The sequence below is a fragment of the Dreissena polymorpha genome, chromosome 3 (genome assembly GCF_020536995.1).
Source record: "Dreissena polymorpha isolate Duluth1 chromosome 3, UMN_Dpol_1.0, whole genome shotgun sequence".
NCBI lineage: Eukaryota > Metazoa > Mollusca > Bivalvia > Myida > Dreissenidae > Dreissena > Dreissena polymorpha.
Window position 1 is genome coordinate 22,950,548 of NC_068357.1, and position 60,948 is coordinate 23,011,495.

General features: G+C 34.2%; 2 protein-coding genes and 1 long non-coding RNA gene across 4 annotated transcripts; 1 reads left to right on the forward strand and 2 right to left on the reverse strand.

Moving 5' to 3' along the window:
* Window positions 1-31,992: 31,992 nt before the first annotated feature.
* On the reverse strand, window positions 31,993-40,950 carry LOC127873283 (uncharacterized). Its single transcript, XR_008046098.1, has 3 exons — window positions 40,762-40,950; window positions 33,499-39,901; window positions 31,993-32,714 (listed from the first exon to the last, which is right to left on the reverse strand). It is a non-coding gene; the product is annotated as an uncharacterized LOC127873283 (long non-coding RNA).
* A 1,864-nt stretch (window positions 40,951-42,814) lies between these two features.
* On the reverse strand, window positions 42,815-45,976 carry LOC127873278 (serine/threonine-protein phosphatase 6 regulatory ankyrin repeat subunit A-like). The gene is made up of 2 exons (XM_052417058.1): window positions 45,849-45,976; window positions 42,815-44,979 (listed from the first exon to the last, which is right to left on the reverse strand). The coding sequence occupies exons 1-2, from the start codon at window positions 45,854-45,856 to the stop codon at window positions 43,176-43,178; spliced, it is 1,812 nt and encodes a 603-aa protein (XP_052273018.1). The 5' UTR covers window positions 45,857-45,976; the 3' UTR covers window positions 42,815-43,175.
* A 59-nt stretch (window positions 45,977-46,035) lies between these two features.
* On the forward strand, window positions 46,036-59,934 carry LOC127873280 (cell death regulator Aven-like). Of its 2 annotated transcripts, none has more exons than XM_052417060.1 (5): window positions 46,036-46,240; window positions 50,273-50,444; window positions 54,027-54,193; window positions 54,755-55,124; window positions 57,849-59,934. In XM_052417060.1, the coding sequence occupies exons 1-5, from the start codon at window positions 46,079-46,081 to the stop codon at window positions 57,908-57,910; spliced, it is 933 nt and encodes a 310-aa protein (XP_052273020.1). In that variant the 5' UTR covers window positions 46,036-46,078; the 3' UTR covers window positions 57,911-59,934. The 2 variants fall into 2 exon arrangements, with proteins under 2 accessions (XP_052273020.1, XP_052273021.1); XM_052417061.1 differs by having other exon boundaries at window positions 54,030-54,193.
* Window positions 59,935-60,948: the final 1,014 nt, after the last annotated feature.

Genomic DNA, 60,948 nt, shown 5'->3' on the forward strand with positions numbered 1-60,948 from the left:
TGACAGAAGAGAGACATAGTATAAGCCTCAGGCTTCCTTCTCAATTCTGTCCAATTGTATGTAACAGCCTTTATGATAAGCAATACTGCAATTCTACCAGCATAGTATGTTGTTTGAAAATAATATGTATGTTTGTATTGTATTGCTTATATGTACTTTCAATGAACTAAATAAATAGTGTTTAAACCAATTTGTTCAACCATATCGACAACGAGTTTATGTACAGTGTGTATGTTGTCTTTTGTAAAAAAAATAATGCAAACGGGCCTAACGGAAACACATGGCCCCCAATGGATACCAGTTAAAAGTAACATAAATATAAGGTAACAAGACGGGAAGTCAATGCTTAAGTACATTCCATTTCATGAAATGAATTAATACGATAATTTCACGCGACAATCAAATGTCAAGATAGACCTGCCTAAAATAACGCTTAATTTTAAACCCAGGTTTGATGACTACCGATGATTCTGAATCACGGAATGTTTTATTAGTGAAACAATTGGTTTCTCGCAATGACGTATGAACGTCACATTTAACATGTTTATCAGTGAAATAGACTACAATCAAGGCATACAATCAAGGAAGATGTGTGCTGACCTATAATAAACGTTGCGTCAGCATTAGTCAATTCCAGTCTAAAATGTTGCATATGACACTTGACAAAGTTATTATTGGGTCTCTTAGCTGAACAGTACTGTAAATTGTACGAATATTTGTAAAACATTGTATTATATAAGATGTATGAAAACTGTTAATAATCGTTCTTAATATACTCATTCAACTCGTATTTATACAAGGGGGTCAAAATGAATAAAAACAATAATTTCAAATGTATAAAAAACAGTATATTTGCTTAAAGAAACGTTTCCATCCAAGACTGTATCCTAATGTAGTTTCATTCCAATTAAAACTTGGCCTTGATCAGCCTTATATAGGCACTTGTCTCGAAACGTGGCCTTACAGTCACTTGTCAGCCTTGTATAGGCACTTGTTTCAAAACGTGCCCTTACAGTCATTTGTCAGCCTTGTATAGGCACTTGTCTCGAAACGTGGCCTTACAGTCACTTGTCAGCATTGTATAGGCACTTGTCTCGAAACGTGCCCTTACAGTCACTTGCCAGCCTTGTATAGGCACTTGTCTCGAAACGTGCCCTTACAGTCACTTGTCAGCCTTGTATTGGCACTTGTCTCGAAACGTGCCCTTACAGTCACTTGTCAGCCTTGTATAGGCACTTGTCTCGAAACGTGCCCTTACAGTCACTTGTCAGCCTTGTATAGGCACTTGTCTCGAAACGTGCCCTTACAGTCACTTGTCAGCCTTGTATAGGCACTTGTCTCGACACGTGCCCTTACAGTCACTTGTCAGCCTTGTATAGGCACTTGTCTCGATACGTGGCCTTACAGTCACTTGTCAGCCTTGTATAGGCACTTGTCTCGTAACGTGGCCTTACAGTCACTTGTCAGCCTTGCATAGGCACTTGTCTCGAAACGTGGCCTTACAGTTACTTGTCAGCCTTGTATAGGCACTTGTCTCGAAACGTGGCCTTACAGTCGCTTGTCAGCCTTGTATAGGCACTTGTCTCGAAACGTGCCCTTACAGTCACTTGTCAACCTTGTATAGGCACTTGTCTCGAAACGTGGCCTTACAGTCACTTGTCAGCCTTGTATAGGCACTTGTCTCGAAACGTGGCCTTACAGTCACTTGTCAGCCTTGTATAGGCACTTGTCTCGAAACGTGCCTTTACAGTCACTTGTCAGCCTTGTATAGGCACTTGTCTCTAAACGTGCCCTTACAGTCACTTGTCAGCCTTGTATAGGCACTTGTCTCGAAACGTGCCCTTACAGTCACTTGTCAGCCTTGTATAGGCACGTGTTTCGAAATGTGGCCTTACAGTCACTTGTCAGCCTTGTATAGGCACTTGTCTCGAAACGTGGCCTTACAGTCACGATGAGTGAGGCCAGTATCATCAAATCCTTTTGAAAGCACAACAAACACAACTAAAACAAAAACATTTATTTTTAGAGTAGGAAGTGTAGAAGATCAAGTGTTATTAGATCATGGGAATAGTTCTATTTCCATAAAATTGTTTTATTAAAATGGCATCAACGCGATTACTTGAATAGTGGGTGGTAATGTATTCTTGTTGACAGTAACAATTCCAATAATGGCCACAAACACTTCTTATGTCGCCTCATGGCGTCTGATAAAAAGTGGAACGCTTAGTCTTCTGATAATAAGCTGTTTGAATGCCGTGTTCATATTTTGCCTGGTACATTTTAAACATTTTGTCAAACGTTTAAAAACGAACATCCGTGACATTTTATTATTATAACCTTTTTATAAAGCATCGTAACTTATCTTTCAAAGACGCAATAATTCAGCAATAAGATTACATGCCTAATCATTCGAAATCATGGGAATCATGTTAGTGCATACCAGCCAATATTATACTGTTGTGTACAAGCTAATAAAACTGATACGTATTTTGCTCGGTATGTGACAAACACGTTTGAATGCTTTAAATCGTCTTACTCAGAGCATATTAAATATAGTGTTTTATAGTACACACTTGTCTGGATTAATATGTTAGTTTTATGTTATTTTATATAATTGGCTCGCCGACCCAAATTAAAGGGCTTGGAAAGGCAAATGAAATGCACAAAGTATTTATCACATAATATTATGATTAAATCGGTTTCTTAAAACTGAAAAACATGGAACTCATTTTGGGGAAAATTGAGCAACAAAATCATTGTATCAATGTGTGGGCTTGATTAAGCATTTTGAGTTTTTAATATAGTATACTTCTAACCAAACATGATACTGCAGTTGGTTAAATCACTGTCGCTCATGACTCTACTTCGTTTTGAGATTAATCATAGAATACATAAATCGATAGTATGAGGTGCATTTCTACCATATAATATCATTAATTTACTCATGGTATCCCAATCAACAACGAAATACAATATTTATTGATTTGTACAAAAAAAACAGGAATATATGTCAAGTGTTATATTTAATCCCTGTGGCCGTTGCTGTATACTCGAGTTATTTCAAAACAACTCTTGTAATTGCGGTGTTCACCTTGATTGAAACCCAGCCGGTGTGTTAAAAAATAGACAATGGTAACTACTTTATTTAGCGCCTTCCATTTAAGGCATCAGTTAAACAACTCTTAATTGACATCGTTTTAAGTCATTAATGTTTTTGAAGAGCTACAATCACACAACCGTTCGATTTATAATATGAAATTATTGCGTCATCTTTATACGGGAAAGTATGGTTATTAAATATTAAAACGTAGCCAGGACACGCAGAATACGTTTCGTGATAACCATTAGCAATCTGCCATTATGTTTAAATATAAAAAGGTTAAGGCGGCAATCAATGGTGTTTTGTAATCAACAGGATACGTCAGCCTTCACGTGGGAAAATTTTGAATTAGTGTTTACTACGTCTGAATTACCAACCGATTTACCAACTTTAATGTCATCATTGTTTGTAAGAATATTTTACAGTTAAATGATCAAACAATCTTTATGAAGAATAAATATTGTTAATGACAATTGCTGGACGCAAGCCAACTTAACCCATGTATGCCTAGCGTCTAGAAAAAGGCCTTTGCAAACAGCGTAGACCCAGATGAGACGCCGCATGATGCGGCGTATCATCAGGGTCTGCGCTGTTTGCTTAAAGGAATTTTTGTAAGAAATATTCTAAATATAGAAATAAATATACTAGACATCCCTAATTTTGGAAATAAATTGATCCAATTTAGAAGGATTGGAGAGTCCACTAGGCATAAATGGGTTAAATCCAGTTATACTTTACATATTCTTTATTGTCTACACCACGTGCTATAGTATTTTGTTTGGGTGTTAACCGTAATGATGATAGTGAAAAACAAAGAAGAGTATTACTTTTCTGCATTTGTTTCTTGGACTGAGAAAGGTGAATGTATATTTTAAAATATTGTAGCGAACACGTTTGTATAAAATATGCATTATTATACAGTAATTGACTAATGAGCCAATGGATGTCTATGACATCATATATGAATAACAAATAATTGGATGTGTAGAACAATATAATTACGCGTGCTAATTATAATAAGACGGAATAACTAGAATCATGATATTTGATGCATCACTGAAACACAATGTCCTCTTTCTATCATATCGTTATTGATGCATCACTAAAACACTATGTCCTCTTTCTATCTACATCAGACTGCTTTATCGTCATCTTCTATTTCAGTCGAAATAAAAGGTACCATTTTAGATTTCTAATTTAAGAAATCATTATACTGGAAATAGCATCTACAGAAACCACTCCAACTCAAATACAACAAGAAAAGCAATACACATAAAAATGTCAAAGACGTTGTCAAGTGACATTGAGGTCAGGCGACATCATAGCAATTTTACCACTGGTCAAACGTGACCACGATTTGAAGGGACTTAAGAATTGTGATTATGGATTTTTATGATTTTAACTAGTCAAGCTATTTAAGACGACCGGCTTGTTTAGAATTGAAATATATGAAGACCCATTTGGAAGAAAACACATTCATTTGCCAATGTTATCGCCGATACAATACGGTGGACAAACACTCTTTTATAGCTAAAATTACAATAACTTTAATAATAATTAGGCTTATTAAAGTTCTGAAAATACGCCAACGCCGTTGCTCGTTGCGAATTACATTTAAAGTAGCTTCAACGCTTTGTTTTAATTCCAGGAAAGAACGTGGTTTCAAACTATATCGTTGTTCCTTTTAATGGACTAAACCAGCAAATGAAATCCACGAAACATGTGGTACACGACAAATTCGGTACACTTACTTTACTGGAAAGAAGCCACGTAAGCTTTGCAATTATGCTTATGTAACAGAAAGATTTTAATTTGCATTTCAGGGAGTTGCCACTCTAATGAATGGCATTCATGAAAAAGCCAAGACAAAAATAAATGATGTTTACGATTAATGTGCAGGCTTTCTTCTGATAATTTTGTATGAGTAAAAAGGTGGAACTATGTGTACATTTTTAGCGTGCTCCGTGAAAAGGGGTTTTGATGCATGTGCGTACAGGCAAATCAGGGATGACACTTTCCGCTTTTATGATATTTTCTATTTAAAAAAGTCTCTTCTTAGCAAATCTTCAGTTAAGGCGGAAAGTGTCGTCACTGACTATCCTGTGCGGCCTGCACAGGCTAATCTGGGACAACACTTTACGCACATGCATTCAAGCCCTGTTTCACAGAGCACGGACACTATTAATTATTACTGCCAAGCAGTTTCGTAAGCATTCTTGACAGTATTACCATCTTCAGAATGTTTGTAATCAAAGACGATGACTATGCGTATATAAGTCCTTAATGGCATTGAGAACGCGGAGTCAAGGTCATACACGTGTATGCTGTACTTTTTTATGCAGAGAACTCACTTGAACTTCTTTGTATTTAGTGTTAAGATGAATACATTTTAAAACAAACAACAAACAGTGTTTGCTTTTACCAAACAAAATTTTTAATTAGTGTTTGAAGCATTTAGATGAACACCATTCATAAACAACATTATTTTGTGTGTAACATTCAACAGAACGTACTTCCATATTTATTGTCAAACGATACTGATTTACGAAATGATATGCTTTTAAATGTATTTTCTGCAAATAAACCACCACTATGTCATTATTATATCTATTAGGGTTACGTCCATTTATTTTGTTGAAAAAAACGAGCACATTGTTAAAACGTGTGCGATATAGTGCATTTTAGGTTTATTATCTATCATCGTTCTTGTTGAATATTAGGTAAATCAGTCAACGTATTTAATACAAGTGATATATCAATATAAAATGAAATCGTTTGTCATTGACGTGACTTTGATATGTGTTGACATGACATAAAAGTTGTATTCTCAAGCTTTTGCATACCGGTCTAAACTGATTAATGTAATGAAGTAAGCAAACAAATACACAATCACTCGTGAAATGTGGATGTATAATCATGTTCATTAAGGTAAAATGTGTATTAATGAAATAGCAATATGGAATTTTTACAAGGCCATTACTGGAACAGACTTGCAATATCGTATTTACAACTCTGATCGGTCGGATAATATAATCGCTTATAAATTATGTTTATTATGTTTCTGATGGTCCAACAAATTGCATAATATACAACAAATGATGTATCGTCGTGCTACTATCTACACAGTTGACAGTGTAAACACACCAATAACAGCAAAGAGCGGTTGAAAACATTACCGCCATAATTTACATCCACAAACACGTCTTATTTTCGTTAATAAGCACTAGCTGTTTCGGCACGCGATGCATTCGGATTAAACAACCAACGCTTAACATGTGCCGTTCTACGTTTGATGAGTTTAGAACAACATCCATAAATTCGCACTAATTTAAACGCATGTTTAGTTGTACAGGTATCTTCAGCATTATAGATTACCAGCATTACAAAAACAACTTAATTAAATATATTTCTTTGATTGACTTTTATTCATAATGAACCGATGTTTTAAAAATACATCTTAGTTATGAGCATTATTTCACTTGTTAGAATATAACGCATAAACTTCATTTAAATCTTTTTGTTATTTAGAAATGTAATAAATCCAACTTGTGCACAGTTTCCCATGATCTTCGAGAATCAAAATAACAATGAGGAAATAGACAGCAATTAAAGAGAAATCGTTTCAATCCTAAATAATTAAATGCAATCCAGAGCAACACAATAGTAGATTTGATAGACAACACATGTTTTCATATGTTATACATAGGCGCTTTAAATAAATCATGTTATTTTTCGGTCTGACTCGATTATGGTCCAATCAGTATTAAACCCAAACAATGAACGGTTTAAAAAAGCTGACAAAGAGGTTTACTTGTATGAGAGTTATTGTTATGCACATGCACAACACGGATACCGATAGGTCATGTGAGACTACAGCTTTTTGCCAATTAAGGCTTTTCGGCTTTAAAACTTTGACATTAATTGAAGGTTTTTAAATAACAAGGTAAAACTTATATTCTGTATGACACCGTGTGTCGCGCGTATGAACAACATGATAACCATCATGTCATGGTAATACGTTAAGACCAAATGTCAAATCATAGCAGTTTACTATCATGATAGGGATTTTGTGCTTTCTAATATCCTCACAACTAGAATGATTTCTGGAATGCTAGGCACGAGAGGTTAGTATAACACTTTCAAGTATATTTTGCTTTATTATGTATAAATATTTTTCCCCATTATGATTCTCTGGTGGTTACAATGTTACCTAGTAAAATCAACCTTTAACGAGAGAAGATGGTCAAAACGAGGCCAGGTGTTTGTTTTCGCAAACAACCTAAACGTATCGGAGAATATTGTCGTTTTATAGGAGTTGTATTCAAAATGGACTAACTTATCAGTAAATGCAGAATGCCTTTACGATAACAGAAATAGGGGTGACCTTTATTTTCTTTCATCCTAGGTATGGCCTTGCAACATTTACGCATTAATTTTTCACAGTCAGAGTTTTCAGTGGCGACAATTTTAAGTTTTCAATCATCACATGCAGCATGTAATTGCTGCTTGCTGACATATCAACTGAACAACCCAAACATACCATTCTTTAAAGATATTTTACACTTTTTATGGTATTTTTGCAGCATTTTTTTTTCCAAATTGTTACTGTATATAGCAAATATAAAGATTTTGACGGCCATTTTCACGGCCATTTTGAAACTGGCCGATAAATCGGCCATCTTGAATGTGACAGTTGCTTCCTTTCGTTTTTACAATTAGATATGACACAGTTACATTTGTACTAAGTTTTGTGCTTTTCCCACAAATTACACGATTTCTTGGGTTTTGGCCACCATATGGCTTGACTATTCATCGTTTTTCAAATAATACCACCATTTCGTGCTTTGCATCCCAATATTAAACTCAATAAAAAATCGCTTATTTTCAGGTTTTATGTAAAATACATAACTTCTTTCCATGTTCAGTGTGCCTAGTATAATTTATGAATTAATATGAGCTGGTATGTACTCTCTTTGTTCCAGGTAAATATTGTACTCATGAAAGAAATGAATTCACATGAATTGTGGTTCGTGGTTTTTGATTAATCTTATATGTGTCTAGTCTTGTTATATCTGTTGTATATGTGGGGCAAAAAAGACATAAGCATAAATTTCAACGCTAATTGTCTTATGCAAGACATTGCATCAATCATCTTCAAGAACCGTAATCAGAAGTCAAGTTTTCCTCTAACATCGCTGAGCCCGTTCTATACTTCCGCATATAAAGTGAAAATGATGCTACTAAAATTTAACAAACGAGTTCATCAAGATTCATCATAACCTCAGGCCGCCTACGTAAGTTCATTGTCAACACGTGATGTTACTTCGAAAATGGCTGAAGTTGTTTTCATAATAAAGCATCACATGGGAAAGGTTGAAATGTTAATTTAACCGTATGATTTAATGATTTATTTGACCATCAATGGAAGTAGTTGCATCCATGCTCATGTTTCCTTTACATCAGGTCAGTTTCAGTTACGAAATAAAATGGGTATAACGACACAATGCGGCCTAGAAGATACCAGTAGAGAAATGTTCATACATCTATCATGAAACTTATTCCTTGCAGAAGCGTGTCTTGACAGATTTGTTTCAAAACGTATACGAGTTTTGTTTTGGTGGGTAACGTTTTAAACATATGTCAAAGATCATTAGCCCTTCTGCATTCGAATCGACATCATAATATCTTAATAATTTTTAAACAATTTAAACCGAATGCGGCTAATAGGATGTTATTTCTCAAAAAGGAAGTCAGTCTAAAATGTGAACAGCAATTTGCAGTAGCACAACCTCCATCTGAATTACGGTGAGGAGTCTTAAATAAAAAGAAGATTCAACCGTAATGTATTGTCCTATAACCAGCATAACATGTGTCAATATATCAATATATGAAGATTAACACATTTTATCGTTATCATCTTTAAGATAATTAATTATTAAAACAATTACTGTAACGTTTAATAATTAAACAAAATGCGAATCGCGCATAAGGCGGTTCGATTTTATGTGCACCTGTCGCTTACATTATCTTTAGAAGATGGCGGGCTATACAGAAAATAAATTGTGATTCGGCAAAAATGGTAAATTACGATCGACATTAGGATGGAGATCATACATTTAAAAGGGATTAATGAAATGCTCGTGATAATCAACGATGCACAAAACGTTTTAGATACCAAAAACATATTTATTAGTAATCTACTCAGTGGATGTACGTCAGGGAAACGAGTGTTTGCAAATTGTTAGAGTTCAGTTTACTCGCAAAGTTAAAACAACTGACAAGATTATCGTTAAAAAAATCGGACAAGACAAACATAGTTTCATTTATATGTTAGTGGATCTGTGTATAATCAGATTCATATGCATATTTTTCTTTATTTATTATGTTTGTCGTGCTGTACAATTTACTGAAACATCTTGGAACTTAAATGAACAGTGCAATGTAAATATATTATTATTAGGTAAAGTAAGTTAAATGCATCAATTACCATTAAATGTGCTTGTTTATATTGTAATGGTTTCCCCACAACTGCCTCTTATAAAATGTTCCTTCCAAAACCAGGTATTCACGGAACGATTTTGCCCTTTTTTACCTAAACTGCGCGTTAAAAAACCCTTTTTGAAAGTAATGCGCCATGCCCCTTTGCTCTCTTGGGAAAAACACTAGTCAATGATTTGATCATTTGAAGTAATGATGGTGTGTGGATTGTTCTTTCTGAGGATACAATGTTCGTGTCATGTTGTTGTAACTGTTTATGGATTATTGCCTTATATGAAAATCTTCCAGAGCACAGTTAAATGCAAGATTCGCATAACATTAAATATAATGCTGATAAGCTTTAAGAAAAATAAGCAGTCCAGGTGAAATATCGTAAATTGTAATTCGATAATTCGTCAATATTTTAAATGACTGAAGATGATTAGTTGATTAACATAAAATTTAGCAAATACTTAATCTTATATTACTTCGACCTTTAAATAATACAGTGAATAAAATGCATACAATGCAATCCGTGACATCGTGTAAAATGACTCTCATGTACGAAGCTGTACTTATCATACACTTTTATAAGAAAAAGCTTAAATGAGTTTTAGTAAAATCCGTGGAGAAATGACACATCAATATCACGTTTCTACTAGGTCGGAATGTAAATGAAATATACATTTCAAAGCCTTAAGTGTCTGAAATACGTATTACCTCATACAAGACCAATAAAACTTGCTTGAAATTACAAGAATGTGGAATGTCAGGACAAATTTAGCTACCTCAATGTTTAATGTCAGCATAGTGTCAAATATGGCTTTCCCGACCATGAATTGAAGGATTTCCAATTAACTTTCTACAGTTTTAAAACTTATTTGCATTGCGTCTAGCACAAGAAGCACATGATTCACTTAAAGTTAAAGGCCACATGTTTTTGTCATATATTAATATAGGGTATTTGTGTAGACCAGTTTGCTTTCGAACTTTCTCGTGAATTGAAGATATTCGACTTGAAATGCAAGCACCGTGGGTTGCTGGCAAAATTTCATATAATCTTCAAAGTTTAACATACTATGCAATTTAAAAATTTAGCACTAATTTATCATTCATCTTCCTCGCTAAATAGTCTAAGCTCGGATTGGCCTAAAATATGATTCAAAACATAAGAAGTTACATTTATAAACCTCACGCTTATCTTTTTGTAAGCGATTTCATATTTGGTTTACAATCATTTTAGATTTATAACAAAAAACGCAATCGATGCTAAGCATCAAAGGTGCGCCAAGTAAGAGTTTATTTTGCTTCACAAGGGAACCAATATTGGGCAGGATTATTGTCTTTCAACACATTACGTGTTTTCTTTTGTATGGTTTATATTAATGTAAAATGCAATTTGTTCAAAGTTGACAGAAAAACCAATGTATTTAATAAAGGTGAAGTTTAAGTAACCGAATGAATAATCGAATGTTTAGCGCAAAAACGCTAATTTTGCTCTGACCATTTTACCTTAAAAACGAATGCAAGAGATGTCTAAAACCAAAGCAATATTTTATTCAAATAAATGGATTGGTTAGACAGTTTGCGAAATCTTAAAAGAAAACAAACATCCATTTTGGGAAGGGGACCTATTTATAATGAGCTCCTTATGGAGTATACTTTCTATATGGACTATTCGGATAATGATGCCTCTTTCTGATGACGGCGAAATGCATCCATTTAAGAAATAATATTTTTCTATCATGGTTTGTTGTTGAATAACCCACAGTCAGGAGTATAGATGCGTAGGAATTAAATCACGAGTGCGAAGCACGAGTGATTTGATAACACGCATCTATACAACTTACTGTGGGTTATTCGACAACAAACCATCATAGAAAAATATCATTTCGATTCTAACACGATTCTGATTGATTTGGTTCAAGCTTTAGGACGTGAATTTCAATACACCGCCCCTCTTAGTACAAAGTTCACTATTTAGTGACGTCATTGAATTGTACAAACATATGACATCGTTTTCATTCATAAATATCTTGCAAATGACGTCACTTTCATTGAAAACAACAATCGTAGAAACTTAATGACGTCACTTTTATTGATGCTACTGAAAAGCTGACATGCGATAAATGTTTTCTGAATTACGTTTCCTAGCAATTAACATTCTTTGTATGTGTGGATATGCCACGTATCACCAAATATACAATTTGTTGTTTCATTACATTTATATACATGCTACATTTATTACATTTCTTTCAGAGCGGGTTTTAGCACGTGCATTTGACTGCAATATTTTCTTTATTTATTAGGAACTATTTTCGAAACATTAAGCTCCGCCCATAAGTTATTGCAGAATAACCCACACTTGATTTCCTTCTTTGTCTATAGAAAACAAGTCGCGTGCCGTGTTAGAATTGTGGATATATACAGACAAATGGTGACTGCTGATTCATTTTCTTATTAGTATTATTCTTTTATTTCATGTGATTTGCAACATACAACGAAAGAAATATTTTTACATTTTGAACATCGCAAATAACATATTAATATGATTTGCATGATACAAATTCACAAAAACTAACATCTATATGAGCTAGAACCTTTTAGAATCATCAGATATGCGCCTTTATATTCAATAACATTTGAATATATATATATATATATATATATATATATATATATATATATATATATATATATATATATATATATATATATATATATATATATATATATATATGTGGTTATGGTATTATATTGTAAACATAACAGTCATGATTTAATCATTGACAAAATATTCTCGGTCGAAAATTCTGCGAAATTCAGCGCTTATTGTCATAAAATTCCCGATAAAATACGAGGTAATGCTTCGTAATGGGCTAGAGTAGTTTTGTAAAAGAAAACATAAAAACGCAGGAGAAATCTTGACCGTTAATTATAAGCTAAAAGTTGAATGTAGCTGACAGTTTTCTTTTAACAATTAAATCGTTTTAGCGACATGTATCATTAAGCAATAAGCGGAGAAATGATTAGACATTTTTCAAATTGCGAGATAATTGTTGTTGGAAGCAACGTGTCCTGGTGTTTCGATTTGTTTAGGGACATTTGCTTTGGGTGCAATCCAGGAACTTTATTAACATTTTCATAACCTCTTTTGTCCCCGAAACAATATTTATATTGTACAAATTTTCTACCCTACATCACAACCATAATCATAATGCAACAAGCGTGCAAGTGTCACAAATATTCGGGCGTCTATTTTTACCTTTACCTTGTATTGTTATCTTGATCTTGTCCTAGAGACGTGGTTCTTACGTGTTCTACATAATCCAAGCAAGCTTTCTAATCATTTCAAGAACTGTAACTATGAAGTATTGTTTTGAGAGACAATTTGTCAAACAATATATTTTCTGTCAATGTTATGTCAGAGTTCAAAAATACTCTACAAAGTAGAGGACCTGACAAAGTGTTACAGGTTTTGTTTTTGTTTTTGACATATGACCTTGAACAGTTATATTGATAATGGACATCGGAACAGTGTTAATTCGTCCGGCATTTTGTCCCACCATGCTTGTTACATCTGCAAAGCGATTTGAAGGTCATTCATGGTGGCTAAAATATTTTCTGAAAAATGTATTAACTTTTACCATGAATTGTGACCTTGACCTTGTATCTAGTTCCTTTTTGCGACAGCCGATCGCACACTATATACAATTTATATCATTGCGTTTAAACTATGTCCATGTCTTTAGAAAACAATTTTAAACACCTGGTAAAACATATAAAATGAACCCCTGACCTTTTGTCCCGAGTGGTTTTATTGTGAAAACAACTTGGATACTTGACAATGATTGCTAGGAAAGGTGCAAACCGAAAAGAAAATATTTGCGCTTCCGAATATTCATTATGAGCAATACATTTTTAACATTAATTTTCTCTATTAATTTCTAATAACGCATTTCCACGTGTAAAAGATGAAACCATACATACCCAACGTGCTTAAGCGTCCGATCGTTATGGATTAATGATTTTACCGTGAGCTTGCCCAAAATGTACTCAAATGATCACATATAAAAATATTCAAAGTCTTAACTCATAGCTGAGATATTCAAGTTTAAAAAGTGTCGCGGTAGTAAAGTATCCAAGTGTTTTATGAGGAAGTGAAATCTGTTAAGAACTTTATTGAAGCTACTGAAATGCGACATAATACTGAATGCATATAAAACAAAGTTGTTGGAATTAGCTACGTTGGCAATAACTGCATACAAATGCTAAATTCAATCTATAAGTTGCACTTTAAGTCGTGCAAATAAGCATTCCGTGTGTCATTATTTAAATTAATTGGCTTTGAACGCAGAAGGAGCGTGGAAGATCTTACTTCAGATGGAAAATGTTCCAAAAATGTATATTTGATGATAAAAAACAGTATAAGCATGCGTTTGTTATTATATCAATAGAATTATACATTTAATGAGAAGTTGAATCTCCCACGTTAGGCGGGATAAGTTCATTTGTTTAAAGTGTCTAAAATATAAAAATAGAAAAATGTTTTCATGCCGAAATTGTTCATAGAAGGAGCTATGGGGACGTGTTTTATTGACAGACAGACAGACAGACAGACAGACAGACAGACAGACAGACGGACAGACGGACAGACAGACAGACAGACAGACAGACACAGGCAGGCAGGCAGAGACAGCCAGACAGACAGACAGACAGACAGACAGACAGACAGACAGACAGGCAATTCAGACTTATCTAAAAGGACTTTTTCGTACTTACATATATACATCATTTTCTGTCATTTAAACTAAATATTACAGAACATAAATAGTCGTGTAAGAATACAAATACAAATAAACAATGCCAAGAACACGTAGGTTCTGTTAAGGCGGTACTAAAATGTATTAAACAGAAATATTAAGAATCTCATTTCTTATTAAAAAAGCTTCTTTGGTGTATTAACATACATTAGAAATTACTGTTTTGTCACATGAAATTAATAATTTTTGAATTTATACACAGAAGTCTTGATAAAAATATACGGCTAATATGTATTGCTTCTTAGATCGGTGTAGCAGCGGCATACACATATAAAATGGTATTCGTCTTCTTAGTCAAAGCCATTACAACATATTCAATAACGCTCTCTTCATGGTGTGTTATTCCGAACGTATCGACCAGTTTGGATTCTCAACGGGTGTGCAGACACTCTTTATCTTAAAAAATAAGAGCAGCCGTCTAGGAAGTAAGTATAAATATTCCTCATATACCAAATCAGTATAAAAGATATACCCAAGAGGTTTTAAAAACTTATTATATATCGAATACAGAACTGTTATCATTTTACCATGCCACTCCTATATAAATATATTAAAATTATTATATTGTTCAGCATTTTCATGACATTTGAGACCTAATTAATTTGTGTAACCTTTATAATTAACGTTAAAAGCTTGTTTGTAAACAATTTTCATTTCGATATTTTCATTGTTAATAGTTTTAAAACCAAAATTTGTTAATTAAAAGAACCTGTTTACATACAATTGATATCTTGCTAACAATACGCTTTACGATGAACTATCTTTAAAGGGGCCTTTTCACGTTTTGGTAAATTGACAAAATTAACATTAAAAAAAAAATGTTTCAGATTTGCAAATTTCGTTGTAGTTATGATATGTGTAAGGAAACAGTAATACTGAACATTTACCATGCTCTCAAATATCCATTATATGCATCTGTTGGCGATTTAAAAACCTGAAAATTATAAAGCATTGCAACGTGAATCGATTGAATATTTTGAAGAGTTATGTTGTTGTCGTTATATTTTGTGATATTAAGGGGATTACTAATAAACAGTATAAAATACATCACTCCTTGTATGAGCACGGATGGCCGAGTGGTCCGAGCGATAGACTTTTACTCCAGGGGTCAGTGGTTCGCGCCTGGTTGAGGGTTTACATTTGTTTACTTTCTGAACTTTTATTCTTGTTTTTTTTTTACTGGAGCTTTTTACATCCATTGTTTACATTTATCAATATAAAGCATTTAATGACAAACCTCAATACATGCCAAAATCTGTGAAAAGGTCCCTTTTATGCCTGAATGCATCTTACTTTCATCCTCAATGATCTTATATGTAGTTTACATTTGTGAATGCCTGTGTCGGCGTTGACACTGGAACGAAATGCACAAAACAGTTCGTTAAAAAAAAATTCTAATTCGATTCCCATTAACGAAGGTAATTCCACTGGATTTGCAAAAGGTGAATGACTTAGCATAAATTCAAATAACATTTTATTGAATGACACACGTCTAATGATTAATGACACGACGACCCTATAACTGAACTCAATATAAGTGCAAGTGTGAAAAAAAGAATTACGTGAGGTAGCATTATTTATAAAAGATTTATTAGATTTGCCTATGAGCTAATTGGTAATATTTACACAGATATATTTATAAGAAGGTTATAATATCAAATTTTAATACACAAAAATACAGACTCTGATATTTGCACAAGTGATTACAAGACGATTTTCAATTATTTAAATGGGTAAAGTAAAGAGCTCCATTTCAATGCATACAACTACAATAAGTAGGGGAGATGTGGGTTTGTAAAAATGCAGATAGGACATATCGTCCATATCAAGAATAGAAAACTAATATACGCGTATAACTGCAGTAGCATATGCTAAAATAGCGTATAATACAGATTGCAGCTATAGGCTTTATTAGGAACACAACTAATCTCTAGGCGAAAACAAATGCAAACCTGTTTATGCACACAATTAACAAATTGACCAAATACCAACAGGTCACCTTACTATGAATAACAATACATAATCCGACTTTATTAGCTGTTTTTTATTTACGCCACATGTAACTTAGCACAGGTGGTTAGCGTGTGGCTATGATATTAATTAGTGAAAACATCATTTTTAATGATCAATTATCATATTATAACGAAAAATCAACTTTTCTGAAACAAAATCACTTTCAAATATATATATAACCAAGTATCCAACTCGAAATCACCCGAAAACGGGGTGCATCGCTTTGAACAGCCATTTATTCACCAATTTTGCAGCGATTTTCATGAACCCGGTCTTATTCAACGCAGAAAGGAATTTTCTTTCTGGAAATGTATATATCTAGTTATATTTCTACACATGCTGGGTTAAATTTTAAGAAATAACATGAAACACAATTCGCTTAACCTACTTGACAACGATCAGACAGTATTCATGAATGAAATCTCTGGGTCCGGTTTAATAAAAAACTACAAAACACGACTGTAGTCGCGCGACTGTGCGGTCGACCGACTGTTGTCGGCCGCCAACTGACAAATTGTCGCGTTCACGGAGGAATTTGCCGCGACTGTGGTCGCATGACTGTGTGGTCAGTCGACTGCGGTCGTTGTAGTCGCTATTTTTAGAAAATTATCACTTCCGCCATCAACATGTTTTTATTTATTGTGCGAAAACTCATATCACGAAAAGTAAATCTTAAATTTGTTAAAATAATATGATATTATTTGTTTAAACAGAATTCGCTTGCGGATTCTTCGTCAAAGGTGTGTTTGTAATAATATTCATTAAGTGTTCAAAGTTCAAATACAAAATCTGACGCAATTAAACAAAATCTACTACTATGGTTCACGTGTCTCTGGACAATGTCCTTTCGCGTGTCAAAATTGCAGAACCTCAAACATACTTGCCAACGCAGTTTCAAGATGTTGGTACTAAAGACCGTACATTTATATGAATATTCACCATATATCAATATGAATTGGTGCGCTCGACAAATCGGACGGAAGGAAGGATCGAATGAATAATGGTCGTAGATCGAGGAAAACGCGTGCAAAAACTGCATTGTGGAGTCTGGATGTCTACGGAAGTCTTTAAAACCAAATAACTGGTTTGCAATCAGCTCTGGAATTCACTAATGATTATGGACATACTGCTGAGACATTTTTGTTAAAATGTTCTTTTATATCTGGCTTCTAAATCTGCCCAATAATGATTGCACTTAAAGGTTTGATTCATTGCATTATCGTCTGCAAAATACATATTAATGAGAATCTATCTAAATAAGGTTGATATTTTGCTTTTATAGGATTGATCTTATGACACTTTATCTGGGCAATGATCGTTTTGTTAATTATTCATATTCCATTGTAAATTTCACTTCAACTTGATACACATACTCGAATAATATGTATGGGACTCTTCTTAATAAATCTAGGTACATGGTGCCGAGAAAATTGTATTTCGGGGAGTTCGTTCCTGCATATTTTATAATACTGTCAAGATATCTGAGATTTGCTTTATTGATACCATGCTGTTTTGTCTAAAGTAAACGGTATTTTTATACAGAATATATTTCACATCTGATCTGAAAAAAAAAACCTCATGAATTCGTATTGTCGGTAATAGGAGATTAATCAAATGAATATTTGAAGCATCTGTCAGTATTACAAAAAAGTTTACTTACACTTGTCTTTATTTAAGATATTAGTCTGGTTATTGATGGCTCGAAACTGATCTAGTAATCCGAGTGTTTTTTAGCATTATTTTGGTGATTTAATTTTTATATTGATGTCTTTATCAATATATCATTTTATTTCTCAACCTACGAAAATGACGTAATGATTCATGAGGGAAAATACTTATCCTTAATGTGTTGATATTTGTTTTTGTTTTTCCCTTCCTTCGTTGTAACCACAAATTCTTTCTTCTAAAAGCCATTATTCATTATTAATATTGATGTAGGTTATATGAATCATTCAAAATTGTTATTAAAAAATTAAATTGGTACTGTTTCTAATATATAAACACGAAGTGATGAAGCTATTGGTGGAGTAACATTAAAGTTGTGCACATGTAAATAAGTATCGAAGTACTTTACACTTTACTGCATGTATAAATCATTTGTGCGTATGGTATAAGTATGGCCGTTTTTTATACCATGGTGTATTTTTACAATTTTAAAATAATGCTATCAATATACATGTATGTTGTCATTCCATATAGTTCAGCATATATATGAGTAGTACTCTGTCAAAAGTGGGTTAAATGCATGTGCGTAAAGTGTCGTCCCAGATTAGCCTATGCAGTCCGCACAGGCTTATTAGGGACGATATTTTCCGATTTTATGATATTGTTCGTTTAGTGCCTCCTTAACAAAAGTCTATTTTAGGCACACAGTGTCGACCCTGATTAGCCTGTGCGGACTACACAGGCTAATATTGGACGCTACTTTACGCACATGGATTAAACCCCTTTTTTACAGAGCACGGACCATATGTAGAGTAATGCGTCAACGGGACACGTTGAATGTAAAATCAGTGCCTTCAACTGAATTCATCTCAACATACGTGTACAATTTGCGAATTATAGGCCAAGATAAGTGCCAAAGAAAGTTGCCCTTAATGCGCAGTTTATTGAATGATATTGGTGCACATAAACCCGGGATTATTTGCGCATTGCCTTCCTGTGTGACTAACCTTTAACTTTAAGTGAACAGTTTGCGCTCCTCTCTTGTATTATTACTACTTTTTATAAGCCGGGAGAAAAATAAATGACGCGACGTTTAGCATCATAAAACATATTTATCACAATTGTTATTAAGGTAAATCAATTAAGTGCATTTCTTCTTAACTACTGTATATGTATTACATTCCCTTGCTCGTGACATCCGTGTATTGGATGGGAAATACGCATATTGATGATACAATATTGTATACATTTCGGAAACGTATTCTAGATCCACAGCAAAGGTGTCTATGAGCTCCAATAGCTCTCTCCTTGGTAAGCGAAATCGACGGAAAAGTTCATCATCATTGTACATGTCTATTGGATTCAACATATCTATAAAAACTCGCTCTCTTCAAAAATGTCTTCGCATTCGATGAACAAGTCGCATGGAGGCCGCCATGATTAAACTCGAAACTATCCGCGTTCATTTTGCACGGGTTTTGAATGCCGACAAAGCGTCAAGCGACGAGCAGTCGTGGTGTGAGGGGTAGACTGCGGTCGCTCGACAATATGTCGAACAACGCGCGGTCGATTGACGACCGTCGCTCTCCATTAAACACGGCTATCGTCGCACGACGATTATTCGCTGGTACAACCATAGTCGCCCGACCATGGTCGCTCTCATTAAACCGGACCCAGGCTGTGTAAAGACACACCTTCGCATTGGACAAATGAAATCACTCATGTGTTTAAAACGTCAGTTAGTTGAAATGTATGTAAACAAAGGTTTCAAACGGCGCTGGACAGTTAATTTTGATGCATAATGCAACGGCAAGCACGGTAAGAATGTTTTTTCATACGTTTTATTGAATTATGGTATCGAGGTCCGTGAACTTTGCAGGGAAAATGCCCTTTACTCCGTGAAGATTTCAGTCATGAATACTGTCTGATCAATGTTAAGTGGGTCATGCGAGTTGTGTATTGTGTTATTTCTTAAAAGTTGACCCAGTATTTGTAAAACTATTTGCAAGACATATACATTTCCAGAAAGAAAATTCATTTCTGCGTTGAATAAGACCAAGATCGTGAAAATCGCTGCAAAATTGATGAAGTAATGGCTGTTCAAAGCGATGTACCCCGTTTTCGGGTGATTTCGAGTTGGATAGCTTGTTATAATATATATATATTTGATAGTGAAATTATTTTTTCAGAAAAGTTGATATTTCGTTATAATATGATTATGTATCATTCAAAATGATGTTTTCCCTAATTAATATCATTAGCCACACGCTAACCACCTAGCGCTTATCAAGTCTTCTCGGCGTTTAGAACAACAACCAGTCATATTTTAGGGTGTAATACTCGGTACAATATCGTTAATACAAGTTTACAAAATATGTTCATGGTGTGTTGCTGTAGTTGTATTCAATAAGATAATACCATTAATGAATAAACATGTATTATTAGTATCGCAATTTACGGTATGATGCATATCACGCAGATACAAATTACTTTTCAATCTCAAGTTGACTTAATGAGGGTGATTTATAATTTTTTCTGTCTATATATTCACAAAGTAATTGGAAATGACCGTGTTGTACTTAAAATACATTCAACGCTATGTTTCAATGCCAGCAAAAGACGTTGTTTCAAACCATATAGTTGTTGTTTTAATTGACTAACCAGCAAATGAAATCCACGACACAATGTGGTACACGGCACATTTGGTACACTTTCTTAACTGGAAAGAAGCCATGAAATATTTGCAATAATGCTTATGTAACAGAAATGTTTTCATTTGCAGCTCTAATGAATGGCATTCTTGAAATAGCCAAGCTAAAAACAAATGAATTCGTATGATGTTGTTCATGCATAAAGATGTTTACGATCAAATTGTAGGCTTTCTTCCGATGATTTTGTATGAGTGAGGAGAGGGAACTATGTGTAGATATTGAGCCGTGCTGCGTGAAAAGGGGGTTTAATACATGTGCATAAAGTGTCGCCCCACATTAGCCTGTGCAGTACGCACAGGCTAATCAGGGACGACACTTTCTGCGCCCTGTTTTTATGATATTTTCTCTTTAAAGAAAGTCTCTTATTAGCAAAAATCCAGTTTAGCCGTAAAGGTTCGTCCCTGATAAGCCTGTGCAGACTGCACAGCGAAACTTCTTTCTGGGGCGAAACTTTACGCACATGCACTTAACCCCTTTTCACAGAACACGGCCCATATAAAGTATTACTGCAAAGCAGTTTTGTAAGCATTCTTGACAGGATTTCCCTTTTCAGCGTGTTTTTTATTGAAGACGATGACCATGTGTACCGGTATATAAAACCTTAATAACATTGAAAATGTGAAATCAAGTCATACAAGTGTATGCTGTACTTTTTATGGCTTTTGAGATACAGCACTTACTTAAACTTGTTTGTATTTATTATTTAGATGGATACCCTTTAAAACAAACAATGAACAGTGTTTGTTTTTACAAAACAAAATTGTGAATGAGTATTTCGTAGCAATTGGATAAACACCATTGATAAACAACATTAATGTTTTTGTTACATTCAACAGAACGTACGTCCATTTTTTTGGTCAAACGACACTGATTTACGTAATGATGATATGGTTTTTAATTTATTTTCTGCAAATTAAACAGCATCATGCCATTATTATAACTATTGGGTTACATTCACTCATTTTGTAGAAAAAAATGAGCACATGGTTTGAAACGAACGTGTGCATTATAGTTTATACTATGTTAACAATCTATCATCGTTCTTGTTGAATATTAGGTAAATATGTCAACGTATTTAAGACAATATATATATATATATATATATATATATATATATATATATATATATAAATATAATATGAAACTGTTTGCCATCGACGTGACTTTGATATCTGCAGACGTGACTTTGATATCTGCAGACGTGACTTTTATATCTGCAGTCGTGACTTTGATATCTGCAGACCGGACTTTGATATCTGCAGACGTGACTTTGATATGTGCAGACATGACTTTGATACAAGTATTATTCTCAAGCTTTTGCATACCGGTCTAAACTAATAAATTTTATGAAGCAATCAAACAAACACACATGCACTCGTGAAATTGTGATTTATTAATCATGCTAATTAAGGTAAAATGGGTATTAATGAAATAGCAATATGGAATTTTTACAAGGCCATTACTCGAACAGACTTGCAATATCTTATTTACAACTCTGATCGGTCGGATAATATAATCACTTATAAATTATGTTTCTGATGGTCCAAAAAATGCGTATATAACAAATGATTTATCGTCGTGCTACTATCTACACAGTTGACAGTATAAGCACACCAGTAACAACAAAGAGGGGGTGAACACATTACCCCCATAATTTACATTCACCAACACGTCTTATTTTCGTCAATACGCACTAGCTGTTCGGGCACGCGATGCAATCGGATTAAACAACAAATGCTTTACATGTGCAGTTCTACGTTTGATGTGTTTAGAACAAAATCAATAAAATCGCACTAATTTTAACGCATGTTTAGTTATACAGGTATCTTCAGAATTATAGATTAACAGCGTTTCAAAAACTTAATTAAGTATATTCATTTGATTTACTGTTATTCTTAAATGTAGCGATATTTTAAATACATATGTTAGTTATGAGTATTATTTCGCTTTCTAGAATATAACGCATACATTGTAATTGAATTCATTAATCCAACCTGTCCACAGTTTCTCATGATCTTAAAGAATCAAAATTACAATGAGGAAATAGACAGAAATAAAAGTGAAAACGTTTCAATCCTAAATGGTTAAAAGCCATCCAGAGCAACACAATAGTAGATTTGATAGACAACACATGTATTCATATGTGATACATAAATGCTTTACATGAATCATGTTATTGCTCGGTCTGACTCGCTTCTGGCCCAATCATTATTAATCCCAAACAATGAACGGTTTAAAAAAACGCTGACAAAGAGGTATACTTTCATGAGAATTATTATTTTGCTCAACAACTACACGAATACGAAAAGGTCATGTGTGACTACAGCTCTTTGCCAATTAAGGCCTTGCCGCTTTAAAACTTTGACGTGAATTTAAGGTTTTTAAATAACAAGGTAAAACTTAAATTCTTTATGACACCATGAGTCGCGCGCAAGAACATGATAACCGTCAAGGTCGTGGTAATACATTAAAGCCAAATTCAAATCATAGCAGTTTACTATCATTATAATAATATTCTGCTGCCTTATATCCTCACTACTAGAATGATTTAAAATTTATAAGCAACAACCTTGAATGCTTGGCACGAGAGCAAGGTATAACACTTTTATGTAAGTTTTGCTTTATTATGTGTATGTATTTTCCCAATGATAATTATGCTGTGGTTAAAATGTTTCCCTGCTAAACCAACCTATAATGAGAGATGGTCAAAACAAGGCCGGATGCTTGTTTTCGCAAACAACCTAAACTTATCGTAGACTATTTTCGCTGTATAGATGTTGTATTTAAAATGGACTTAATAATCAGCAAATGCAAAATGTTTATATGATAACAGAAATGGGGGCTAGGCTTTATTTTCTTTCGCCCTATGTATTGTCTTGCAACAAACACGGTATTTGTACAATCTGGGTCCCAGGTTTTGTGGCAAACCATTAGAACTCGTGGAATTCCGTCGCAGCATACAAAGGCTTGATGAGGTATTCACAAAGAGTTACTGCTGGAAGGCCGATGGGAAGACCTTTTTATCATATCATCTTTAAAACGGAGAGATTCAGACCGAGTCAGACGTGAATGGGTGAACCATTTCATAGTTTCAGGTTCGACGTTGAGGGTTTGATAGCCTTGTGAACTCGCGCTTAAACCAAGTTTCAAGTAAGACTTCAGGAAAAATGCTATCAGGCACTTCACTCGCGTTGATATGGAAAAAAATACGTAATCTATGTATGTCAAACGTTTGTAAATTTAAGATCATGTTACTAGATTACAAACTGGTATTTTAGTATCATCCAATCAAGCAAAACATTGGATTTAGTTACAATTGATCAATAGTTAAATGTTTGTGTCTGCTATGAGCAAATTATGTATAATACATGTAAGTTACATTAACGCATTTCATCATATAACAAATAACAACGCCAGTTTGTGCCTAGCATCCCGATTTAAAACTCATTCAAAACTCACCTATTATCATAATATTATCAGGTTTAAAGATAAAAAATACATTTCTAATGTGCAGGTTTAATTTGCCTGATATAATTCATGAATTAATATGAGCGTGCATGCACTCTCTTTGTTCCAGGTAAATATAGTACTAATGAAAGAATGAAATTCTCATTAATTGTAGTTCGTGGTTTTCGATTCCACCAATATGTGTTTAGTCTTGTTATATCTGTCATATATGTGGGACGAATAAGACATAATCATACATTTCAATGCTGATTGCCTTTTGCAAGGCATTGCATCATTCATCAAGAACCATAATCAGAAGTCAAGTTTTCCTCTAACAACACCGAGCCTGTTCTATACTTCCGCATATAATGTGAAAATGGTATTACTAACATGGAACAAAAGATTTAATAAGCTAAGGCCGCCCACATTAGTTCATTGTCCACACATGATGTTACTTCGTAAATGGTTGAAGTTGTTCTCACAATAAAGCATCTCATGGGAAATGTTCAAATGTTAATTTAACCGTATAGCTGTAGTGTACAGCGTATTTATATTTGAATGATTTTTGTGACCATCAATGGAAGTTGTTGCATCCAAGCTCATGTTTCCTTTACATCTGGGCAGTTTCATATACAATATAAAATTAGCATAACGACATAATGCGTCCTAGAAGATACATGTAGAGAAATGTCCATACTTCTATCATATTGCATGAAACTTATTCCTTGCAGCAACTTTTCTTGAAAGTCCTGTTTAAAAAAGAATACGAGTTTTGTCTTGGTCGGTACGTGTTTAACATATGTCAAAGATAATAAGCACTTCTGCATCCGAAAAGACATCTTAATATACTTAATAATTGTTACATAATTGAAACCTTTTAACATACATACAACTGCTGTTGATAGAATTTTATTGCTCAGAAAAAGAATTTAAAAATGGTAACAGCGTTTTGCACTAACATAACATCCTTCTGCATTATGGCGAGGAGTCTATTATGAACAGAAAAGTATATTCAACCGTAATGTATTGTCTCATAGTCAGCATAACATTTGCCAATATTTCAAGATTAACAATGTTCGTGTTAAGGTGTTATAACTTTTTATTATTATTCCATGTATGAAAATCAAAGCACAGTTAAATGCAATTAATATTCGTATTAAAGTATTAAATATAATGCTAATTAGCTTTTTGAAGAGAAATATCGTCGGAGGGAGTTGTTGTTTATTTGCAACATAATTTGTAATTCGATAATTTGCAATCTTTTAAGTGACTGAAGATGATTAGTTTATTAATATAAAATTAATCAAATACTTAATCTTATATTACTTTGACCTTTACAGCCTTTAAATGATACTGTGAAGGAAAAGTATACAATGCATCCATGACATCTTGTAAAATGACTGCCATGGAAGCTAGTACTTATCATACACTTTAATAAGAAAATGTTTAATTGAGTTTGAGTAAAACCCGCGGTGAAATAATACATCACGTAAAATATCACATTTCTATGAGGTCATAAGGTGATCGGACTGCCAATGCAATATAGCATTTCCAAGTCGAAAGTGTCTTGAATACGTATTACCTAATACAAAACCAATAAACCTTCCTTGAAATTACAAGAATGTGGTGTGTCAGGACCAAATAAGCTAACCCAATGTTAAATGTCAGACTGCATCATTTTGTCACATATGGCTTTTCCGACTATGAATTGAAAGATTTCCAAACAACTTTCTACTGATTTTAAACTTTACTTGCATTGCGTCTAGCACTAGAACGACATGATTCACTTACAGTTGAAGGTCACATACTTTGATCATATGTCAATATAGGGCATTTGTGTCGACCAGCTTGCTTTCGAATGTTCTCGTGAATTGAAGATATTCCGAATTAAATGCAAGCACCGTGGTTGTACAAAATTTTATATAATTTTTAAAATTGAACATACTATTCAATTTTAAATTTCAGCACTTATTATCAATTTATTATTGATCTTTCTCGCTAAATAGTCTATGCATGAAATGGCTTGAAATATGATTCAACACATAAGTAGTTACATTTATAAACCTCACGCTCAGCTTTTGGTGAGCGACTTTGGTTAACATTCATTTTAGATTTATAACGAGAACGCAATTGATGCGAAGCATCAAATGAGCGCCAGGTTAGAGTTTTAGTGCTTAACAAGCGAACCAATATTAGGCGGGATTATTGTCTTTCAAAAACACGTTTTGTGCTTCTTATGGTATATATTTAATGTAAAATGCAATGAAAAAATAGACAGACAGACAGACAGACAGACAGACAGACAGACAGACAGACAGACAGACAGACAGACAGACAGACAGACAGACAGACAGACAGACAGACAGACAGACAGACAGACAGACAGACAGACAGACAGACAGACAGACAGACAGACAGACAGACAGACAGACAGACAGACAGACAGACAGACAGACAGACAGACAGACAGACAGACAGACAGACAGACAGACAGACAGACAGACAGACAGACAGACAGACAGACAGACAGACAGACAGACAGACAGACAGACAGACAGACAGACAGACAGACAGACAGACAGACAGACAGACAGACAGACAGACAGACAGACAGACAGACAGACAGACAGACAATTCAGACTTATACAAAAGGACTTTTTCGTACTTACATATATACATCATTTTCTGTCATTTAAACTAAATATTACAGAACATAAATAGTCGTGTAAGAATACAAATACAAATAAACAATGCCAAGAACACGTAGGTTCTGTTAAGGCGGTACTAAAATGTATTAAACAGAAATATTAAGAATCTCATTTCTTATTAAAAAAGCTTCTTTGGTGTATTAACATACATTAGAAATTACTGTTTTGTCACATGAAACTAATAATTTTTGAATTTATACACAAATGGCTTGATATAAAATATACGGCTATTATATATTGTTTCTTAGATCAGTGTAGCAGCGGCATATACATATGAAATGATATTCGTCTTCTAAGTCAAGGCCATTACAACATATTCAATAACGCTCTCTTCATGGTGTGTTATTCTAAATGTATCGACCAGTTTGGATTCTCAACGGGTGTGCAGACACTCTTTATCTTACAAAAATAAGAGCAGCCGTCTAGGAAGTAAGTATCAATATTCCTCATATACCAAATCAGTATAAAAAAAGTATACCAAAGAGGTTTTAAAAACTTATTACATATCGAATACAGAACTGTAATCATTTTACCATGCCACTCCTGTTTTAAGTAATCAACAAGTCTACATTTGAACTCGCTTATACAACTTACTTGCACAACGTTTGGATTTTCAAAAATATAACCAAATCCAAATTAGTTATTAAACATGTTCTTGACATTTGAAACCCAATTTGTATTATCTTTATAACAATTGTTAAAAGCTTGTTTGTAAAACAATTTGCATTATGATATTTTCACTGTAAATAATTTTAAAACCAATAACTGATAATTTTAAAGAACCTGTTTTCATACAATTGATATCTTGTTTACAATACGCCTTTTTGCGGAACTATCTTTAATGGCTGAATGCATCAACCCAAATCTTACATGTATTTTGCATTCATGAATGTCTGTGTAGGCGTTTGACACTGGAACGTAATGCGCAAAACAGTGTGTGAGTTTTTAAATTATCATTCGATTGAAGAAGGTAATTCCACTGGTTTTGCAAAAGTTGAATGACTTTGCATTAAACGACATATTATTTAATTAAATGACACACGTCTAATGATTAATGACACGACGGTCCAAAAACTGAACCCCGTGCGAGTGCAAAAGTGTGAAAAAAAGAATTACGTGAAGCTTTTGTAATTTAAAAAAGATTTATTAGATTGCCTGAAACATAATTGGTGATATTAACAAATAAATATTTATAAGAAGGTTTTCAAGATAACATTTTAATCAACAAACAATAACGTCTGATAATTTTTTTCATGTGATTACAAGAAGATTTTCAATTATTTAAACGGGTAAAGTAAACAGTTCCATTTCAATGCATACAACTACAATAAGTAGGGGCGATGTGTGTATGTAAAAATGCAGATAGGACATATCGTCCATATCAAGAATAGAAAACTAATATACGCGTATAACTGCAGTAGCATATGCTAAAATAGCGTATAATACAGATTGCAGCTATAGACTTTATTAGGAACACAACTAATCTCTAGGCGAAAACAAATGCAAACCTGTTTATGCACACAATAAACAAATTGACCAAATACAAACAGGTAACCTTACTATGAATAACAATACATAACCCGACTTTATTAGCTGTTTTTTTTAATTTACGCCATATGTAAATTAGCGCTAATCAAGTTTTCTCGGCGTTTAGAACAACAACCAGTCATATTTTAGCCTTTAATACTCGGTACAATATCGTTTAAACAAGTTTACAAAATATGTTCATGGTGTGTTGCTGTGGTTGTATTCAATAAGATTTTACCATTAACGAATAAACATGTTTAATTTCTATCGAATTTTACGGTATGATGCATATCACGCAGATACAAATTACTTTTCAATCTCGAGTCGACTTAATGAGGGTGATTTATCATTTCCCCTGTCAATATGAAAAATTATGTTTTTACAAAGTAATTGAAAATGACCGTTTTTTACCTAAAATATTGTTCTAAAAATTCATTCATAGCTAGTGGGAAAAGTATGACATTATGAATGTGATTTATAACCTTTATCAATACCTTGGTAGTATTAGCATATCCATCTTAGATTATATAAAAAAATGGTTTAAAAATGCAAACTATGGACTGGAACAATAAGGCTTTATACATGTACTATAATTGTAACACAAAATAAACAAAATAGGACTTTGCAATATCTTTGATGAAAATTGACGTATTGTGAATTAGTCCAAACAATTGAGGGTTGACATGATCATTTTTAAGTGTAAAACAAAATAATGTGTCATGTTTACAAGTATAAAAATTCGTGGTTTTATATCGCGGTCAACTACAACAATGTCTACTTTAACTGTTGAGTACTAGTATTGGAGCGTTTGCATAATGATTTTACGTGTACATTCACTTTACAAGTGTTAGACGTGGACGATTGGGTTGCCATGTGCAATATAATTACGTAGCAATTGCTACAGTCTCAAGTATTCTGGTAGTTAAATATTGTCATCGTGTTCATGCTAACAACCGACATTTAAAAAAAAATTGCGTGGCTTTGTCAGTTCGTTAGCAAAACAGGCCCCGCTATTTACGCATACTAAAGAATACCTTTTAACCTCCAATATTATCTTTTCCACTGTCCGTTCCAATGCGATAACCCTGGCTTTATTCATTGTAGTCGAGTTGTGTGGCAACTGGTCATTTGTCTGCCTTAAATAAAACACTTCGTAGTAATGATAATAATGATCTCAATCTGATGAAAAGATGTGATATTTTATCATATGCCACAACTTACAGTTTCAAATTATGTTCTCAAAGTAAAAACTTCATAAGGCAATGTCTAGATAATCCAGTCTTCGTACCCAACGTTTACTACAATTATAAATTTGCCTGCAATACGTGTCTCTGCACGCATAGTATGCGACAGCCGTGCTAGAAATGGTAATTTTGGTATGTAAGTAATGCGTCCATTTAAACTTTTTTCCAAGCAAAATTATTTCTTCATATAATTTACGTTCATTTTCCGTATCATAATTTTGACATACCCACGACGCAAATCAATTTATGTATTTTTATATTAAGTTTTTTTCCACTGTAATGTTCAAACGTGTGGTTAATTTCGTGCGGCATATAATTAATGAAACACACTTTAATAAATATATGTGTCTTGTTCTGATAAAACGGGGCATAATACATGTGCGTAAAGTGTCGTCCCATATTAGCCTGTGCGGACGACACTTTCCGCCTAAACTTGATTTTCGGTAAGGAGGGACTTCCTTGAAACTAAAAATACCATTAAAGCGGAAAGTGTCGTCCCTGAGTAGCCTGTGCGGACTGCACAGGCTAATATGTGACGCCAGTTTACGCACAGGAATTAAGCCCAGTTTTCTCAGAACAAGACACATATAATGAAAACAAATAAAATAAGCATAACCTGTTATTCCTTTGAATCCAAATTATATTCAAAAGACATGCATTTTTTCAAATATGTTCAGGCTGCAATACAACATGAACAACAAACTTGCAAACGCCACAAAGCCATGTATTGTATTTATTTATTTAATTTACATTAGTGTGCAATATCACACATGTCTGCATGTGAGCTACCAACACACAACATCTTTAATGTAATGGTTGCAGAGAAATTTCCGAATAAAACTCCAAGCTATTAGGTTAAAAGATTTTTCTTTATTTTTTCGATACAGTTACCATGATATTGACCTATCAAGTCCCAAACTAGGCGTACGTGTCGGCTCTCTCCACACAAATTGCAACGCTTAAAATACATCCAAACTCAAGTTATTGAGCAGATGTTTTTATCGTTTTTTGTATCACGTACTGACCCTGATCTTTTTCGATCTAACACGAATGCGCGTTAAGGCAACGTCTACATATACGCAGCCTTCACAATATATTTCAGGACAGAATGTGTGATTTGTCCGAAACTATTATCGATCTCGGCCGAGATGCAATTGGGACACAATTTAATGTTCCGAGAAGCAAATTTTATTTCTACAAAAATGTGACTTATGAGTTTCAAAAATGTTTTGTTTACGGAAAACTGAAACCACCTTAATAGCCATGCTTTTTAAACTTGGTCGTCATTAAGTCAGGTTAACCCCAAGCTGGGACAACACAATTGATTGAATAAACTTGGTAGATAACCACTATGCCATGTTACAGAACAAAAAAGTAAACCTCTGGACATGAAGGTTTTAGAGGAGACGTTTGTCTCAAATTTTCACGTTACACATTAGAAGAAAACAAGTTATCTTCAGGGCGTTGCCAATTATGACCACTGGGCCATAATTTGAATAAACTTGATAAAGGGTCACTGTATTATGTTACATGTAAAAAAAAGACCTCTGGGTCCTGCAGTTTCATAGGGGAAGAAAGTTTCCACTAAACATATACGGAAGCCACGCCACTCCCAGGGTGGGGAAAAATTGGACCACATTGGCATATTTTGAACAAACTTTGTCAAACATCTCCAACTGATGTTATATGCCAAATAAAGTTCTTCTAGGCCAAGCGGTTTCAGATTAAATGGTGTGTGAGTTTTAACAGCATACATTTAAGGGAAACAGGTTAGACCTAGAACAAGGCAAATTTTCAAGGCAGAGACATAATATGAACAAACTTGGCAGAGGACCATCATGTGATATTTCATGACAAATGTAACATCTCCGAATCATTTTAGAGATTTTAAAAAACTATTTTACTATATTACTTTATACGTTTTCAGCTCTTGCGACTTCCTTATTCAATGGACAAAAGCGATTAGAACAACTATGAAAGAAGGTCATTCAATGATCATTCCCATTAAGTATCAATATTATCTTACCAGCGGTTCAGCAGAAGAGCTCGTCTGAGAAAAGTTAACGTACGCATAGAAGGACAGACAAGCGACGATCATCACGGCATCATAAAAGGCTCCATTTAAGATTATAATATTCAGACATTAATTCGCTAAGTGTGCGTTTTACGGTAATGTGGATGATGTGTATGAAGGGAGTTTATTCCGACAAAATGTTAAATGAAATGAGTGAACAGGTGAAAGTTTCATACATAAGGTATATTTTTTAAACTAACACACACGTTTTAAGCCATTTTATTTTCCAACAAAAACACTTTTAACATTAACACTAAATGCTGACTACGTTGTATATATAATATAAAATAGCACAAAATATTGATAACAACATATAACTTTATGTGAACCGACAAAAAACAGCTATTACAACTATAAAGAAGCAACAAGAGCACCGCATAACGGGTACCAAGCTCGGCTGCGAAAGCTTTTCAGATTTTTTTTTAGAGGTAACAGTGACCTTGACCTTTGACCTAGTGACCCAAAAATGGGAGTGGCGTGTAGAACTCATCAAGGTGCATCTACATATGAAGTTTCAAAATTGTAGGTGGAAGCACTTTGACTTTAGAGCCTACATTTAAGTTTTATATTAGAGGTCACAGTGACCTTGACCTTTGACCTAGTGACCCAAAATTGGGTGTGGCGTGTAGAACTCATCAAGGTGCATCTACATATGAAGTTTCAAAGTTGAAGGTGGAAGCACTTTGATTTTAGAGCCAATGTTAAGGTTTTAGCACGACGCCTACGGCTGACGGCGGACGACGAGCTGGCTATAACAATACCTCGGGTTTTCTCCGAAAACAGCCAAGCTAAAAATGAACACTAATATATATTTCAATAAACATGCATGACAAGTTCAACAAATACTCATAACAAAAAAAATTCACAAATATTTCAGACTCTAAAATATTTTTCAGAGACAACATGATAACTATTATTTCATGACCTGAACTTGGTACATTTGGAAACTAAGTTTTCAGTATGTGGCTCTACCAAGACATTTCACTGTCAAACACACAGAAGAAAAGCAAAGCTCAATAATGGCCATCACCATTTTAAATTTAATTAAAAAGAAAAGATCAAATGTCAAATAGCAAAGTTATGCACCCTGTCTTTAATTGGTTTGCAATCATTCCCATCCATTGCACATCAGCAGTATGAAAAGTTGAAAGGCTTCAACCAATAAACGTACACATTTAATAAGTATTTTCTGTTGGTTACTATCACGGCATCATAAAGGCTTCATTTAAGCTTATAATATTCAGACATTAATTCGCTTATTGTGCGTTTTACGGTTATGTGGATGATGTGTATGAAGGGAGTTTATTCCGACAAAATGTTAAATGAAATGAGTGAACAGGTTAAGTTATCTTTCTTGTCCCACACTGAAAGTTTCATAAATAAGGTATATTTTTAAACTAACACACACGTTTTAAGCCATTTTATTTTCCAACAAAAACACTTTTAACATTAACACTAAATGCTGACTACGCTGTAATATAATATAAAATAGCACAAAATATTGATAACAAAATATAACTTCATGTGAACAGACAAAATCAGCTATTACAACTATAAAGAAGCAAAAATGAACACTAATATATATTTCAATAAACATGCATGACAAGTTCAACAAATACTCACAACAAAATAAATTCCAAAATATATCAGACTCTAAAATATTTTTCAGAGACACTATGATGACACTATGATAACTATTATTTCATGACTAGAACTTGGTACATTTGGAAACTAAGTTTTCAGTATGTGGCTCTATATACCAAGACATTTCACTGTCAAAACACAGAAGAAAAGCAAAACTCAATAATGGCCATCACCATTTTAGATTTAATGAAAAAGAAAAGATCAAATGTCAAATAGCAAAGTTATGCACCCTGTCCCTAATTGGTTAGCAATCATTCCCATCCATTGCCCATCAGCAGTGTGAAAAGTTGAAAGGCTTCAACCAATAAACATATACATTTAATGAGTATTTTCTGTTGGTTACTAGCATCAATAAATGTATGTTATATGTTTAAACAACTAAATATAGTAAAGTTTGAATCTGGTCAAAGAACATTATTTTCAAAGAATTGGTTGGCCCACCACCCTAACTCTGGGCAATTATCCCTTAGTCTCAATAGCAGAACTTTAACATATTGAATGGCAAACTTTAGAAGACAATACTTTTAACAAGAGGGCCTGAAAGGCCCAAAGTCGCTCACCTGAGATTCAAAGGAACTGACCTGTTCTGTGCAGCCCGAGATGTCATTAGAACAATATGTTCTTACCAATTTTCATGACTAGTGAACACCCTGGCAGCCAAGTTTTTCAACAGACCAGAACCATTTTCATACACATCCAAGATATCATTAAAACAAATAAACTGACAAAGTTTCATGAAGATTCATAAGTCCATATAAGTGAAAATGCCCGGTCCACTGGTGGCCATGTTTTACAAGCAACTGGAACCACTTTCAAATCTGTCAAAAATATCATTGGGACAAATCTTCTGAAAAAGTTTCATGATGATCGTACAATAAATATGGCTTCTAGAGTGTTCACAAGGTTTAAATATAGCTATATAAGGAAAAATGCCACGCCCCTTTGGCGGCCATGTTTTTCCACCAACCGGTTCCATTTTCGAACTCATCCAAGATATTATTGGGACAAATTATCTGACCAAGTTTCATGATGATCGGACAATAAATGTGGCCTCTAGAGTGTTAACAAGGTTTTACTAAAGCATGATATATAGCCATATTAGGAAAAATGCCCAGCCCCTGGTGGCCATGTTTTTTAAGCAACTGATACCATTTTCAAACTCATCCAAGATATCATTAGGACAAATCTTCTGACCAAGTTTCATGAAGATAAGGAAAAATGCCCCGCCCCCTGGCAGCCATGTTTTTCAAACAACCAGCATCATTTTTGAACTCATCCAAGATATTATTGGGGTGAATATTCTGACCAAGTTTCATGATGATCGGACAAACACATGTGGCCTCTAGAGTGTAAACAAGATTTACTATAGCCATATACATGTATAGCCATATAAGGAAAAATGCCCCGCCCCTTGGCAGCCATGTTTTTCAAGCAAACGTAACCATTTTCGAAATCATCCAAGATATCATTGAGACCAATTTTCTGACCAAATTTCATGAAGATTGGACAATAAATGTGGCCTCTAGAGTGTTCACAAGGTTTTACTATAGCCATATAAGGAAAAATGCCCCCTCCCCTTGGCAGCCAGGTTGTTCAAGCAAACTGAGACCAATCTTCCGATCAAATTTCATGAAGATTGGACAATAAATGTGGCCTCTAGAGTGTTAACAAGGTTTTACTATAGCCATATAAGGAAAACTGCCCCACCCCCTGGCGGCCATGTTTTTTCACCGATCTGGACCATTTTCGAAAAATGCCCCGCCCCCTGGCAGCCATGTTTTTCAACCAACCAGCATCATTTTTAAACTCATCCAAGATATTATTGGGGTGAATATTCTGACCAAGTTTCATGAAGATGGGACAAACTAATGTGGCCTCTAGAGTGTTAACAAGATTTTACTATAGCCATATACATGTATAGCCATATAAGGAAAAATGCCCCGGCCCTTGGAAGCCATGTTTTTCAAGCAAATGTTACCATTTTTGAAATCATCCAAGATTTCATTGAGACCAATTTTCTGACCAAATTTCATGAAGATTGGGCAATAAATGTAGCCTCTAGAGTGTTCACAAGGTTTTACTATAGCCATATATAGACATATAAGGAAAAATGCCCCCCCCCCTTGGCAGCCAGGTTTTCAAGCAAACTGAGACCAATCTACCGATCAAATTTCATGAAGATAAATGGACAATAAATGTGGCTTCTAGAGTGTTAACAAGGTTTTACTACAGCCATATAAGGAAAACTGCCCCACCCCCTGGCGGCCATGTTTTTCACCGATCTGGACCATTTTCAAAATCGTCCAAGATATCAATGAAACCAATGTTTTGACCAAGTTTCATGATGATTGGGCAAAAATTGTGACTTCTAGAGTGTTCACAAGGTGTCTCTTTAGCCATATAAGGAATACTTCCCCGCCCTCTGGCGGCCATGTTTTTCAACGGACCGAATCATTTTTGAACTCAACCAACGTATCATTTAGAGAAACATTTTGACAAAGTTACATGACGATTGGGCATCAAATGTGACTTCTACAGTGTTCACAAGGTTTTTCTTTTTTTTTACCTAGTGACCTAGTTTTTGACCCAGCACGACCCAGTTTCGAACTCAGTCGAGGTATCAATGGAACAAATGTTCTGACCAAATTTCATGAAGATCAGACAATAAATGTGGCCTCTAGAGTGTTCACAAGGCAAAATGTTGACGACGGACGATGCACGACAGACGACACACGATGGACAAAAAGCCATCACAAAAGCTCACCATGAGCACGTTGTGCTCAGGTGAGCTAAAAACAACAAACAACATTTTCAAACTCTCTTAGATGGAACTTTTAACAAATTACAATAAATGCATTTGTGTTACTTTTTTCAACAAGTATCCATTTCCAAAAACTAAAATATTTGATTAGCATAAAAGCAACTTTAATTATTTGTATTTAATAAGGCTTAAAAACGCTATTCCCACTTAGTGTGTATCCTATTAAAGTTTTAATTCAAACATATGAACTTTTACTCCAGTTCAATTGAAGTAAAGCGGTACTCTACTTGTATAGATTTGTGAATTTGTGTCAGAAAAGACATGACAATTTAAAGCTTTTACATTTAAAAACTTTATAAGCTGAGGTTTCATTTTTCTGATGTATATTTGTGTTAAAGCCATTTCCCAATAAGCATGTTAATGAAACATGTAATTTGTTAATCCTCATGAAAGTTTGTATAAAATTACAAGGAACACCATTCCCGGGTAACTCCGAAAGGAAATTGATTCCTTAAACAAGAGCGCCGCATAACAGGTGCCAACACTCGGCTGCGGGTGCAGTTTTGAATAAATGAAAGCTTGTCAGATTTTTTTATACATTTGACCTAGAGACTCCAAAATGGGTGTGGCATGTAGAACTCATCAAGGTGCATGTACATATGAAGTTTCAAAGTTGTAGGTGGAAGCACTTTGATTTTAGAGCAAAATGTAAAGGTTTTCGCACAACACGGACGGCTGGCGACACAATGAGCTGGCTATGACAATACATCGGGTTTTGTCCAAAAACACCCGAGCTAGAAACACAGTTATTTCATTTAATTTACAATGACCGAGAGCAACATGTTAAAGAGCTCAATCTTAGTACAACAAGTAAATATGTAAATCATTCTTATACTTTTAACTTTAACATAACTGCTGGAAAAAACATTAAATATTGGAAGGATATTAAAAACAATAATCATGATCAATCTTTAATTATTGTATTAAATAATAAATAATAGATTTGGTCATAAATAAATATAGTAACCTTAGTACCTAAATGTTAGCAGTGTGCATTCTTCTGTTTTACATACTGAATAGGCCACTGAAGTCCTTAGATTGTACTGTTTTATCGTCCTATAGGTGATGGCCATATAACAATGTATAATTGTGTCGCGTTCTGAGAAAACTGGGCATAATGCCTGTGCGTAAAGTGTCGTCCCAGATTAGCCTGTGCAGTCTGCACAGGCTAATCAGGGACGACACTTTCCTCTTTTATGGTATTTTTAGTTTCAAGGAAGTCCCTCCTTACTGAAAATCAAGTTTAGGCGGACTGCACTGGATAATCTGGGACAAAACTTTACGCACACGCATTAAGCCCACTTTTCTCAGAACGCGACACAATTATAAATAGATATGTTCCTTTTGATGTTCATATTCAATGCACACAACTGCTTTAGATAAGAGTCTTAACCCATGCTTTATGACTTCTCCATTAGATGGTACAATTAATCAACAATGTGAATGTTAACACCAGCCATTCTACATAAATGTATGTTTGCTAAAATAAAATATTGATGAATGCAATTATAAAAGAAATAAATGTTCAACTTTAAGAATTCAAATTACGATTGATATGTAAACCAAATGAACACAGATTTATAAAGAATATACAATGTAAACATGAGTATAAGAATAAAATTGCTGTGTAATTTTAATTTAATAATCTTTTGGTCATTAACTATTTTTCGGCCTGCAATTTCGCTTGAGGCGATTGCAAAAGCTTGTTAGTGAAAACACAAAAATACATAACATGATATACATAAAAGTTGCTTAAAGTTCATTCCAGATTAGCCTTTCACTTTGCACAGGCTAATCAGAGAGGACACTTTCCTGCTTTTATGGCATTTGTTGTTTAAAGAAAATGTCCGCTAAACCAAAAACCAGTTTTAGCAGAAAGTGTTGTCCATAATAAGCCTCTGCAGTCTGCACATGCTTATCTGGGACGAAACTTTACGGACATGATCTAATCCCTTTTTCCTAGACTGTGACTCATATATAGCAAACAAATGTAACTGACATCAAGAAGTTGCAGTAATATTGACAGTTGTACATGATACATGATCTAAGGTCTAGACAACTCAAACACTCCCTGGTCAGTGTGAACTGTCATGTGTGTCTTAGCTTGTTATAAAGATGTCAACTTAGTAACAAGTAATCAACATTTATAAATGTGAATCCCTGTAATATTATGTGTCTTAATAAAAGATTAAACAATAAGCAATTTTGTTATAATTATGTTTTTTTAAACCAAAAGAAAACATTAACATACTGTTAAATACAATAAAGAGAAATAACATATATTACATTATTTATACTAGACTTACAAACATATTACATGCAGATATTTAAATTAAGATTTATTTTGTAAGATTTAAGAAATTTTTTAATGATTTAGTTTGCCAATTAAATTCTGACAATACACTAGAAAACTATATATTGACAAACTATCTTTTATAATAATACAAAATTTAATAAATATTGTGCTAAAAGACCAAATCATAATTGGTATGTACAATTTACATAAAATGTTATAGAAAAATTATGACATTATCTGCCTATGTATTGAAAAATATGTTTAAACAAGAAACCGTTGGAGACAGGTGATGCTCCCCAAAGTTTTTTTTGTCACAATATTGCACTATATATTAAGATTAAAGGAAACGTCTTGAGAGCACAGTCCTTGGGGGGACAAGAATTTTTTTATAGAATTCTTCAAAGGGCCATATCTCTGTGAAAAATCATCCGACCAAAACCCCCTGATAATATGCACATCTCCTCTTGGCAGTGAAGCTTCTCATAAAGTTTCATTGAATTCCGGTCATTAGTTGCTGAGAAATAGCCCAGACAAAAATTTTGCACAAACAGACACACGGACGGACAGATGAAGTGGCAACTATTAATGCTCCCCCCAAAATAAATTTTATGGGAGCATAAAAAAGTATAGTTTTAAAATATTTGTATTTAATAATTTAAAACATATTAAGAAACTAATGAAAATTGTTTCCTCTCAAGACTAAAATAACAAGTGAATTCACTTGTCACTGAAAACATTCATCAATAAAAAACCACTCTTATTTATGATTCAACATAATAAACAGAATTTCATGTTTTTTTTAAAGACAACATACTATTTCTAAGAAAACGTCTACTTCTGAGCAACATTTAATTAAATACTGGCAAACAAAAGCATGCTTACAACAAAAGGACATTAATGGCCCTTATGCTCCTAACTAAGGTCAAAGTACACAGATAATTGAAGACTTGACTTAATGACCTAATTTTTTTTCGAAACTTAACCCATACTCAAACATGGCCTTGATATTGCCTTAATGAACATTTCGACCATGTTTTATCAAGATTGTGTAAAAAAGTAGCTTCTGTAGATGTAATATGTTTTTTTTCTAAGAAATGAACTGGTGACCTAAATTTTACATCCATGTGACCCCACAGGTTTCATCAAGAATGAGCACTTAATGGTCTCTATAGTGGTTAAGACAGTTTTCAATACATTTTACCTTGTTTATGGATACACATGATGCAGATTCAAACGGCCAAGAGATTGTTGAGAAAAACATTCTTACAATTATTCATCAATAATTAGTCATAAAGTGTGAGTCTTCCAGAATGTTAACAAGCTATTTCTAGGCTTTGATCTGCTAACCTTACTTAAGGTAGTGCACCTCTAATGGGCACATATCCAAATATAATCTAATTAATTATTTTCTTAATCAGCATCATTTCACTGAACTACATGCAAATTTGTAGGTAGGCTTTCCATGCTTTTTAAAAAAATATACCGATTTTTTCAAAACCACCCCCACGCTCGGCTTTTGTCCAGTTTATTTTCACCTCTGGGGTATATAAAAGTTCCATAATTCATTCAAATTTCCAAATATGGGCATGCAGTTGGTGTGTACAGATGCTGTAAAGGTGTTTAAAGTTTAAACAAGATGAAATAAGTATTCTTTTACAGACATTTATTTTTTACAAATTTTTATCTATGGAAGAGCACCATGAAATGTAAGTGATTTCAGCCAAGTAAAAATTGGGTCGGTTAAAAACAAAGTGTCATAAAATTCAAAATAGCTCTAGTATCATTTAAGTCATATTTTAAACTTAGTTTTTATAGAAACACTATATACAGCAAAAATACCAAGAACTAGACAGATTTACCGTTTACTTTTTGAAATAAAAATAAAAATGCAACATGCATGGTTCGTATTTTCAACAGTAAATCACCCAATATCGCCATAACGTTGTTTTAATTTTAATAATTGAAAAATGTGCATAAAAATTGCAACATATTTAACAATAAATATAGCTTATATGCCATATTAAATCAAATTACGTTAGAAAATAAATAAAACGCGTCGCAAAAAAGTATACGTCGTCGGCAGGATTCGAACCTGCGCGGGAATATCCCAAAAGATTTCTAGTCTATCGCCTTAACCACTAGGCTACGGCACCTAATAGTAGGCTCTTCAACCTTCGAAGAAATCGCGGGAAATCATTAGAGGTGCACTACCTTAAGTACGTATGTGGCCCATATTTTTAATCAGCCTAGATAATGCCAAGATAACCATTATGACCAAGTTTCTTAAAAGATCAAATCTTAAATTCAGCTTCTAAAAAGGCAAAAGGGTTCTCTAAGATTTGACATTGTGACCTAATTTTTGAATTCCCATGATCCAGAATAAAATTTTGACATGATATTCTCAAGAATATTCTGACAAAGAAAAAGTTTCATCAAGATTGGATGAAAAATGTGGCTTAGAGAAGTAAAGATCTAAAAAAGTTGAATACACGCTTAACACGACACTGGACATATTCTTTTCACTACTGCTCGCCATAAGCACCTCATGCTCAGATGAGAAAAAAATCTATACAAAAAATCATCTAAACATTTACTAAATAATCATACTACATAATCAAACTAAAATTTGTGACTTTGTTAAAAATTCTCCGCACAAATTTTTGCTGTGTACTATATTAAAGGGATCTTTTCACGCTTTGGTAAATTGACAAAATTGAAAAAAGTTGTTTCAGATTCGTAAGTTTTCGTTTTAGTTATGATATATGTGAGGAAACAGTAATACTGAACATTAACCATGCTCTAATATAGCCATTATATGCATCTTTTGACGATTTTAAAACCTAAAAATTATAAAGCGTTGCAACGCGAAACGATTGAATAATTTGGAGAGTTCTGTTTTTGTCGTTAAATTTAGTGAAACTACGAAGATTGCTTATATAAGGTATAAAATACGTCAAGAATGTGTACTCGGCGGAATAGCTCAGTAGGCTAAAGCGTTTTTACTTCAGGACTCTGGCAGGACTCCAGGGGTCACTGGTTCGAAACCTGCTCCGGGCAATGTTCTTTTCCTTTTTTTATTTTTTTTCTTGATTTTTTACTGGAGCTTTTACGATCCAATGTTTACATTTATCAATATAAAGCATTTAATGAATAAGTTAAAAAATGCCAAAATCTGTGAAAAGGCCCCTTTAACCAGAACTAATTCTGAAAGACATCTATATAACTATGATCAATCATGAAGTCATGTAAAGTACATGTAAATACATTGTTTAGAAATGGTCCCACTGTAAATGCACCAACATCACATTAATCTATGACACCTATTAAATAAAATGATGTTTTATAAAATAATCTATAAAAAAGACTGTCCAAAACCTATACTAAAATGACCTTTATTTTTAAATATTTCTTCATATGATGGTCTCATGCAGGGTTAAGATTTTTGTGGAGTAATGGGTTGTTGAAAAATAAATTTTAATGATACACATTTAATAACTCTGGAAAAAATGTTAAAGCACTTACAGTGGACAAACACACAACATCTTAAATTATGTTAAGTTATCAGTGGGGAGAATTCTCATTGAGTACATGTACATTCAATTTTGGAAGCAGGATGATTTTACAAACAACTTTTGAATCACAAGAAAGTATTGCAATTAAGAAAGCACAACAAATTTACATGATTTTAAATTTAGGAGTCATTGAATATTTATCATAGCCACAGAGTGGAAAATTTAAGTAAACATTATATAATATGAAGTATCAACAAAACTGCACAACTTAAATGGTATCTTTCATTCTGGTATTTTTACAAGCAGGAAAATCTTGTGTAGAAATTAATTTATATAAATAAAGCAATTAAAAAGTTAAGAGTGTTAATTCAAATTAATTTGTTTCAAAATTTGTGAAGCTGATGAATATACAGAGTATTGCCTTATTTGAACATTCCTTTTATATATGTTGTGATTAATCCTATAATCCAAGGCCAAGTCAAATGCCAAAACAAGCCAAGGTATATTGTAAGTATATACAGCTATAAAAACATGCATTGCAAGAATAAGAAGTCATGCAACATAGGAAGGATAATGAGAATATACAAAGCTACAAACATGCATTTGAACAAACAAACAAGTTTATTTAAATCATTAAATGACATATAAGCTCAGTTGAATTATCCGAAGGGATATTAAATAATTATAACTCTCTGATTATACTCCTTTAATTGATGTTTCGGCATAATGCCTTTATCAAAACATTGGAAATTATATATAAAAATGTAGTTAACATATAATTTCCAATGTTTTGATAAAGGCATTATGCCGAAACGTCAATTAAAGGAGTATAATCATTAAATGACAATAAGATATATATGTCACAGTGAAAATTGTCTCTATTATTTTCCAAAACAAACTATTGTGAGCAAATAATTAAAAACAATATTGATTATTCTATACAAAGTAAACATGTCCTTTACTTTTTATTGCTTAATTCAAACCACCAGTACTTTACATTATTTTCTAAACAAAATATATATTGTGAGCAAATAACTTAAACAATACTCTTTTGTGTTTTATTATTAAATTCAAATTAAGAGTACTGCTGTATTGCTAAAATACTTAAGGAAATTAATCCAGATTCATATTTGAGTAAAACAAATACTCGAGTATTGACCTCGGCAATTTCAGCGACTGAAGATCATCTGGGCTCAAGCACATATTTTTCAGTGACCTTTTCACACGCTGCCTGCACAGTGATTTTAACGACACCGGTCCCTTTGTGAGTGATAGCAGGCAATTCTTTGTAGCCATAAATAGCACTGGTGAACCATCCAAATTATTCTTCAATGAAATAAGATTATTAACAGCCTTTTCGCAGTACACACCAACCAAGTACTCTATGACAGCAATTCTCTGCTTATGGACAGCGTGTTCTAAAGCATTGCACGGCTTGCATGTATCATTCAGTGTGGATCGCACATCAAACCGACATCCAGCATTTGTCAGAAGTCTGATGGATTCTGAATTATTAGCGTCAACTGCAAACCAGAGTGGCAACGTCCCAGCATCATCTTCAATATCAGAGTCTGCTTTATGCTCCAGCAACAACTTGACAAGATGGGGACAATTGTTGAAAACAGCTTCATTGAGAGCTGTCATTCCATGCAAGCCTCTACTGTTGACCTCGCATCCCTGTCCCAGTAAATAATTGGTGGTTTTCCAGTGCTTACTCTTAACAGAGCTTATCAGAGGTGTGAGGTTATCTCTATTTTTAGCATCAATGTCAAACCCTTGTGTTACAAGCTCTACGCAACACTGCACACTCCCACTGGCAGCTGCACAGTGCAACAGTGAATGTCTATTGGTGGGCTCTTTTTCTAGGTCCGCTTTGCGGTCAATGAAGAATTTAATTAGTTGAGTAGTCCCTTTAGATGCTGCAACATATATTGGCGTGTAACCCAAAGCATCTTGTGCATCGATGAAGCACCCAGCCTGAAGCAAGTATTGACAACATTCTATGTGACCTCTTTCCGCAGCTAAATGAAGTGCAGTTCTCTTGTTATACGCCACCATGTTGACATTACATTTGTTTTCAACTAGCAGCTCTATCACCAAAACATGGCCGTTCATGGCAGCCATCATGACTGGTGTGAATCTGCGAACTTCTTGGGCATCAATTTCTGCACCTGACTGCAGCAGGAGACGGCAGCATTCCATGTCCCCATGCTGTGCAGCGAAATGCAAAGCTGTGCATCCACTGTGGCTCGTTCTGTTGACATCGCACCCTGTGGCAAGATACAATTTCAGCAACTCTATATAACCTTTTTCCGCTGCAGAAATTAAAGGAGTATTCCCAAAAGAGTCGTCCTCCTCAAAATCTGCTTTTGCAGTGACTAAAATTTTACATATTTGTAAATGACCGTTCTCCGTTGCGCAGTGTAAAGCCGTCCTATCTAGATAGCCTCTCCTTCTAACCGCAGCTTGATGGACTAACAGATACTTAACTACGCTGATATACCCATTAATACAAGCAAGAATCAATGGAGTATCATCCAATCTATTCCTTGCATTGATATCTGCCCCCGCTTTCACCAACAATCGAGTGCACTCTATTGAGCCAATCTCTGCCGCAAGATGCAAGCCAGTGTTCTGGTCAGGACCGTACTTGACTGAGACATCACAATCCCATAACAGCAGAAGCTCTATGACACTAGCATGCCCATTCATGCAGGCTGCAGCAAGAGGGTAGAGGCCATCTGTGTCCTGGACGTTTGCAGAGATGCCAGATTCAAGTATAGCCGCACCACAGTCAGCACGACCAAGCTTACAAGCTTGTACAAGTCCACTAACTAGTTCGGGAAACGAAAGCTGGTCATTACGAACAATTGTCCTCACATAACGGACATCATTTCCAGCAATTGATTCATTCAACCTGAAAAAAAAAGAAAAGCATACAATCAATCAAGAATGGACTCTTTTTCTGAGGACAAGAGAATTCATCCACATTCTAAAGTATATTTAACCTTGTTAAAGAAAAACTGGCACATATTTGATTGATTGAAAATAATGTTATTAAAGTGTTGTACTAAATATGCTTTTCTTTTTCCCATTTATTGTGACGACCCTAAGTTTAAAGTATAACGAGTGAAGCATAAGTAGTTCTGGCTACCATAACTTAAAATGTCGCTTTTTATGGTTTTTGACTGGCGCAACAGGTCTGTCAATACTATATAAATGTTGTTGTTGTTGCTGTTGTAATATAAACTGTACACTGAAGTTTCTTTAGCTAAAGTAGAAAAGCACTTGATTAAAATAATGTTGCACACCAATGTATAATAATACATGAGCTGATGCATCATTGACAATCTTGCCACTATTCCACAAAGTGTGAAAAACAAAACATTATTGATTAGTGTCCACAGAAGTGAAAGACTTTCTGGAGTTAGTCTAAATTAGTAAAGTTCATTTCATATACAGCAGTCCAGCCTCCAGGTACAGTGTTGGTGTTCTTGCAGACAACTTTTAATAAATCATAAAGCATTATGCCTTTTATGGCTCAAATTTTTAACCCAAACAATGCATTTATTTGCTTAGAAAACATTTATTGCAACAAATCAAAATTGATGCAATTATTGTTAGTACTGTAAACATACTTTTGGTCAATTTGAAAGGCCATGCCCAGGCCAAGGCTACAATTTTCCAAAATATCACTTCTGTCAAGACTTACGTGCATAAATTGGATAAACCCCGTGATTTCGTGTTCATTTATTAATGCAAAATCTTTTCAGTTTGGTAACTTACCCAGACATAATTCAAAGATAAGTTGTGTGAGCACCAATGCAGCAGACATAACTTGAATTCCATTTGGCCTACATGTCAACATCGAAAAGGATAACCAACTTTCCTGTCAATTTCTGGTCACGTGACAAATACAACTGAGTCAATTGGTTACACTAAACTAACACTAATCTTCAAATAGTACTTTTTAACCTTAATTTTACGGTGTTATCAAACTTACCTGTTCGTACAAAATGCGTCCAGACGAACACAAGAAACGTAAAAATGATCTTTATAAGAAAAAACACGGTATAAAGAAGGATACTTCCGAAAAAAAGAAAACTTGGTCGAATGAAAAAACACCAAATAATGGTGCAGAGTCAAGCAAGGAATCGAATGTTACAAAACCAAACAATGTTAGTTGTTTTGTATTTCGGACAGGTTATTCGGACATTATAATTTACCAGTGCTCACTTACATAGTATTATTTGTATCGTATTGTCTTATGGCCACAATGGATATATGGAATTATGAAAAGCCTTAACTTCTCCATGGACAAGTTTATGCAGATATTTCTGCAAGGAAATGTGTCTTGTTAGTATTGGCAACCATAATTTAAAAACTCGCTCTTTATATTTTCTGACTTTGTGCAACATAGAGTTATGGGAGTTATTCGAAAAACCCTATTTGGAGTAGACAGTTGATTGATAGTCACCACAAAAAACTCCCTAACAATACTTTTTTAATATTAATATGATTATAGGTGCTACCTTATTTACGGGCAAAAGCTTAATTGTTTTAAAGCTATTTAAAAATAACAGTGTGATTGTAATAACATTAAAAATTATACTCACAACTCTTCTTGCAGGCTGCTAAAATTCATGCATCAACATAAAAGTTAACAATTTTACACAATTTCACAATAAATATATATTTATCAAGTTTATATAAATTAATACCAAATACAATCTGACTATATGCTTAGTACAGCTCGATTGGTCATTGTCGGCTTGGGTCCTACTTAAATGTACCCTGGGTACTCTTTAGTATACTAACATGTACCCTGGGTACAGAAAATATACTAACACGTAACCGCCAATTTAAACTGTACATGAGTCAGTATTATTCCCGCCACAAGTCCGAAGTCGATTAACGCACTGCAGAATACAAACAAAATTCTCTTTGAAAAAAAAACCTTCCTGAACATGCTTTTTGAGCAGGAGTTTCGATAATAAAGAGGCCATTTTACAGAATATTGAAATAAATATGAACATAATTAATATATAAAAAAATAGCCGCCAACAACCAATTAAGCCTTAGAATTCCTGGGTACATGTTTGTATACTTACAAGTACCCGGGGTAAATTTAAGTAGTACCCGAGCCGACAATAACCAATCGAGCCTAAGTAAATGCTAGATGTGGTATTAAAAATATTGTAGTTGTTATGTTTATATTCTTTGACTACAGTTTCAACTTGCTTAAGGTAAATATTGTAAATACCAACCAAGTAGCTTATGTGCAGCATGTTATTCACGACCCTTAGCTGTTTCAAATTTGATGTTAAATAAAACTTAAAAGCCTTTTCAATGAATGGTGCTTGTTGTGGTTGACATCAAATTTTTACATCTTATGGATAATTTATGATATGAGGATTTAAAAAATCAAAAACAAAAAGGGAAATAGCACATTTTGATTGATATGCTGTGATACTTGTATATTATATTCAGTTACATATAGAATCTAGACTTTAAACAATCAGACAGTCTGATTGATTCTTTATTGATAAGTATTGCACCAACTTAACATTATAAGTTGCAGGTCATCATAATGTCTGGTTTTGACTGATATTTTCAAAATCACAGCATTTGCATTGTCAGGTTTTCAAAAGCAGACACCATCTTGCACATGCCCTTTTAAAATTCCTGGGGGCACGTGATTTCAAAAGAAGGACGGCATTACCATAAATCAATAATCAGAGTGCCTTACTATGGTATCTCTCTTTGCAGTTATTATCTCATTTTGGTTAATATCATTGTTTATTCTAAAAAGTAGAACAGAACAATAATAGTTTTGAATTATTTCTCTAAATTTCTTAAATTATTTAAAAAAAGTAATATAGGTTTATACATATTGTTGTGTGCTGAAATGCTTTTATATGCTTTTTAGCTCACCTGAGCGCAATGTGTTCAATCATGCGCCTTTGTCTGTCGTGCTCTGTGAGTCGCCAACATTTGCCTTGTTAACACTCTAGAGGCTACATTTATTGTCCAGACTTCATGAAACTTTGGTCAGAAGATTTGTCCAAATAATATCTTGGACAAGTTAGAAAATGGCACCAGTTGGTTGAAATACATGGCCGCCAGGGAGCAGGGCATTTTTCTTTCTATGGCTATAGTAAAACCTTGTTATCACTCTAGAGCCCACATTTATTGTCTGATCTTCATGAAACTTGGTCAGAATATTTGTTTCAATGATATCTTGGATGAGGTCTAAAATGGTATTGTTTGGTTTAAAAAAAAAAGGCTGCCAGGGGGCAGGGCATTTTTTCTTACAAGGCTGTAGTAAAACCTTGTTATTCTAAAGAGCTCACATGTATTGTCTGATCTTCATGAAACTTTGTCAGAAAATTTGTCCAAATGATATCTTGGACAAGTTTGGAAATGGTTCTGGTTGGTTGAAAAACATTGCCGCTAGCTTTTTAACACTCTGGAGTCCACGTTTATTTTCTGATTTTAATGAAACTTGGTAAGATATTTGTCTCGATGATGTCTTAAATGAGGTCTGAAATGGTTCCAGTTAAAATGGTTGAAAAAAATGCTGCCAGGGGGGGCGGGCATTTTTCCTTATATGGCTATAGTTAAACTTTGTTTATGGCTAAAAATCACATTTATTGTCCAATATTCATGAAACTTGGTCAGAACATTAATTTTGTTCTAATGATATTTTAGATGAGTTTAAAAATGGTTCCGGTTTTGAAAACCCTTGCCACTCGGGAGTGGGACATTTTTCCGTATATGGCTATAGTAAAACCTTAATTAGTAACACTTAAAGTCACATTTATAGTCCAGTCTTTATTGTACTTGGTCAGAACATTTTTGTGTAATGATATCATTGATTAATTTGGAAATGGTTCCGGTGTGTTGCAAAGCATCGCCACTAGGTGGTGGGGCATTTTTACTTGTATGGCCACAGTAAAACATAGTTAAACCTTGTTAACACTGACTTAAAGTCACATTCATAGTTCAATCTTTATGAAACTTGGTCAGACCATTTGTTCTTATTATAATTGGGCCTGACAGAACAGGTCAGTTCCTTTGTATCTCAGGTGAGCGACTTTTGGCCTTTTAGGACCTCTTGTTTGTTTGTTTGTTTATTTGATTCACCATATATTTATCTTACAGTTGCTTTTGATTTGAATAGATAACAAAGCTATTTATTATCCCCCGCCATAGGCGGATGGATATTGGTTTGGCTTTGTCTGTCTGTCCGTCCATCCGTCCAGAGCCATATCTTGGAAGTGCTTTGTATGATTTCATTGAAACTTGGTATGAGTATATATATATATATATGGATAAGAGCATGATGCACGCCAAATGGCATTGTACACCATCTGTTAATAACGGAGTTATGGCCCTTTGTATCTTGAAAAATGCTTTTTAATATAAGCTTAATCTCCATTTACACATGAGCCAGAGCCATCAAACTTGCAATCGTTGTTCTCAATCATCTGGGGGTGCTTCACATTCAACACCCATAATCCTAGGGGCTATGGTCAAGGTCACACATTGAGGTCAAAGGGCGTTGTCCATCCGTCCAGAAACTTTTGTGTCTAGAAGCGTATTGGCGGGGATATCAATTCATCGAATTTGCTTGTTGTTGATAATTGCAGACACAATTCCACATGGGGAAAACACCCAACAATATAATTATGTAAAACAGAAACATTTTTACCTCTGTGTCCTGCTTTTTTTAAGCATTTAAGTCCCAAAAAACTAACATTGTTTCTAATCATAAAAATCCTTTGGGGCTTACAGTATTGAGGTCACACTCAGAAGAAATTAATGCCAATGAAGTCTTCTATTTCCGCTGTACTGGTTACTTGTTCATAAATCTAGTGTATAGCGCTCAATTAACAGATAAAAAGTTGCTAGAATTTTAGCTCAAAAAAGAAAAATCAGCCAAACATTATTTGTCTATTCAGGATTCCCAATCTAAGTAATTCTAAAATGACTGAAGGTGATGAATAAACAAGTCCTGCATGTTTAATTCTTGTTACATGGACATTTATTTTCATTATGAGCCATAGTTTGCGTTAAATTGTTTGTTGTCAACTTGTTTAAATAAAAAATACCATAAAAGCAGATAGTGTCGGCTCTTAAAAGCTGTGTGGAGGATAAGTTAAGCACATGAATTAAGCCCAGTTTTCAGCTTATATATATAATTTCAGGAGCCAAAAGCCTCACACAGTGATGAAGACAGTAAAAGTGAGGATGAAATTAGAAAGTTTAGTCGCAGAAAGATTGAGAGTAATTGGAGTAGATATGACGAAATATTGTCCGATGAAGAGGAAATACCTATGCAAAGGGGAGAGGACTTCAACAAACTATTTGCACAAGCAGGTAAATCATAGGGTTGAGTAAAATAATGAAAGTAATCAAAGTATGTGGCACAAAATATTGAATGGATAAATCTGAATTAACATTGTTCGTAGAGCTCTTTATATGTTCCTATTTTTATGTTTTCAAATCCTCTTATATAATTCACTGCATAATTATGTAACTTGCCAACCCACCTGTCCGTCCGTTCGGAAATTTTGTGTCCGGAGCCATATCTTGGAAGTGCTTTGTTTGATTTCATTGAAACTTTGTATGAGTATATATATGGATAACAGGATGATGCATGCCAAATAGCACTGTACACCCTCTGTTCATAACAGAGTTATGGCCCTTTGTATCTGGAAAAAATGCTTTTTAATATAAGCTTAGAGGCTACTGTATCTCCATTAACACATGAGCCAGAGCCATGAAACTTTCCATAGTTGTTCTCAATCATCTGGGGGTGCTTCACATTCAACACCCATAATCCTAGCGGCTAAGGTCAAGGTCACACATTGAGGTCAAAGGTCACAAATTTGATGAATTATTCATTATTTAGTCATACCTTTACTATGCATCAAGGGATTCTGTAATACATGTAACTGTCCACAATTGTTCTCCATTATCTAGCTGAGTGTCAAATATAAGATCCAGGTTGCTAGGGTCATGGTCAAGGGCACACACAAAGGTAAAAATCACACATATTGATTGCCTTATTTGGTAAGGATTCTACTATACTAAAATGGATTCTCAAAATGTCTTGATGTAATTGTTCTCATTTATCAGGCAGTGCAAGACCTATGTGTTTTTGACCAAAGTCAATGTCACACATCAAAGGTCACACATTTGTAGAAATATATATTATTTAACCATTATTTTACTATGCATCAGTGGATTCTGTAATAACCTTTCATAATTCTTCTCCATCTTCTTCCTTGCTGTGTGTCATATGTAAGATTCATGTCTAGGGTTAAGGTCAAGGTTCATGTCTAGGGTTAAGGTCAATGTCAAACAATATACATGTACTTCATGAAAGGTCATACGATTCACATCAAGGGTCAAGGTTACACAAATGCTTCATATGTCTTAAGCTAAACCCCTAAACTGACCAGCATTTTTTCCAGAATTATGTATACATCTTTGTACTTAGAAATTACAGGTTAGAGATTTTGTGCTCCAACAAGGGAGAGCATATAGTCGCTGACTTGTCTGTCCTTCCTTCTCTTATAATTTTATCTGAAGGAGGATATTGTTTTGGCCTTGTCCATCCGTCCAGAAAACTTTTGTGTCCAGAAGCATATTGGCGGGGGATATCAATTCTATGAATTTGCTTGTAAAATATACTTTTTAGATCTCTTTAGCACTCGGTTCTTAAGGTGAGCTATTATGATGAATCTATGGCCCACTTCCAATATTGTGCTGTGTGCGATGAGCTCATTTTCACTTAACAGGCAACATTTTTAGCTCACCTGTGCACACTTTTCTCATGGTGAGCTTTTGTGATCGCCTTTTGTCAGTCGTTTGTTGTGCTACGTGCGGCGTCAACATTTGCCTTGTTAACACTTTAGAGGCCATATTTATTGTCCAATCTTCATGCAACTTGGTCAAAAGATTGGTCTCAATGATATCTTGGATGAGTTTGAAAATGGTTACGTTTGCTTAAAAAACATGGCTGCCAAGGGGCGGGGCATTTTTCCTTATATGGCTATAGTAAAATCTTGTTAACACTCTAGAGGCCACATTTATTGTCCGATCTTCATGAAACTTGGTCAGAAGATTCATCCCAATAATATCATGGACAAGTTAAAAAATGATGCTGGTTGGTTGAAAAACATGGCCTCCAGGGGGCGGGGCATTTTTCCTTATATGGCTATAGTAAAACCTTGTTAACACTCTAGAGGCCAGATTTATTTTCCGATCTTCATGTAACTTGGTCAGAAGATTTTTCCTAATGATATCTTGGATGAGTTCGAAAATGGTTTCAGTTGCTTAAAAAACATGGCCACCAAGGCAGGGCCCTCAATCTATTAAATCTGCCGCCGAAATTCGGCGGCAGTCCCCCACCTGAAAAGTATACTTTTTTCCCCTTTCCCCTAAAAAAAAAAAAAAAATTTTTTTTTTTTTTATAGAAAGATGTATCTCATGATTATTATATCTCCATTCTATTTCAATTTAATCTTTGCAAACATACTAAATTATGAAAAATGCAATGAATATAGTGCAAACATGTACAAATGTAATAATGAGAGAGTAAGTAAAAAAATCCCCCAAAAAGGAAAACGCCGCGAAAATTCCCCCTCGTAAGGGCTGCGGACCCCTTCCCCCAAAGAAGTGTGAGGGCGCTGCAGGGTGCGGGGCATATGGCTATATATCATGCTTTAGTAAAACCTTGTTAACACTCTAGAAGCCATATTTATTGTACGATCATCATGAAACTTTGTCAGAAGATTTGTCCCTATGATATTTTGGACAAGTTCAAAAATGGTCCCAGTTGCTTGAAAAACATGGCCACCCGTGGGCGGGGCATTTTTCCTTATATGGACTTATGAATCTTCATGAAACTTTGTCAGTTTATTTGTTTATATGATATCTTTGATGTCAATCATGTGTATAAAAATGGTTCTGGTCTGTTGAAAAACGTGGCTGCCAGGGTGTTCACTAGTCATGAAAGTTGGTAAGAACATTTTGTTCTAATGACATCTTGGGCTGCACAGAACAGGTCAGTTCCTTTGAATCTCAGGTGAGCGACTTTGGGCCTTTGAGGCCCTCTTGTATGACTATATTGCTATATTAAAACACTCTAGATGTCACGTTTATTGTCTGATCTTCATGAAACTTGGTCAGAAGATTTGTCCCAATGATATCTTGGACAATTTAAAAAATTGTTCCAGTTGGTTGAAAAACATGGCCACCAGGGGGCGGTGCATTTTTCCTTATATGTCTATTGTAAAAACTTGTTAATCTTGGTCATGTGTGTCTAAATACTAGGTTAAATCTTATAAAAAAACTTGTAACCACAAGAGAAGCCACATTAATAGGTGGCGATGAAACATGCCAGGTAAGAATATTTATTTAGACAATATCTGAGTTTTAATCTGAGTCATGTGCATCCAAAATCTAGGTCACCAGGTCAAATCTCAGAGAAACCTTGTTACTACTCTTGAGGTCAAAGTCTAAATGAATCTTAGTAAGAGTGTTTATATTGGCTAAATCTTGCCTGATCTTGAATTTGGTTCATGTGCACCCGAAAGCCTAATCACATGGTTAAATGTTAAGCCTTGTTACATGTATCACTCTAGATACCATATTTATGAATTAATTATGATAAAACTTGGTCAGAATGCTTATTTTGACTATATGAAGGCCATGTTTGAATGAAATGTGGTAGAGAACTAGGTCAACTCATCAGCAATTTGTGTCTGTGAACTCGGGTAAGCGCCTTAGGGTCATTATGACCCACTTGTTTGAAATGCTAAGTCGAAAATGAAAATTTAATTTCTTTCCCTCATTATGTCCCTTTTGATATAACTTATCACTCTGAAAGGAAATAAATAATAATACCTTCTATTTACCCACATTTATTAATTATTATTATTTTATCATAAGCAGGCGGGTCAGCGGCTCTGTTCCGGTTTAAGGGCGAGGAAGACTGGGCCAGTGTAGAAGGGGAGGCAACTGACAACCTTATGGCATTGGATCTCCAAGATTTGGCACAGGCCTTGGACTGCGTTCCACTCCAGGAGAGACTTGGTCTCAATCAGGATTTGTTTTCAGTATGAATCACTTTCTAATTGGTTCGGTGTATGTTTATTTTTATGCACTGAAGGCCTTTATAAGTTTTGCAATTAAATGTTTTAGCTTTTAACCAGATGTTGTTATAAAATATGAATGTATTAATTTACATGAACATTGATTTTAGTTTGTTTCTCTGGAATAAGAGTTATTGCCCTATTTTAATGTATCACGTTTAAATGCTAAATGGGGCATATCTGGCAAACTATTCAAAATATCCACTTGACATTTTCATAGTTTGAATGATCTCAATGATGGGAAGTGCTTTGCATAAGAACCATGACTTCATAAATCTACAGTGGTTTCTCCTGTTAATGTTCATGCTGTGTCCATATCTTGACTTTAATACATGGTATAAAGTTGCAAATTGAATTAAAAAAGCCTGCAACTTTTTATAACCAGTTTTTAAAACTGGAATTCTAATGCCCCTTGACAAAGTGGCATGCAAAGGGGTGTCAGTCACGACAGTGACAGTTCTAGTTTTATCTTCTCAATATTTTTTCAACAGATAGTCATATTCAAATTCATATTGCACTTTGCAGGATGAACAATTGGCGGAAATGAGAACCTTTGCTGAGCGATCCAAAGACAAATATGATAAACTTAGCGAACAATCCACTGTTCCTAAAATAGAATCGGTTACAAAGAAGAAATCTTTTGCAGATGAACAATCATCTAGAAAACAGCACAAAGATGTCTCACCTGTGACTGTGGACTTGGCACCAAATTACAATGCCAGTAATAAGAAAACGAAAGAAATTTTAGATTTGGAGCAAGACATAGATGCGTTACTAAATGACAATGAAGACTCAAAGACAGTTACATGTAATAGTGAAAAAATAAGTACTGGATTAGAAGAAACTGTGCAGAAAACTTCTGTACCGAATGGACAGATATCATCACAGAAAACAGGTATGGATGCTATGTTTTATAGAAATGGGCAGTGCTCTATGAAAAAGGGGTTTAATGCATGTGAGTAAAGTGTTGTCCCAGTTTAGCCTGTGCAGTCACACAGGCTTATCAGGGACAACACTTCCCACTTTTATGATATTTTTCATTTCAAGAAAGTTTCTTCTTAGCAAAAACAAGTTAAGGCGGAGAGTGTCGACCTGATTAGCCTGTGCAGACTGACTAGAGAAGCTAACTCTGTAATGAGTGCTTGTACCTCGCAGACTTTGGATTCCATGTAGTTAATAACCTTCTGCCCGGCGTTCTTGATTTCAGTTCACACCTTTTCGAGGCCGCTTTTTATCTTTCTACCAATGTCACCCAGCCAGGAACATTCCATGGGGCTTAATAGGCTACACACCACTTACACCACCACGGCTCACATGCATTAAACCCCCTTTTCACAGAGCACAACTCAAATGCTTTTGTTCCATGTTTTGATTAAAAAAGTAATCTTATGCCCTTTTTCCATCACACTTTGCGTTAAGGTTTCTGCGTTTAGGTTTCGAAAAATGTTCAAAACTTCTATGTCCCTTCAGATAGCAACTTTATATTTGGCATGCATGTGTATCTCATGGAGCTGCACATTTTGAGTGGTGAAAGGTCAAGGTCATCCTTCAAGGTCAAAAAAACTAATCCGCGGAAAGTAATTAGCTTCAAAGGGAGAAAATTATCTGTACCTGCCAAATGATAAAAAATAATTAATAAATCAAAGAGGCGCAGTAGGAGGCATTGTGTTTCTGACAAACACATCTCTTGTTGTTTTTTTTAAAGAGACACTCACTCTTTTGGTGAAACTATTGGAGTATTAATTATCAATAAAAATTATCTGTGACAAAATTGCATTACCATTCTACTATTACCTTCTATAAATATTGATCAAATAAATTAATTCCCTGACCAAATTTTATGTTTGAAAATTCTTGACAAGTCTTTTTCTTACCTCATAGTATGATTCATTCACAGTATAAATATGCAAAGTCTTAGTCTTTTGCACTTGACGAGGTGTAATCAACAAAACTAGCCAGCAAAAATATTTACCGGTTCTGTTATGTTTTGTTGTTATTATCGAAGTCACATATAATATTAAATCACATACTGTTGAAGTGAATTCGTATATATTTACCTTACAATTACTCATTATTAAAGCAAGTAATGTAGAGAAACCAAATTTTTCCATTAGATAAAAATAAATAGCACAGAGTTTAATGTGTCCCCTCACAGACACACACATGGCATGGTCTGTCATGTTTGTTACAGTAGATGTGCTATTGCCTTTATTCAGTGGTAAACATGTGACAGGAATCACGATTGGGTAGAGATTTGCTAGAATCCCATGTCAATCGACCTTTTCTTAATCTGATAAAAAAATTCTTTAACTTGGGAGTTCCTCTGAACAAAATGGGGCTCCTGCCAATTCCTTTGCATTGGTCGTAAAGGGGATACAAACATATTTTTAAACTATCTAAAGGAACTTTTGATTTCATAAAATATCTCCCACATCCAATGTTATCAATTAAAATAAACCACAACAATGTATGCATGTGTATGCTGTTATTTTATTGACATTGATATCAACTTAAAATCCATTTGTATTCCCGCTCACAGAGTGGAAGGCATTCGTTAAACATTGTGCACACTTATCCATGTGTTCCTATCCATACAACTCAAAACTTGTGTTGTCAACTCCTCTTAAACTTATAAATTAATGTTACTCAAACTTTCACTATTTCGTGACCTTAATGTGTAGATAATGAAAAGAAAACAATTTGGCTGCGATAAATTATGGCAGAATTATTGCCTTTTCCAACTGTTGAATTAAGATCCCAAAAGTTTGTTTTCAAACTTGTTTTTCAAATTTTCACATATAAATGACCTTAATGTGCAGATGATTTTAAACAATAAAGTTTGACTTCAATACGTTTTTGCAGAATTATTATCTTTTGTCAATTTTTTGTTCACATGAGCTTTTATGATCCCTTTTTGTCCATTGTTTGTCAGCAACATTTACCTTGTTAACACTCAACGTTCAATATGTGCACAATTATCAATTTCAAGTTTAGTTCAGTATGTGTCTTCATTTGTATTATTATCTTTAACATTTCCCTTAGTTGAAGAACATATTAATAATGAATTTACCTTTTTGAAGTAAAAACTTCTGTGTAGATTTGTAAGATTCTCAATGATGGCCCAGATGACCACTTAAAGGCCCATTTTAAATATGAAAATTCATATTACTATTTATAAAGGTCTTTTATTTTTCCATTTATTTCACTGTTTTGTATCAGATGGCAATAGATATATTACATTTGGCTATATAGCTCTAGTTTATATGATCTTTAAGAAAACTAAATATTAATTTTCTATTTATTAGCAAATGGCGCCCTTATTTGGTGGTACAGAGTATGAGATGTGTGTTAAATGGTATTATAAAGCCCAGCATAGACAGATTTTTGTCTCAACTTAAAATTCAGAAGCATAATACAATGTATATACTTTTATACAATAGTTCTCAATGAATTAATTCCTCGCAAGTGTGCTTTTTTACAAATTCAATTTGCCCATAAGGCAAGAAGTTCTGCATGATGATCTGTTTAACATGGTGGAAATTTAATCACCATGGAGGAAAAATCCCAAATAAAAGGCAGACATTGACTATGATGAACAACATCTGTTTCTTTCTTTCAGGTAATGACCCGGCGCCCAGTAAAAACTTGGAAGATTGGCTAGATGATTTTCTTGACAATTGAACGCGAGATGCCGTAACACTTTGGACTTTAATTCCATACAACTGATTTAGACATCATTTGGACAATTCTGCAAGGAATTAAGTTTTTTGTGCGTAATCATCATTTCTCATGTGTCACACTTTTTCATTTAATGTGCAATCATGCTTTTTTTAACCCTTTACCACTAAGAAAATTTAATTAAAGACCTTTCTTAATTCAAGTTTAGTCTTTATTTCCAATCCTTAGATACTGATGAACAGCAAACAGCATAAAACCTGAACAGACTGCGAGTTACTTACAGGCTGTTCTGGTTTTATGCTATTTGCACATAGCCATGTGTACTTTGCTTCCGAGTGGGAAAGGGTTATTCAAGCCAATTTTATTATACTTACATTCGGCAGTCAGAAGCATTAAATACTTGCATCATTCTATGCAGATGTTTTCCATATGCCACCTTAATAAGAATAGGAAATAAATTCTGGTAGCATTGACTATAAAGTTGTTTTGAGTTTCTCAAACTTATCATCATTTATTGTCCACTACCGGTGAAACCGGAGGGGACTTATGGTTTTCACTCTGTCTGTCACACTTTTCTGGATCCTGCGATAATTTAAAAAGTTCTTCATATTTTTTCATGAAACATGGACAGATGGCAATATGGAGATTATGCACGTCAATTCCTTTTGTTCCTATGTCAAGAATTCTGGTTTCTACGACAACAAATATATAAAAAAATACTGACAATGGTGGAGTCTCAATGGTAAGGGACCATATTGCTTTGCAATCTTTTGTTTATTACTAATTTCCATTAAGAAAACATTAAATATGTATTTACAAACAGATTAATGAGGCACGAGTTCTTTCCGTCCCAAGTTCTTTATTTGACACCTTTTCAAGGGGAGGGTTCTTGCGGCTCCTGTTTCTAAATCTTTTGAAATAAAATGTATCCTGCATTATTTTCTGGAATATGTCTAGATTTTTTCCATGCACAATTAAGTAAAGTATACTTCAGAATGCTTATTTCTTCATTTGCAGGAGTGCAACATACTCATATTGAGTATGTGTGAGCGCCTTTTGTTGTTTGTTCGTCATGAATCACAAACATTTGCCTTATGTACATTTTAGAGGCCGCATTTAGTACCAATCTTAATCAAACTTGGTCAAGACATTCGTCTTAATTATACCTTGGCCAAGTTCACAAATGGCTTACATGGTTCAAAAACTAGGTCACAGAATCAAATTCAAGAAAAATGCTTGAAAACACTCTTAGACACCTTATTTATTGTCCAATCTTCATGAAAGTTTGTCAAAACATGTGTTCAAATGATATCAAAGAGATGTTTGAAACTGGATCATGTGGGGTCAAAATCTATGTCATTTTTTTGTTAAAAAGCTTACGAGGACTCATTTGCAACATTTATTGCAAAATCTCATGTTAAACCTGCTCAGACTATACTTATGCCACATAATTAAATTGGTCATGTCAAAAACTAATGCACCTAGCCAAATAATGAGAATTGCTTGTTAAAACTTATTAGGCAACATCTTCTGCCCAATTTCTATGAAACTGGGTTAACATGTTTGAGCCAGTAATGTTCGATATGCGATGGAAACTGGGTCATATAGAGTTGATAATTAGGTCAATATGTCAGATTATTACTTTTACTTGAACATTTAACCCTTTACCACTTATATACATATTTTGATGCATTTGTAGTCCCTTCGAAAATTCAATCTAGAGACCTTTCTTACTAGATTCTAACTTGAAAGCTTCATTTCCAAACCTTAGATACTGAAGAGCAGCAAACCGCATAAATCCTGAACAGACTGCGAGTTACTCTGGTTTTATGATGTTTGCACATAGCCATTTTCACTTTGCTTCCAAGTCTGAAAGGGTTACTTGTAATCAATGACATGTTTGATTAGGCAAAAATTTAAGTTTTGATCCATGTTAATGGGAGTTATCTTGCAATCTGTCTGTAGTCTATGACCTTTAATTGCTTTTGTTAAAATTCTGTATTATTTGAATTAAACAATTACATGTATACATGCTTATGTTTCAGTTTTTGTATAAGAAAGATATTCACATTATTGTCAATCATTAAAATGATCTTAAATGTTTCATGATAAGGTGAATATTTAAGAATAGACTCAATTTTAAAATTTATAATCTGCCTGTAGCCCTGTACACAATTTGGAGTTCTAATGCATAGGATAAAGACAATGTCAGTGAACCCATGTAGTGTAATATCTGTGTGTAACAACCATATCTGAACTTGCAAATATAAACCATAAGTGTTGTAAATTTAAGGATTAACAAGTGCTGTTGAACTATCCCAGAAGTCGTGCGTGTACTCCTTTGCCAATCAAGTTTTGGGTGAATAATAAAGATTGCATAAAACAAGATAAAATTATGTGTTTGTCAGAAACACAAAGCCCCCTATTGTGAGTTTGAAATAAATTTTCAATACATCATTTGGCAGATTTAGAAACTATCTCCCTTTTAAAGCTAATTACTTCCCTTGGATTGATTTTTTTTACTCTTGACCTTTCACCACTAAAAATGTGCAGCTCCATGAACACTTGCATGCCAAATATCAAGTTGCTATCTTCAGTATTGCAAAAGTTATGGCCAATGTTCAAGTTTTCGGACGGATGGACAGACAGACTATATGCCACCCTACTGGGGGCATAAAAAGCATTTCTTATAAAAACGTAAGGTGTTCACGATAAGCCAGTGTCATTTTTTATATGCAAACAATTCAATTCCAACTTCAGTGTATTTAAAGTCCCTTGCTTCTAAAATATAAATATACTTTTTTAATGATAGCTGCAGCAGCAAATTCGTATCTATTCATTTCCCTTTATGAAAGTTTATCCAATCTTTTAGCCAATTTGCCAGCACATGTTTCTTTCCTAGAGGTTTTTATACTATTAATCGAGATAATTTCCATATATTATTCGTAATATTTCTGCTTCTTGTTTTGCAGCCTTCATTTCTTTTTTTTATAAATCTGGCAAAAGTGCGTCTGAACCTGCACAATTTCAATGTCAGTACT

What these genes read in the sequence shown, in the direction of transcription:
- LOC127873280 (XM_052417060.1), top strand. Translation starts at nt 46,079, where the DNA reads ATGCGTCCAGACGAACACAAGAAACGTAAAAATGATCTTTATAAGAAA. An exon ending in ATGTTACAAAACCAAACAAT is followed by an intron (nt 46,241 to 50,272) that starts GTTAGTTGTTTT and finishes ATATAATTTCAG; the next exon opens with GAGCCAAAAGCCTCACACAG. An exon ending in TCAATCAGGATTTGTTTTCA is followed by an intron (nt 54,194 to 54,754) that starts GTATGAATCACT and finishes TGCACTTTGCAG; the next exon opens with GATGAACAATTGGCGGAAAT.